General features: G+C 25.8%; 1 protein-coding gene across 1 annotated transcript; it reads left to right on the top strand.

Moving 5' to 3' along the window:
• The first annotated feature begins 13,371 nt into the window (after window positions 1–13,371).
• Window positions 13,372–66,997, top strand: LOC100209139 (YLP motif-containing protein 1). The gene is made up of 19 exons (XM_065800394.1): window positions 13,372–13,646; window positions 13,731–13,838; window positions 29,280–30,108; window positions 30,712–30,792; window positions 30,907–33,772; window positions 36,104–36,171; window positions 45,576–45,628; window positions 45,711–46,200; window positions 60,186–61,108; window positions 61,524–61,586; window positions 61,670–61,786; window positions 61,996–62,121; window positions 62,714–62,764; window positions 65,045–65,128; window positions 65,297–65,467; window positions 65,575–65,629; window positions 65,735–65,862; window positions 66,241–66,357; window positions 66,575–66,997. Exons 1-18 carry the CDS (start codon window positions 13,509–13,511, stop codon window positions 66,355–66,357), a joined length of 6,468 nt encoding a protein of 2,155 aa, XP_065656466.1. The 5' UTR covers window positions 13,372–13,508; the 3' UTR covers window positions 66,575–66,997.
• Window positions 66,998–72,089: the final 5,092 nt, after the last annotated feature.

Below are 72,089 nucleotides of genomic sequence, written 5' to 3'. Positions count from 1 at the left end.
TCATGGTATGCTATTCCACTATCAACATACCATAAATTGGTATACAGCATGCCCAAGAGACTAATTGAAGTAAAAAAAAAGGTATGCAACAAAAATTTAATTAATTGTCGTATATATATCTTTTGCAAAAAAATACTCTTTTTTTTACTGTATTATTAAATTTGTTAATTAGTTGTCGCATAAACATTTAATTTTTTTAATTTTTTTTAATAGAAAACCAAATTAAGCATTTCTGTATTTATTATTTTTTACAGTATATTTTTAAGTACCTAAAATAAAGTTGATAGTTACATGAAAAAAATCAATGATATAAGTATAACACTAAACTTCAAAAAAAACTACTCACACACACAAACACACACACAAACACACACACATACACACACACACACACACACACACACACACACACACACACACACACATATATTTATATATATATATATATATATATATATATATATATATACAGAGGCGTAGAAAGAATTTTTTGGTGTTAAAGATAGGTAACTTCCAGACATGGAGCAAACTCCAAACATTTACATGTTTATACTTATGTCAAATAATGAGGGTTTGCAAAAAATTGCGATTATTGGAGGCTGGGAACAAAAAAGCCGAAAAAATTTCGCCCCCCCCCTGCCCCAAACGTGAGAGCAACAAGTTGATGAAGTATTTTTTGTACTATTCTTAACTAGACTTATATTCATCGATAAATTTTAAGTTTCATAGTATTATCTATTAGCGTTTAAAAATTATTATCATATAAAATTTGCAACCCCCTCAAATTGAGGGGGGTTTAAACTTTATATGGTCATAATTTTTGAACGCTAAAATATTTCAAAATGAAATCTAAAATTTATCGATGAATATAAGTCTAGTTAAGAATAGTACAAAAAATACTTCATCAACTTGTTGCTCTCACGTTTGGGGCAGGGGGGCAAAAATTTTGGGGCTTTTTTGTTCCCAGCTTCCAATCATCGCAATTTTTGCAAACCCTCATTATTTGACATAAGTATAAACATATAAATGTTTGGAGTTTGCTCCATGTCTGGAAGTTACCTATCTTAAACACCAAAATAAATTTTCTACGCCTCTGTATATATATATATATATATATATATATATATATATATATATATATATATATATATATATATATAATATATATATATATATATATATATATATATATATATATATAAATTAGTTATTACTAACTATTATCATTATTATTATTTATTTAATATTATTGTTATTAACTAGCTAATTTAAATTCTTTTAAGAACATTGAGCACTCTATTTTGTAGAATACATTTTAAAATTTTTTAAATATATATATATATATATATATATATATATATATATATATATATATATATATATATATATATATATATATACATATATATATATATATATATATATATATATATATATATATATATATATATATATATATATATATATATATATATATATATATATATATATATATATATACATATATATATATATATATCAGGCCTTGTTAAGAAGCGTTACGCAGCTCGCATTTTGCTTGCGAAAAGGCGATTTGCCTACGCGTTCAGCAGTTTAGTGCTACGCAAAAACTTTTAGAATATTTAAATTATCTTTTGATTGTTGTTATTTGTTGTATTGTTATTCAAAAGAAATAAAGTCGTAAGTAAAAGCATTTAAACTAATAGATTTTTTGTTAAAGAAACAGTTTGTTAAACAATTTTTTTGTTGTTGTTAAAAATTAGTTAAAAAAAACTAAGTGTTTTAAGTTTTATCTTAAGGAATTAAATATATAAATTTCTTTTAAATATAAAATTTATTTTTATTCACAATAGTTTAAAAAATGCACGATTTATTTTGATGTAAATATTTTATTTATACGATATTTTGTTTATTGTTAATTCAATAACGTAAAGTTTTAATGACGTTCGTTTAATTTATGAAAATAAATTATGATCACGAATATGTTATCGGTAACTGATAAACAAAAAAAAAACTCTTTCTTGTTTAAAAACATTAAAATGAGTTCACTTATTAAATAAGAAAAAATTTATTAACAGTTAATAAAATAACCAAAAACCAACTGTAAAATCATAAAAAAATAAACAAACATTATTTTACGTTTCATGAAAAAAATATTTTTTACAAAATAAAATTTAGTTCATATTTGAAAAAAATAATAAAAATGATTTTTTAAATAAGAACTAAGATTTTATTTGTAACTTTTGTTATAGTGAGAAAAAACAAACTGTTTGTATGATTTTTAACGCGTTAATAAAATAACTTTAATTACAATGCGGTACTTGAAAAGACGCGAGTGACGCAATATAACTTCTAACGATGCAAAATATATTTGATGAGTTTGAGTTACGTGGAAATGCGTTACGCGTTTTCGCTACGCAGCGAAATCTCGTAACAAGGCCTGATATTTATATATATATATATATATATATATATATATATATATATATATATATATATATATATATATATATATATATATATATATATATATATATATATATATATATATATATATATATATATATATATATATATTATATCAATAGCGTAGCAACGGGCCCAAGCCAACTTTTATTTCATTTTCAATTGCATTAACATATAAACAGCATTAACAATTTATATCATAACTATCTAGCTGAGAAACGCAAACTCTTTTTCTAATTGTTTTTTACACGGCGTTAATTTTTGGCCAAAAATCTTTCAGCGCGAATTATTCGCGAGACTATTAAAACTAAATGTTGCGTAGACTGGAATATTTTTATGTTTGGTTCAGTCTACACTATAACATGCAGTTAAGTAACCAAAGATCATGGCTTAATTGGTTAAAAGTTGAATGTTCTAAAGTGTTATTATGTTAAAATAGGAGTCATATTTTTTGTTTATGGAAAAATATATGTATTTTTACACATTCTTTGTATTATTTTTATCATAATAAATAAGTTTACAAAAAGATGCTCGATAAACCACTATGTTACCTCTTCTATACACACAGTTTTATATTTGAAAATGATACTTACATTAATATCTTTCTTTTTAACTAGAGATTTTGAAAGTTAATGAATATATCTTGAGATATCTTATTTTTTCTTGTAATAATGGACATTTTTGATTTTCAAAAAGTCTTAAAAGCTAAAATAATGAATTAACTTAAAAATCTCTAACTAATATGGACCTAACACACTAAGGAACATTTGCGAAATTTTTTTATAAATGAAGTAAAAGATAAGTATGAGTTTATCTCTGATGTCTCTATGTGACTTTTTGACTAATTTTCAGAAAACTGGCAGCCATTTTTAGAAAATATTTTTTTATTATTTAATTAAAAAACAAACAAACTATTTGTAAGATTTTATCTTGAATGTTAAAATGTGAATGTTATACAATTTTTTATTTATTTGTCACTTGACATTAAATCATTATTTTTTAATTTTATAGTTAATAAAACATATTTCATAAAAATAATATTTATTAGTAGGTATAAATATATATTAAAACAGTATGAAAAATGTTTACAAATATCTTCACTTGCAACGTGTGACTGGCTACACATCAGTGTTGTCTGTGTTTAACCAAGAAATGCATTCAGATCATTTTATGAAGTAAGTGTATACTTATGCTACATTATTGTGTTATTAGGATATTTAAACACACTAAATATTACTTTTTATTTTATTTGACTGAGATAAGTAGGCTTTTTTTGAGAAAAAAAAATGCTTGAAAGTTTTTGAAGTTCCAAGTTTTATCTTTTTATTATTGCATCTTCATAATTGTTTATATTAATTATTATTTTTACTTTTGTATTTTTGTTTTGTTTTCTTTTTTATTTCATATCATGACTTTCAACCTTATGTTCATTGAATTTTAAAATTGTCTAGATTTTATTCTACATTTTTGTATACTTTGTAAATAAATTGTAGCTTTATTAAATATTTTTATGAAAGATAAATTTTTTACTTGGTTACATATTAATTTATTATTAAGTTCTTTTTAAGTTGATAAAAAAGTTTATTAATGGTTACAACAATTTTATTATTGAAGGAATGTAAAGACTGGTACTACTGTGAATATAATTTATAAACAGCTACAAAAACAGTTTTTCAGGAATTATAATTAGTATATTCAAACGACTATTTGAATATGTTACATTATATAAGTAATGAACTGAAGTGTTCACAAATTTTCTATTTTTACATATATAAATGTTTTATAATAATAATTTTTCATACAAATGTTGGTGTATATCTTAAAAAACTGTGTTTCTCAAACAATTTGTAGTTTGTTTTTCAAAGTTGATAATCATCTGATGCAAGGTATTGGATATACTTATTATGAGGTTATAGTAATCTGATGCAAGTTATCAGATTATTAAAAACATTGATGTTTGTGTTAAGGATATCTAAGTAAAGCCATAATCCAAGCAGAAATGTGGAGTCCCAAAAGGACTCTGGATTTGTATGTCACAAAAAGATTATTTCAAGTATTGTGAATTTTAAAATAGGTATCACAGATGTAATGACTTGCAAGCCTGCTCAGTTTTATGGCTTTTTATTAAGAAATTTGTGCTGGCAAACATCAAAAAGGATTTTCAAGCAACAAATTTTTTGGTTTCATTTTATTTCTGAAAATTCTTTTGCATTTTAATTATATCTCAATTTAAATAATTTGAACAAATATTTGTTCAATTAATTAATATATTTTTTTAGACTTGGATTTTATTCATATCATCTCAAGATATTTTCATATAATCTTTATAAAAAAGATAAGATATTCAAAATATGAAAATAATTTATTTCTATTAGTTTTTATAAATATTACCTGTTATAAAAATATCAATAAGATGACACCTTTCTTAATGTTATGCTTTTGATTTTTTTAAAATAAATTAAGGTGTAGATGTGTATAGTAGTTCTATTGGTTTAAGGTTATTTTATTATAGTTTTATTGGTTTAAGGTTAAGTTGTTATATTGGTTTAAGATTAACTTAAGGTTAGCTATTTAAACCACAACAAATCTAAAGCTAGGCTGTTCAACAAGCTATGCAAACTACAGTGTGTGTAGATTTATGAAATAGAATTTACAAATTGAATGAAAATAGAGCATGTATGATAAATTTATAGGGTAGTAGTAATTTTTTATTTTTGTTTTTTAGGTATTGGCAGGCTGTACTTGACAACTTATTTTCCTGCAACGAAATTAAAAGAACCTTCAACTAAAAACCAATTTAAAATTTTTGCATAGCAGCATTTTTTAAGAAGAACTTTATTTTATTTACTAATCAGATAACTTATATTTCATAATTTCTTCAAGTTATTTTTGGAGATGTTTAATTTTGATGTTTTACAAAATTTTAGTTAAAAAAATAATATTTACATATTGATTTTTAGTTTTTTAATAATTAATTTTTATTCAGAAGTACAATTATAATTGTAGTGTCCAATTTTTATAATATTTTTTCTCTAAATATCAATTCGATATTATGTTATCAATGTGAAAGTGTAATCTCAAGATATAATTTTAAAAATGTTAGGACGAGGTACATAAACATACGCTTTGTTTAAAAGTAAAATTCAGGTTTAACGCAAAATCTTTGTACCGATAGAAACCACTAGCAAAATTTTTTAATTTTGATTGGTCTATTAAAATTTTACCGTTATTTTCACATGGTTTCTACTTACTATACTGGCGATAGGGAGATTTTTGAACAAAAATTAACGCCGTGTTAAGTTTAATAATAACCTTTACTAATACTCAGAGACAATTCAATTAATAAAAAGAAGGATGAATCTTTAAAAAGTACTAATTGGTTCCTTAAAAAAAAAAAACTCCTCAAAACTAAAATTCACCCAAATGGATTAAATACCAACTAGCCTACTAAACTCTTAAAAAACCCGACTATAACTTGAAAATCACCTTCTTTGGTAAGAAGAGGGGTGGGGAGGGTGAAACACCTTTGCACCACCTCTCTAAAATCGCCTTTGCTAATACTTTAAATAGTGAGCAACTTTTTATTTACTTTTATCTAAAAAAATCAAAACAAACATTAATTCATAAATAATAAAAGTAATATATAATTTTATTAAGAAGCAAATATAATATCGTAACGTTTTAACACAAAGGACATAAAATTCCCAATTAGCAAAAGTCTTTTTCTAAACGGAAAAAAACTTTCAAAACGGATTTGAAAGATGTCAACAGGATTTCGGATTTGTTCAAATTGTTAACAACAACAAGGCACTGGTGAAATTCGGAAACTTTCAACGGGTAAAGCTAGGGGTTTAGTTAATACATCAACTGATTTAGGGACGGCATAAAAGAAGTGATGCTAGATCGACTGAGGGTTTGGATTTGGGCAGTAATAGAGTTAGGGTTAAGAGAAATTTTACGCAACTTAATCCCGCATTTTACGCGTTAAAAATTTCCGCGTTTCGTTATTTTACCCGTGTCCCAAATACCATATTTTGAGATAAGCTCATTCACTGACATAATTGCACCACTTATGCTATATTTGACATTATAAGCTTTCAGCTTATAAAATATTCAAAAACAAAAAATGCACAAAACCGTTTGTCTACGTTAAGCCTATTAACTATTAAAGCAAAAATAGCAGCTTAACAAGATTTAACAGGTATTAAAATACCTTGAAGATCAATTTGCAGCTATGAAGGTAAGAAAAAAACAAATTCATTAGATTTTTAACAAACTAGATTTAAATGTGATAACTTGCATTTTTTTTGTTGTTGAATTTTTTGTTCTTTTCTTAAATATTAAATAAATTTATACAATAAGATAATTTTATTATATTTGTTATTGTATAACAATTAAAAAATCGTTATTCAATAACAAATATAATAAAATATACAAGTATAAAAATAAAAACATAATAAATAGAACGCGGAGACTCGCAGAAGACCTTTAGGTCTTATCATCGAGAACCGCTCGTAAATATTAATTGCATTATAATAACATTTAATTAAGAACAAACAAAAATGTCAAAAAAAAATTTGCGAAAAACATAATTTTCGTAAGAATATATAAATAAATTTGTAAAGAAATTATAGTTGATTCTTATGTATAAATACAAAGTTTGTATTAAATAGTACTTATTTCATAAACACATAAATAGTGAATCCGATAGTATTGTATATTTCATTATATAATAAGTTTCATATTTTCATAAAATGTTTAAAATATAAAGATAAGTCTTCAAAAGATAAGTTTATTTCTTTCAGTTTTTTTTAGAATGAAATGTAATTCCATTCATGGGAAAAATCAAAATTATTCAAAACTATTTTGTTCCAAAGAAAAGCTCCTCTAAATGCGATAAATGACTTTCCAAAATTAGTTAGAGAAAAAGGTTGCCGAACTAGATTATTATTTTTTAAGTTATATTTATTTGTTTCTTTCAAGGTATATAAGTTATGAAAAGAAACAGGAGATGCGTTAGTTTTACATTTATACATAAAACAAAGTATATTAAAAATATTCAGTTGATAAATATTAAGAATTTTCATTTGAAATAAAAGTGGTTTGGCATGAGCAAGTCGATCTTTATAGTTGATAAGGCGAGCAATATGCTTCTGCTTACGATAAAGAGGTTGCAGTTTAGATTTGTTGGTATTACCCCAGGCAATGTTTGCATAATTTACATGGAAGTGGATTAAAGAGAAATATAATTGTGTTAAACTGTGCTTATTTAAAAAATTTCTAGCTTTATACATAACTCTTATATTTCGAGCAATTTTTTTGAAAAATAAATCAACGTGATACTTCCAACTAAGGTTTTCATCAATATAGATACCTAAAAAGTCAGTAGTTATTTCTCTTTTAATTTGAACTTTGTCAATAAAAAGTAAAGGCATGACAGGAGGCAATAACTTTTATTTTGAAGTTCGATGAAAAAGTGTCCAATTTGTTTTCTCAACATTGAGTGACAACTTTTTTTTTTTAAACCAGTTGGAAATTTTTGTTAATTCAAGGTTCATATTTTGGAATAATGTCGTTATGGACCCCACATGTTATATCTAGTAAATTGTACATTGGAATAGTTATTTGTATTACTATAAGCAAACTGTTTACGATTGTTTAAAAAACTTTTAAGTATCATTAAAATATTTCCTTTAATTCCATAAAACTCAATTTTTTTAAAAAGAATTTTGTGGTTAATCGTATCAAAGACTTTTGATAGATCAATGAAAACGCCTAACGTATATTGCGATTTTTCCAAAGATTCAGAAATATTGCGTGTAATTTGTAGTATAGCGTGTTCGGTTGAATTATTTTTTAAATCCGTATTGATTTTGATACAGTATATTATTTAAAGATAAATGGTTGAAAATTACATTATATAATATTCTTTCTAAAATTAAAAAAAAACAACAGGCAAAATTGAAATTGGGCGATAATTTGAGACACTGGTTGCATCTCCATTTGCCGCGGACCTAAAAGATTTTTTGACATTTGCACTGATATTAATAAGATTCTGAGTATGATTTGATGGCACTTTTTATCTTCAAGTACATATTCTAACAATGTCAAAATAATAATGCAGAAAAGCTATTTATTTCAACAACAGGCGCATTATACTAAACTATCTAAGATTCTACATATTATAAACAAGAACACCATTGATATAAGCATTGGCGGCTTCTTTCGATAAGAGCGATAAAAAATTGCACTAGTAAAAAATCGCACGCAATTTTTTTGATAAAAATCGGCTCCCAATAAAATGTTAGCAATACAGTTAATACTACAGTATTTAAGTAGAAAGTTATACTATACAGTCAATATTGCAGTAATTAAGAGATCTTCTTAGAGACCTACCATTATGCCTGTATGTTCTAAATCACTATCTAATCTGATTTACATTTAGACTTAGACCTCTCAGCTTTTAATTTGCTTTTAAATCATCAGCTGACGCATGTTTCTCAATCCACTGCCGGGCGTAACGCTTAGGATAAAACAAATGATGTGGTGGGCCTACTAATTTAAAAAAATAATGAGCTCATTGTTTTAACTGGTAGACATAAACTCACTGATGTCACTATATCATTCATTGCACTAAATTCCCGTTCTCGATCTGCTGTTGTTACAGCATAGCGGCAAATGCATTCAGAAGTTGTTGCTGTCGATCTGGAGAATTTACGTTCAGAAATTAGAGTAGTTAATCTAGAGGATCATTGTTTAACCCTTAAGCCTTATATTAGTCAATCCATGTGACAGAATGTAAATCTTCACTGGTTTCTATGTCATTAAACTAAAATTGTGTTTAGGAATAAGGTTTTTATTTTTCAGTGTAATTTTCGTGTCAAAGAAAAGGGGAGTTGAAGAAAAATTTAAAGGGCCTTTAAAACTATTATTAAAATAAATGTTCTGAAATTACTTTAATTGTAGACAGGTTTATTAACATACTAGAATCAATAATGAAAGTACAAAATTAATAAGTTAGCATATATCTAAAATACATGATTGTCAGAAACAATGCGCATAATAAAACAGCGAATCAAAATACTTTTAGCTTTACTTTTTAGCTTCGATTTTATTCGACTTGTCTCGCAATCTTGAAACATTCCGGATTTTAAATCACACTGCAATGTGCAGCGAAGGTCTCGAAAGTTAATATTCTAACAACATCATAATTTGTTTTAGTTTTTATTGTTATATTAAAGGATTTAGAGTTAACTTCTTAATATATAGAAAGCTTTTTTATTTGCAGCGTTTATTATTTGTATTGGTATTGTAGATTTTTAAACAATTTAGATAGTAACAATCTAATAATTTTTCTACAGTTTAATAGTTTTTCTACTATCGTAATGGTTATTAGTTTAAATTATTATATTAATATTATATCTTCTCTCTCTCTCTCTCTCTCTCTCTCTCTCTCTCTCTCTCTCTCTCTTCTCTCTCTCTCTCTTCTCTCTCTCTCTTCTCTCTCTCTCTTCTCTCTCTCTCTTCTCTCTCTCTCTCTTCTCTCTCTCTCTCTTCTCTCTCTCTCTCTCTCTCTCTCTCTCTCACTCTCTCTCTCTCTCTCTCTCTCACTCTCTCTATATATATATATATATATATATATATATATATATATATATATATATAATATATATATATATATATATACATATATGTTATACATACATACATACTTTAGTATAACATTTAATATATTAAAAGCTACAAGAGAAGCAATTATTTAAAGGAGAAAAAAATATATAACAGAAAAAGCAGAAGAATAAAGAGTAAATGTTTTGTGAACTTATTTCTTGAACATATCTCACCAACTTTTGTTTTTGCAAAATGTTTGTAACAATTTTAATATTTAAAACTGATACTAATAATTTTAAAGTATGTTAATAATATATCTTCAAATAAAAGTCAGTATGAACAGAAATTTACACTATAACTATAACTCTAGGGGATGCAACATTTACCACATGTCCAATGTTAGGTATATATATATTTTTTGATAGTAATGCTGGACTTTTTTGTTTTCTTCAAGTTTCTTGTACTCAGTTCTATTTGTTTTTGTTTCACTTTGCTGTGATTCTGTTTCATTTTTGTTCGAATTTGTTTCTTTACTCCCTCAGACTTTTTCAGTTTAATGTTTGGTTTTTTCTGAAATTTTTTTATTGTACACAAAGATATTTATAAACTTAAGTGTGTGTGTGTTATATATCAGGGTGGCCATAGCTCCTCCAAAATCCTCTAAAGTCCTCTTTTTTTCAGAAACCTCCTCTAAAATCCTTTATTATCCTCTAAAAAATTAAAAATATGATCAAATCTCCTCTTTAACTCCTCTTTTTTATATCTTCATTTCTTGATGGTAGTATAATGTTCAAAGTTCACGATCTGCAAAACTGGTTAACGTCTGGAAAAAATCAATTTTAGAAATCTATTTCATCCAACAAAAAAATGACATTGTTGACCTCTGTCCAAACCCCAGTTATGTAGAAACATGGGCATTAAACTTATTTAATCCTCTATTTTTATTCAACATTTCGTAGTTTTGCGAAAAAATCCTCCAAATTAAATGCAAAATCTTCTCTAAACTCCTCTAATATCCTCTTTTTCTTATAAAAATTTGATGTGGCCACCATGTGTATATATATAATATATATGGGAATTTTGTGAGAAAGAGGAAAAAAAAACAAAAACAAAAGATTAATGAAAACATATTAAACTCCATAACTTTTTTTTAAAATAATTTAAAAATACTTTTAAGCAAAAAAGTTATTTAAAAAAATCATTTTATCATACCATAGCATGGTTTTAAAGTTGTAATGGTCGTATAAACATTTTTTGATGCTTATTTAAAGTCTTGTTGTGTAGCGTTAAAAATTATATCATTTATCCATAATTGAGAATTTTGATAGTGTTGAAGTGCGTTTTTTTTAAACATAATTTACATGGTTTTTAATAATGATTTATAATTTTTATTCTTTTATCATTGATTGTGTTGTTTTATTTGTTATTTTTAAGTATTGGGTTTCACGACAAGAAAAGCGTAAAAATGCTCGTAAAACTTTAAGTTAAAAACTATGAAACTCAGCATAAAATAATATCAATATGTGCTAATATACACACACCAAATATTTGCCATGTGTGCTAATATACATACGCCAAATAATTGATTTTTACCATGCTGTTCCCTATATTTTACCTCTATGTAAAATTACCTCTATGTAGCAAAATGTAGTTTTGATAGAGGTAATTTTTGAAAAAAGACTTTAATGCTGTAACTTTTACATACTAAATTATATGATAGTATTTCACATTTCTGGCAAATTTCAAGTCATTTCCATTTTTGGTTCATTTTTAATAGCTTAAAGAGTGTCAATATATATATATATATATATATATATATATATATATATATATATATATATATATATATATATATACACCCCTCAGAATTAGGGTTGGCATTCGGCAATGCCGGCCTACCTGCTGATCTAAAAAGATTTAAGGTTGGCAAAAAATTGCCGACCTTGTTTCTATGTTTTATTGTAAGACCTTTGTATCGATTTTTTTAAATTTAAAAATTTGATACAAAGGTCTTACAATAAAACATATAAAATATATAAAAAATATTTATTTCTACAAAAATATAGGTGACTAATAACTGTTATAATTATTTGTATCAAAGCAATATAAATATTAAGAGTGGTGAACTTGACTGTCTGAAACTAGTGTTTTGATATCTGGATTGATTTTTGAGGTAGATGGAAGTATCACATTACCATTATGGTTGTCTCCTAAATATCCAAATTGTTTAACGCGCATTTAAAAAGTCTCTGCGGGCATTGGTTTGGCCACCACTGCATTAGCTAAATGTTAATTTGACATCATAAAACTATACCACAGTGTAATAAATTTCCACAAAATGAGATCAATTAAAAAACTCAATCTCAATCAACAAAAACAATACAGAAATGTTATTTAATAAAATGTTTATTTTCTTAAAATTTTTTTAATACTAAATATTTATAAAAACAATTTTTTTTTAGTATAAATTAATTAATATATTATATAATATAATATAGTATGTTATATAATAAAATATATATATTAATATAATATAGTATAAAATATTAATATATTATTTAAGATATTAATTTTTTTCAAAATTATTTCATCTTAAGTTTTTAATTTCACCATTGCTACTAAAAGTTATTTTTTATTTTTAAAAAATAAGTGAGTAAAAAAAAAAAGTATAACTTATTGCGAAAAGAAAAACTATTTAATTATTTTACAAGCGATGTTGTTGTGAAAACGAAGATTTCTTTAGGTTTACATGTACCATTTATTGAAAAATGTATATCATTGTGCTTTTCCTTTCCTTAAGAGTAAAAGTTTTGTTCGTTTAAAAGGTATATTTTGTGCAAGTTTTTAACCAGCCTTAAGACGCGTTTACAAAAAATTTAATTTTTAAAGTAAAAAAAAATGCTATAGAAATGAGCTAATTTTTTTTTTAAGAAAACAAAAATTTAAATACTATACAATATTTAATAATACAAAGTTCAACTCAAGCATAAATTTCAATTTTAGTATCTATATAAACTTTAATATAAATATATATCAGGACAATCAACTTTTAGTTAAATTCTACTAAAATTTAGTTTGCATTTTTTTTTTTTTTTTTTACCTTTCATAATCAAACTGGTATTTCCATTTTAACTTTTAAATATTGTTTTATGGGTTATTAAATGAAACTTAAATGAATTTAAGTTTCGTTATAACTTTGTGATAAACTCCAATAACTTTGTGATAAACTCCAACATAATTGTCATTCAAACTTTTGTAACCAACTTTTTTTACATAATTTTCAAAGTGATTCTTAATAATAACTAATCACTTCTTTTATCTTACTACTTATAGAATAATTTAAAAGTTAAAAAATAATAAAAATTTGCTTAATGGTAATTTGTTTATTCTAGTTGCAGGTTAATAATAAGTTATGTACTAGTACTTCATAAATGTATCAACCACCTTACAACTTTCAACAGCCGGCATGGCCTGTTGTTAATCCTTTTCAACCAGCTCCAGCTGTAATTCCGCCCAATCCTCCAAGTGACTCAACTCAATTTCCACCAACTGCTCAAAATGTTTTTCAGGTCAGCATTTTATTGCCATTTTTTGGAGTTCTCTTAGATTTATGATTATTTATGTATTAAAAAAATGTTATTGTTTTATTTTAGCCTGCAGCTGTTCCTCCAGGTTTTAGCTTAGATCCACAAATGGCGTATCATCAACAGCAAGGAATGTTTATGCAAAATGCTTTCAGTCAACAGAATACCTTACAACAGGCAATTTTTAAAATTTTTATTTTTTTTCTCAAAAGTATTTATTACAACAATCAAATAAATGCAACAAACAATTTATTTTAATAGTAAAATTTTGACATTCAAATAACGGGGGTGTTTAGTTAAAATTCTAAATTTTTATTTTATTAAATGCCTAATGAGATTTCTTTTTGTAAAGATTTAAAAGGTTTATAAAAAATTAATTTGAAATATAATTTACAACAACAATAAATTTATATTTTATTTTTTTTAATATTTTATAATATTAAATATATTTGTTCAGTGATAACAGCAGAATTATCATCATTTGTCATCTTTTTTTTTAATTTTTGTTGCAATTGTTAATTTTTATTTAAAAGAATTCTTTTTAAATCTTATTTTTGATTTATTTTTTTTACTTTGAAATACCAAGATATTCATTATTTAATATCAAAATATTTTTATTTTTAATAAAAATAATAAAATTATCAAAATTGTAAAAAGTTACTTTTAAATGTTAAAATAAGTTTATTTAAAAAGATTATTTTCAGCCTTATACAAAATTATATAACACAAATAAATTAAGAAAATACAAATAAATTACAAAATCACAAATAATTAATAATCAAATAGAATTATATAAATGTTTTTAAAAGATTTTCTGAAAATTCTTTTATAAAAAAAATTTTACAATACTTTTTTCTGGTACTTTTTCAATTGATTTTATCTTATCTTCATTCTTTTGGATATGTTGTTGAATGTCCTTTAAAAATAAAAGTTGGGTATAATGATTGTTTTGCAAAGTAATGATTGAAATGCAAGTCTGTAAAATTGTTTTTTGGAATAAAAGTGTGCTATGCTTTTTGTGCTTAAGAATGAATGAAGAAAGAATGAATTACTCTCTGAATGATCTCCGGAATTGTCTAATATATATTAATTTACTTTATTTTAATGATTTCTTATTAAAATTTTAAATCTGTCATATTCATTATTGTTTCTACTAGAGACTATATATTGATTGTAATTGGCTAACTTTCGAGTTATATTTCTGTGAGTTTTTAAATATCAAAATATCATTAAGTGATAGAATTGTTTTTGAGTATCTTGTATAATTCTTTGACTCTATATAATTCAAAGCTTTGACTCTAGTTTCTGAGCTAGTAATCTTATAATTTTTGGAAAGAGAATATTAAAATCTGTATCTAATAAAAAAAAAAGTGCATTTTTTTCAGCTTGAAATTAAGGTACATTAATTTTTTTAAAGTGTATTTTCAAGTGTGTTTTTTTTTACATAAGATTTAAAAAAATGATGAAACATTTTTTTATTTAAAAGTAAAGAAAACAGTACAAAGATTTTGTAAAAAATTAAAACATGCTAAAATATTTTCTACACAATAACAAACTGTATTTATTCCCACATGTGAAATGTGTTTTTTAATTATAATAAAATTTGGAAAAAAATATTATATAAAAATATCCTGCTCAAATAACACAAATAATATTCAAGTGAAAATAATTTTTGTCATATAATAGTTTTAATATTATCCCTGGTAGTACTGCACTCAAATTGTTTCTCTGTCCAGTAGCCTTGTTCGTCAAATTTCGTGTAAATTAATTTTGCCATTTTGAGTACAAGTTATTTAATATAAAAAAAATGGTTCAAATCTCAAAGTAAAATTTTTATATAAAGGAATATAATACTAAACTTCTAATTAGTTAGTTTTAGTTAGTTAATTAGTTTTTCCTAAATAGTTGCGGCTATAGGTAGAGATGCAGAGAGTTGCATAAATATTGTATTTTCTGTACAAGCAATTTTAGCTGTTATACATGTACATTTATACTGTTAAACGGCAAAAAAATCGCTAACCTCGTTTCTATGTTTTATGGTCGAACCTTTGTTTTACATTTTTTCTACCGATCTGATGCTTACCTCACACAGATTAAGTTGGCAATAATTTGCCAACCTTATTTTTTTCTAATTCTTAGGGCTGCATGTTATTTTATATATAAGCAATTAGCGATGTTGAAAAATATTGCGTGAAAAATGTTTCATGTTTAATAATACTTAACTTACTATGATAACAGTTCTTAAAAGATGTTTATACTTTTATACTGCATGTATAAAGTTATTTTTAAAAGCTGCTGTAATAAAATTTTTTTTTATTCGATCACGGAGCACAAATCACTAAACCTTAAAATTTGAGTAAATGAGATGCAACTTAAGTGTAAATAGTTAATAGGTCACGTAAATAAAAAAGCAATTGCTTCTACTCAGTAATTAATCAGCTTTACATTAATAAAAATTTATGCAATTTTGCTAAAATTTTTATTCATGTAAAGCTGAACAATTTCTCCAAAAACATTGAGTAAAAGCAATTGCTTTTTTTTTATTCACTCAGCCTAATAAGTGATTTCACAAAAATACATGTTCTGTCAACTAGTTTTGACAAAGTATTTGTCACATTAATTACTTAACAATTAGCAGCAGAACTTACTTGTTTTTGTTGTTAAATGTTTTTATTTGCAGTGCTTAGTGTAACAAGAAAGTTAGGTCTTCCTAGAGCACCTTATTGCTTGCATTATGCATTACAAATAGCTTTAATGTAAATATTATTTGTTCAATAGTGATGAAAATTTATATCCAACTATTTTTAGTGTAAAAATTAAAAAGAAAAAGACTAAAATGCCACTAAATTAAAGCTACTATATGAAAATTTAAGTTTAAAATGATGTAACAGTTTTCTTATAATTTCTGATGTCCTGTACAAAACAAGTTTAAGTTGACATTAAATTTTTTGTTATGGTTTATTAGTTATAAACCTTGTGATAAAAATAATTAGAAGAGTTTTCTTTAACTTGCAGTAATGAAATTGTTATAGCTTTGAATGACTGGTAAAGTTTTCTATTCTCTAGTCACTTCTCTATCCCCCTTCATATCATCATGTTTGACTTCATAGATATGTTGTAAAAACTAATTTCTGTGGTTTTTCCAGAAAATTAATCAAGGGAGATGCTTGAAGTATATTGGCGTTTATCATTCTATGATGGCTACGAAATAAAGTTTTTCACAGTTACAGTTTGATTTATTTCAATGTGTTGCAAAAAAAACCCAAATATATTTTATAATCTTCAAACAGTTCATAGTGGCTATATAAAATGTTTGCAGTTTTTATATTGGTCAATATAACCCATCTAAAAATAGTTTCTATTTCTTGAAAAATATTTTTTTGACATGCTCAATTATTAACTTGATTATGATATTCCTTATCTACATCATACAATCATCGAAGTCACCAATATCATCATCATTTACATCAAATCATCAAAAAGGAGTCGTATTTGAGAACTTTGTAATCAACAATTGTTAGATGCAATGTTTAAATTTTTTATTTTGTTTTGTACAAGAAACTAGCAATTTATATCATTTAATTAGTAAGAGTGAAGTCTTTTTTGATATCTATCAAACATGGCCTTAAAAATGAAACATTGTGTTAGCAATTGAATTTTCTAATTACAATTGGTAACTTTAAAAAAAATTTGACTTCAAGTATTATTTGGTTTACATTATACTTTATAAGTTAATTTATTAGAGAAATTGTCTTAGCTAATCTGAACAATGTATTGTGTGTATATATATATATATATATATATATTATATATATATATATATATATATATATATATATATATATATATATATATAAAGCATATATATATTTTGCTATTTCAAGTTTTTTTTTGTGTTTAGTGATTGTTTTACAAAATAATTTTGCTTAGTTACATTGTTTTTGAAATATTTCATGGTTAATTATTTATACCGTTTTTTTTTTGGATTTTATGAATTAAATGAATTAAAGCAAGTTATGATCTATGATAACTATTATATCTTTTTCTATATAAAACTTTTAGTACAAATATATTCGATTTAAATCATTTATATTTTATTTTTATTATACATTGAAATCTTAAGAAAAAATTTTCTTTTTTTAAAAAAAAAGTCACATCTTTTAGGCATCTCAAGATTTACTTTTTTTTATACAGGGGCATCAGAAAATACACTAAAGTTGTTAAATTATTTTGGAAAATATTTTATGTTTGATTTAGTGATGTTTTAGTTATCATTTTTGAATTCTTCACCCTAAAAAACAGATTAGTACAAAATTTCATCAATTAAATACTACTTATTTCAAACTAAATTTGGAATGTGTTTAAATATAAAATAGCACTGAAAAAAATTAAGTAAGAGGTTGGGACAATGTGTCAATATCTTTAAAATTATATTGAGCTGTATACTAGTAATGTACCGATAACACTTTTTTGGCCGATGCCGATACCGATGCCGATTGATGGAAAAAGGCTGATACCGATAGCGATTAATTAACTAATTATTAAAGTTTTGAAGATATAAAGCCCTAGAATTTTAAATCGGGTAAATTTTTGACATATAATATCTGGCCATATAATGTACATTGGAAAGGAAGGAGGCGTGGACATCCTGGTTAAATGCTTATCCGTGGTGTTAGTTGTTTAAGTAAGTTTTTATACAGAAAAAGGGGTTTCGTCGTAAAAACTTAGGTTCCTTTGCTTCCCTCAACTTTATTTTATCATTTTTTCAAATAAACCCACAGAATCTACAAAAATATTACAAAAGATACATAAAAAAATCAGCGAAAACCTGTTTTTTTGTTGCTTTTGTCTTATTTTTAAGTTTTAAGTAAGTTTTTGTACAAAAAAAGGGGTTTTGTTGTAAAAAACTTAGGTTCCCTAACTTCCCTCAACTTTATTTTATCATTTTTTCAAGTAAACCCACAGAATCTACAAAAATAATACAAAAGATTCAAAAAGAAGTCAGTGAAAACCTGTTTTTTTGTTGCTTTTGTCTTATTTTTTAATTTTAAAACAAAGTCAAAATAAACAATTTTTCAAAAAATTCTAAGCGATGCATAAAGTTTAGATTATTTATTATTTAATTATTATCATAATGCAGGATAAAAGTATTAAAATGCCATCGGTAATGCATATCGGTAAATTAATAAAAAAATGCCGATTCCGATTGTACAAAAAGTGGCCGATTAAGCCGATGCCGATTAAACGGTACATCACTACTGTATACTCAAAGTTTGAGTTTCAAGACTAGTTTTCAAAAATATTAGAAGAAATTCAAAAAGAAAAATGGCATTAATAAATTTAAATCTTGTGTTGGAAGCAGAAGCTGATGATATTACATGGATAAGCAAGGAAAAAATTACATTAATAGACAGCAAAAAAAAAGACATGCTAATTATAAAAATTAATAAAGTTGGTTGCTGAATGATTTGGTGGTTCAGTGTTCTATTTAGAGATCATTCATTTAAAAATGTCATAGAAAGGTCTTGAAGCATCTAAAAATGATTTCTTATTTTAAATAAAAAATGCTTAACGTACTAGCTTAACATGAATTTAAAGTCATAAAACTCTCTATGTTTTCAATTTTTTATAATATTTTTTTTATAAATTTTATAATGTTATTTATAATATTATTATAATTTTATAATATTATTATAATTTTATATTATTTTTATAAAAGTTTTTTAAACTACCACAATATATATAATAAATTACTGCAAAACAAGTTAAGTTAAAAAATTTACTCGATTGACAAAAACAATATAGAAATGCTATTATGGAATGTTTATTTTCTTTCAATTTTTTTTTTTAAATATTTAATAATTAAATTTAATTTTAAATTTTTTTTAATGTTTGATATAAACAAATTTCTTTTTTTTCTCAACATTTGTATAAATTAAAATATTTTTTTTTAATTATTATTTCTTAATTTTTTTATAGCAACAACTAAAAAATGATTTTTTTTAAAAAAAAGTTAACAAGTTAACAAATAAAGTAATTAGTTAATTTAATGTATTATTAAAAGTTAATTTATCAGCGTTTTTGTTGTGAAAACAAAGATTATTTTAGGTTTGAAGTATCATTTATTAAAAAAATGCATTGTCACACTTTTACTTGCTTGCATTTTAAAAACAGTTTAATGTACATATAGTGCTAATTTTTGATGCACCCTCGGAACACGTTTCCAAGGAATTTAATTTTTAGTTTAAAAAAAAAGTTTAGGATAGAAAACCGAAAAAAATAATTTTATTTTTTTGAATGAAAAAAAATTCAATATTGAACAATATCTAGTAATATTTTAAATATAAGTGACAGTTAAGTTAAACTCAAGCACAAAAGTTAATTTTATTATCTATGTAAACTTAAATATATATTTTTTAATCAGAATTAAATTACATTTTTTTATGAGTTTGAAGGAAACCAATCATATCAGTTTGCTTCAAGCTTGTGTTCAAGTATTTGTGTTCAATTTGTGTTCAAGCATCAAGTATTTGCGTTTTTAAAGCAAAAAAATCAATAATTACAATAAAACAAAATAAAAATAAAATATTATAAAAAGAGGTTATATAGAATAAAATTTAACTTTTTTAATTATATTAATTTATTTTCAAGTAGAAATTTTGGTAAATTTTTTTTGCTTGAAAAAGTTATAAATAAATATTCTTGAACTTGGAAAATCATGAAAAGTTTTTTATTATAAATATTTCTTTTATGTTTTTTTTTGGTTAACGTTTTGATTAATAATTTTGTATGCATCAAAAAAATTTGTTGATAACTATAAACATATTTATTTTCTTTTACTATATATTTTGATAAAAAGGTTAGCTTAGTTAAGGCTAGGCTTTCATTGCTTTTAATTTTATCTGAATTTACTTTGTTTGTAAATAGCGCTTATATCCAACATAATTTTCATTCAAACTTTTGTAACAAATTTTTTACATAATCGTTATTCAAAAGTGGTTTTTTATAAAATTAATTACTTTTATCTTACTGCTTATAGACTAATTTAAATCTTAAAAAATGTTAATTTAGTGATATTTGGCCTTCCACAACTAGAAAGTAAAACCCCAAATAGTGAAATTAGTTTAAAAAAATTTAATTCAATTTAAATCAATGCATCATTTCAAACAAATAAAAATTTACTTATACACCAACAAATTCAATTTTAAGAACAACAATAGCACAAACAAACTCTGTTACAAGTAGCCCAATCCTAGTAGCGTTAAATTATGCTCGTGATTTTTTTTCATTCTCAATGCAGCTAAATTTTTTAAAATGTCAACAGAACAATTTGAATATAAGTCCAGATCTTAAAAAAAGCAGAAAGATTGCATATGAAAATATTGTTTGAAAGAAGAATTAAAAACAAGTGAAGTCTTGATTTGCTGTTTTTTTATTGCGTCGAAGCAATGTCATCATTAAAATTGATGTTTCTAAAGTTAATAAACGGACTTGTTAAATTGATAAAAACATCAGTAAATGTAGTTAACACATTCCTACAATCAATATATAACTAATTTTATAATATTACTAAAACCAAAATTAAGCAATATCCATTCATAACCGCTATATATGCTTACTTTAATGTTAGATCAATTAACAATAAATTCTCTAATCTTTTTCGAAACAACAATCTTGACAATGTAATTATAACAGAAATTTGGTTCAATAAAAACACACCAGGTTTGTTATTATTTAATGGCAATAATTTCAAAGTATTTCAATATGATTTAAACAGTAAAGGTTGTGGTTTACTTATTAGTGTGCAAAATATGCACATTGTTCAAACTCATCTCCAATTCCCCCCAAAAAACTAGAAAACACTGAAATTATGTGTCAATGTGTTTGCCTCCTGCAATGACCTATAGATATCATGCATTTATCTGTATTTTACAAACTAAAGATTTGTGCAAATTAGTTTATAAAATTAACTCTACCTATGATTCCATGTGTATCATAGCGGTTGACTTTAATCTACCACTAATAAACTGGTTAGTTTAAGAGATACTTCTCATAATCTTTATGTAGAAATGTGCTCTGCAAATACTTTAAACCAGTTTGTATTGGACAGTACCCAATGTAACAACTTTTTAGATCTAATACTAACCAACAACTGTAAAAATGTATTCAATAAAGAAACTACTGCCCCATTTACAAGTACCAATGACCACTGTATGATTCTTCTCTGCTGTTACTTAAAAAACTCTGAATCCAGTAATTTAATTGAAGTGGATAACAACACTACTATAAATATTATTGCAAATATTATTACTGTTCTGTTTGAAATGTCAATGTCAAACAAAATCAAAACGTTATACCTAAGATCTGGAAAACTGCTATAGTATGTTTGATATTTAAAGAATAAAACCCTTCTTTAACCACAAATTATAGATCTCTTTCTATGACATACATTGCTGGTAAAATTATGGAATAAATCATTGCAGAAAGTATTACAAATTATTTACTCACCAATATGTTAATTTCTGTGCATCAATATGGCTTTTTAAAGTGTACATCCACATGCAGGACTCAGCAGAAAGCAAAAGCTTTAGCTCTTGCTACCTGCCTGTGGCCTGCATGATAATTATGAAAGTGTTACACTCTAAATTATATTGATAAAATATAAAATTATTTAACTGATAAAATATAAAATTATTACACTCTAAATTATTGCATAATAGTTTTTATTTTATGTAATGAATTATATATTTTATATATTTATTACTTTAATTTATTATTCACTTTCATTGAGGAATTTTAAGTTAATGTAATAATTCTGCCTGCATTCTATTACAATAAGAAAATATAAAACATTTTTTATAAGCATTAAAAACTTTTATAGCTTTTTGTCAACTATTTTATCAACTAAGTAATGTTTTTTAATAAATAAATGGATAGCTAGTGTGAAAACCCAAAAACAAAGCTCATGTAAAGAATTTTTTTTACGGCACAATTAATGACGCTTGTTATTTATATATTCTTGTAACATTAACATTTCAAACATGTATCACGTATAAAACCAAATTTTGTATTTAATAACCAATTTTTATAATGAATAAACAAATAGCTCGTGCAATAACCGAAAGCTCTCGTAAAAAGCTGTTTAGAGGAAAAGCTTGCATGGTTTGCCATATTTGTTTTAGGAACATTTTTGTCTGTTCTTGTGCTTATTTACTCCCCCCAAGGCCTGCACATGTATACCAATGTTGGCAATTTTAATTGAGTTAACCTATGCTGTTGTCAAAAAGATTTCTACTCTTTTTGACATTACCAGCATTTCACTCTAAGTTAAAGTTCAAAATGCCATGTATTAAGTATGATTCACTAAACTGGATAAAGAACTTTTTAATGATTCATTTTCAACAAGTTCGTGTTAATAACTCGAATAATAATTTGAACAATATTTTTAGAAAAGAGTGGAATACCTCAAGAAGCTGCCTTAGAATCCATTTTATTTTTAGTTTATCTAAATAGTATTATTTCCTGCACTGCGCGTGATTGTGGCATAAAGCTGTTTGCTGACTGCAGCAAGTTGTATCAAATAAGAAATGATGGAGATAATATCCATCTTGTCAATACTTGGGAAAAACACATTAGAGAGTTCAAAAAATTGTCAACTCCATGTCAAAAAATGTTTCTATTTATGACATCGAAAAAATTGTTTACCTGTACATTCATATTCATTGAACATTTATATCCCCATTGAATCTGTCAATTTATCCAAGATATTGTCACAGTTGTGTCTTCTGATGTGAAATTTTTTAATCACTGTTCTTTTGTTGCAAGCAAAGTAAATTCACCTGCTTAGTTATTTGTTAGTAATAGTTCCTAACTTTTGATAAGACCAAAAGGATTATGTTCAACTAATTCTAAAATGATGTACAGATGACTTGAGTCTCCATCTCTCAAAAGATTTATATCGCATAGAAAAAGTCCAGAAATACTACTCAAGAGTTGCCTGTAAAAGATGTCATATTTCTTATTATCTATAAACTTGACTCTTTAATGTTATAGAATAAAGTTCAAACTCATAATGAACTGCAAAGTCATAAGCTTGTGGACTTTTTTCATTATTTTTTATATTTGCTACTTCTCGCTTTTCAACAAGATATCATTTTCAAAAATTTATTTAATCTAGCAAACACAACTAATGTATACAGATAGTTTTCTTCTGTGAAAGAGTAATTAAATATGGAATTCTCTATGTGATTGTATAGTTTATTCATCTCCATTGTCTATTTTTAAATTGAGTTTAAATACATGAAGTATTCAGAAATATTGTGTACTGTATCAATATATCTACTTTAGTGTTACATAAGAGCAATTTCCATATAACTTGTATCATTTTTTTGTATTTTTCTTTAAATGCAAAAAAAATTGAAATAATAATCAGGTTTTTTCATTAAAAATAGTAAAGATATGATAAAAATGTATTTAAACAAAATAAAGTTCAATGAAAAATAATAAATAATTATTTATATTTATACATACAATAAAAATGCAAATAGTACCAATTCATCATCACTATCAGCTTATCAATAAAAATGAGCTAAAGATATAATGACAAATAAAAAGAGAACTTTAAAAATTAAAAATTCCATAATTAAATTTTTAATGTGTAAAGAATACATTATCTAATTATTTTCTACAATTGTGTGCATTTTTTAGACTCTTAGTTACATAGAAAAAAAGTTTCTTTAAGTGCATAAAAATATATGAATAAAATATTGTTTTAACTCATAAAGATTATCATTAATTTTTTTTTGATTTTAAAACTTTATTTTTAGATGTTTATGTTTATTATTTTTAAAATTACATTTTTTCAATTAATAAAAATGCTGTTAATGGTTTTGGTCAAGAGAGTTACTATCAGGCAAAATCATCTAACAAAAGATAAATTTTTACTTAAATATTGTCTACCTTTAATTTCAAATTTACTTGATTTTAACCAGGGTCAAGGCTGGGTTGGAGTCCAGGTGGATTTAATGCTGGTGTAATACATTTTCTGATGATAAAGAAGGTGAAAATTTTGTAAATTTTTTTTGGGGGTGGTGAATCTAGAGCAACCTATTTAAAAATTCCAGTTTTAATATTTTACCCTTAAACTTTTACAAAAAATAGCTTCCAGTTAATCAAAACAAAAACAGTTATACATCTCTACTTTGTGACATTCCTACTGTATCCACCAAATTTTTCAATTCCAATATCCTGACAACTCTATTATAACAGGTGAGGATTAAAGAGCACACACCAGAGACACCAGAGGTTCATTATTCTGATAGCATTCTTAATTTTCAAAGGAAATTTTAAAGAAAAAAATTTAAACATTGATAGAAATAAAATATTTAAAAGTCAACTTCAAAGCTTTTTTAAGTTAAAAAATGACCATTTTGGTTTTGTAACTTTTGTTAATAACTTGAGGTGCCTATAGTCATCAAAGCAAATGAACTATTAATAACCTTTATTGCATATTTTTATACCAAAAATGTAATGTTGCTTCCTTTATCGATTTCTTGATATCCATCTTAAAATAATAATTATTTCATGTGTTACAACCTTTATTGTACTATTTACTTTTTGAAACTAAAAGTTAAATGTATTAAACTTGTTCCATATTGTCATAACTCATACACAAAATGATTATGTTAAGTATATGGGCAGCAATCAAGAGCTGATTTAAAATAGTTAACAGATTTTACTATTATGACTTCAATCTGAAGTGAATTCCATATATTAGCAATTCTTTTAAAAAAGAAATGATCCCTTAAAGGGTGTTAATCATTTTTTTTATGATATTTATAGCAATGACCACTTAAACTTTTTTTTAATAAATGGTAAGCATTTTTGGCTATTTATCAAGTTGATACATTCATTAATTTGTATAATTGAATCAAGTATCTTTTTTTTCTCCTTTCAATTAAAGTTATCAAGCCTAAACAATCTTTATATTTAATACTGTTAGTAGATGAATAAGTTTAGTTGCTCTGTATTGTACAGTCTCTTTTTATATAAGGAGACCAAATTGAAACTGCAAATTCAAGAAATGGACAGATGAATGTTAAATAAAGAAATCTTGTAAATTGACAGTTAAATTTTGCAAACGATTTCTTTTTTTGTAACAGTATTTAAGCTTTACCAATTGCCATTTTTGTTTGATCTTTTATTTAAAATTGATAGAAAATGCTCTAATGTTATTTCCATTTAAAATTGTTACGAAAAGCTCCAAGGTTTCATTCATTCTCAGAATCAATAAGTTTTATACCGTTAATAAAAAGTTGCCATTTTTTATTTTTATGATTAATCTATATCTATGAAGCATTTTAATTATATTAGGCAAATTGATCAGGTAAACAATATTGTCCAATACCCATTCCCTGAAGCACACCATTAAAAACATCAACAAAGTCAGAAACGATTTCACTTTTAACTACTCTCCGTTTCCTTTTTCTGATAAAAGATGAGATTTGGATTTAATGATATATTGAATTATATTACATATATATATAACAATATATAATGATTTTCAATATGTAATGTTACAAAATCAGTTGTTTCTGATAAATTTTTCCTGGTCACCTTTCTGGAAATTGAAATATTGTTTATGTCTTACTTGAGTTGTCTGCTATGATAATCATTAGTAAATAATTAAAGAACCAAAGTACTAAAATTTGACTAAAACTTTAAAATACTTTTTTAATTAAAAAAGTGAAAAAGTATTTAATTATTTTTGCATGATTTTAATCAGTTTAAACTAGTTCAAATGATTTTAATTTAACCCTTTCAGTCCCTATGACTTGCTATGTGGGTTATGATTTTTTTTCGTTAATGTGACCACGCTAAAAATGGCATTTGGTCATGTAACTAAGGCTTTATAAAAATAGACTTAAAAAAAAAAAGTTAAATAATAGTTAGATAAATAAATAATAGTTAAAAAACAAAAAGCGGCTGTTTTTCTGACAAACAAAAAAAGGTTTCATTGGTGAAATTCTGACAAATATTTTATATTTTAAAGCTTTTTAATCAATGATAACATTTCACCTAAAGTTGTTTTACTATTTAAAAGTTTCTTTGGGAAAAAATTGTTTAGGACAGTTTAAAAGTTTCTGAAAGGGTTAAGTTAAAACACTTCCTTTTTTTTAGAATTTTCCACCTGCATCATTAATGATGTTCAATCTTTTGTTTGGCAAAGTTTAAATTAAAAATTTGTTTTAACATTTTTAACAAATTAAAGGGTAAGCATTATTAATGATTCACATGTCTATTCAGGTTATTCATAATGTGATTATAGCATTTAAAAAAAATGTTACATACCTGATTTGAATTGAAAGTCAATGTGAATTTGTGACATATTTTAAATTAAAAAGAAAACTTACTTCAAAAAGCAACGTTTTAAAAAATGTAATTGGACATAATTGGAAAATATTTTGATATGTGTGCATGTCTAGTTTAATGCAATTAGGCTTTTTTTTTTTTTTAATTAAGTAAAATTATAATATCCAACTTAGTTAATTACTCTAAATGCTTTTTAAAGCTTTTCTTTAACAAATCCCATTAAAATTTTGTTTAAAAAAATTAGTGTTGTTAAACACTATCTTGCAAGTTGTGTGGTCGCCCTGCCAGGCTAATAATTTTTTCCCCTAAATTTTAGTCACCCTATGCAAAAAAGAGTTCTCTCATAATACTAAGCAAATGAAACATTTGAAAAAATTAAACGTTAAATGGATTTATTTTTTTCAAGAATTTCACCTTTTTTAAACTACCGCAATATAATAAATTATCGCAAAATGAGTTCAATCAAAAGATTAACTCTAATATGTAAAAATATAATGGAATGTTTTTTTAAAATATTAAATAACTAAATTAAATATCACATTTTTTAAAAATATTTAAAATTGTAATCAATTTATTTCTTTTCTTGACATTTCTATAAATGAATTCTAATTTAAGTTATATTTTATTATTATTATTTCTTAAATTTTGTAAAAATTTAGTGAGTAACAAATATAATGGTATGACTCTTCTTCTATTGGATGGAACCCTTTTTTCACTTCAGCTAAGTCATAAATGGTTTTACTACATATACTACAATAAATGTTAAAGATTTAGACCTTCGCTATTAAGTCCCTCCAGAATTTCATTTTGTGTTGTAGTATTTTTGCCAGATTTAAAAACAACTATATTTCTAATATAGAAATACAAAATATCTGTTTGTAAATCTGGCAAAAGTGCTAGCATTTCTAATCTACATATTTATTAGTTAAATTCCAATCTAGACATTTGATAATATATGTTTCAAAAAGCACAACATAAAAAATAACTGCATACTAACTCTAAATCAGTAAATATTGTTTACTAAATTTTCAGAACTTTAATTTTTTATTTACAATACTTTGATTGCTTATCACATTTTTAAAATTTAATGGGATAGTTTTTTAACAGTGGAATGAGATTGGTTAACTTTAAATTCTATACTTATCGGGTATTCTATTGAAAATGATGTTACTACAAAGACTGTTTGACAAAAAAAACATTATTTTACTTTGCTTTCCCTCCAACTAGTATATTATACCTTAGAAATGTAATAAGACTGCAAAGTTCAGTTTGACAATAGCACTTAGAAATTATAGTTTAGTTTATAAATGCACCAGACTGAAAAATTTCTTTTACAAAGAACTGAAAAAAATTGAAATCTATTTTTAAAACAATCCTAAACCTACTACTATTTTCAACTTAAAACTAAAACTACTAAAAATATTACTGCTTTATAATTTATTTTTTAAGTCATGACGATGTCTTTTTTTATAAGTCATGACATTCAAAGATGATTTACTTGTATGAATGAAATTTAAAGTATTAACCATTATTTTATTATAGTTTATTATTAGTTATTGCTAATTTAGTTCCTTAAATAAGTAGGATTTGTTTGAAAAAAAAAAAATTTTATTTGAAATTTGAGCTCAAAAATTATTTTTTCTTTCAAATGATTTAAAAAAAAAAACTTTTTTAAAAATCATTTGAAAGAAAAAATTGTTAACCAAAGTTTAATTGTTAACAAAAAGTGATTTGTCAAAAAAGTCTAGATTTTAATGATCTTACTTTTCAAGCTTTATTTAATGTAATAATTGCAACAAATGTAAACATTTTTTACCATTTTATAAGTTTATAAATTCATATACCTATATGATCTATATATACATATAAGATCATTTAGTTAATCTGTTATTAACAATCACCATATTCTATCAGAATGTAGTATTTATTAAATCTGTATTAATACTTCTTTTTTTTTAATAAAATATTTAATTCAAACAATTATTTGTCAATTTTTTGTCAACATGATGATTTTGGATTAATTATATTTTTACTTGCAATTTTTCAAAATAAATAAAATATCAAATGGTTTCTATTTATTGTTTATTGCTCCATTGTAATTTCATAAGTTTTAACTTTTTTATAATTTTTATATATTTATTATTTATTAAAAATTTAATTTTTATTATTTATTAAAAATTTAATTAATTTAAATTGACTTTTAGGCTGTTAAATTATCTTAATAATAATTTAAATAATTTTTTTTAGCCATGGGTTCAGCCAACAGTTAATCCCTTCAACCCAGCTACAACATTACAGCCATTTTCCCAAGCACAACAGTGGAATCCACTTACCAATCAATGGATAGCACAACCACAATCATGGGATCAAAGTTCTGCACAATATCAACCACCTCAAGTTCAAGACTTTCAAGGGTACCAATCTTTGCCACAGCAACTTAATTTGTTTCAACCAACTAACACACAAGCTTCTAATACAAGTAACGTTAAAAATGACAGTCAAAGTAGTTTAAACAATGCATGGAATGCAAGCCAAAATCAGTGGATGCAAAATAGCTCGTATCAAACAAATGTTCAGCAACAAAATGTTGTATCTACTGAACAAAATGCTAGTAATAAGCAATGGGTACAGCCAACAACCAACAATGTATCAGCACCGACTGTCCCCCCACCTCCATCTCAAAATCCTCCTCTACCAAATGAACCTCCACCTCCTCAAAACCCACCCAGTTCTATCAAAGCGCCACCTCCTCCTGATCATCCAGAATCTAAATCGCCAGCACCACCGGAAGAGGACCAAGAAAGTTTGATCTCTCTTACAAAACAACTAGAAACATTAGAAACTCAAATTAAAACTTATCAAGCTGAATATCAGAAATGGCATCTTGATTTTGTGAAATGGCAGAAACAGCATCAAAACCATCCTGATCAAAAACAGTATATAGATTACCAGAAACAATATCAAAAAATAATTGAAGAGCAACAAACTCAATTAAAACAACAATACGCTGAACTACAAAAAAAAATTAGTTTGCGGAAAGCACAGCAAGAGAAAAAAAATAATAACAGAAGTGATCGTAAGTATTAATGGTTACATTTATAAGCGTATTGTATTTTTATTCACAGAACTTTTTTCAAAGAGTTAGCTTCTTGCTTAGTCTTGTGTTTCTTTTATGAGATTAGATCTTTACCTAAAAGACCATCTTTTAAATAAAATTTATTACTTTAAATTTCATTTTTCTATTATCTAAAGATAAATATTGTTTTGTGTGATCATTAATTTCTATTTTTTTAAATGCATTTGATCAAACTTTGTAGTACAATCAGATCATATAAAACTTTTCACTACCTCCTGTTAATTTTTATTAGAATAAAAACATTTTTATATTAATGCATCTGTAATGCTTTATTTTCTTAGTTACCTTGATAACAAAGTTAGGGGTGCAAACTAATTTATTTTGTTAGTTACATAAATAAAGTTTAATGGATGTGCATCAAGTATGCTTTATCTATATTGCTTTTTTATCTTGATGAATTTGGTTACTTTATCACCTTGGTTTCTTTATCACTTTGGTTGTTTTCATATTTTATGCTTTTAGTTTAATTTTATTTTAACTTACTATCATTTTTAGTTTTTGATTTATTTATTTTTTTGTATCTTTATTTATTTTTATTTACAGAGTTATCAAAAGAAATCAGCAGTTCTCAAGGATCAGCCACAGGAGCTACTTATCATCAAGCTGTTATAGATGCAAATAAAGGTGATAATTTTAAAGTTATATTATAAAATACTTGAAATAAACCTGAATAAGTCATACAAATGTCTGAATTATTTTTAACTAAATCATAAAAGAAATATTTTTTACACTCTTTAGCCTCCACAAACACAAATCAAAGTATGTCAGGTTTTGTGCAAGCTTCTCCACAAAGTATGTCAAGTTTTGTGCAAGCTTCTCCACAAAGTATACCTCTTCAAAAAAACTTACCTCAACATAACTTAACTCCAAAGCAAAGCATACCTCCTAAGCAAAATACACCTCTTCTACCAAATTCACATCTTCAACAAAACACAACTCAACAAAACATACCTCAACAAAGTATACTTCAGCAAAGCATACCTCAACAAAACATACTTCAACAAAGCATACCTCAACAAAACACATCTCAACAGAACAAACCTCAACAAAACATACTTCAGCAAAGCATACCTCAACAAAACACATCTCAACAGAACAAACCTCAACAAAACATACTTCAGCAAAGCATACCTCAGCAAAGTATACCTCAGCAAAGCATACCTCAACAAAGCATACCTCAACAAAATATACCTCCTTTGATGCAACAACAAATTTATGAGAATAAAAAACCAGGATTTAACAATCCTCCAAATGAATCAGTTAATAAAGTATATGATTACAAAAATCAGTCACAAAAGCCTGTTTTAAATCAGGGGCATTTAACAAGTGATCAGAGTAAAATGCATGGAAATCAGCCTCAACATTCTGGATCTTTTGGACAGGCACCTGAGAATTTTGGACAGCCCAATGAACCCTATGGACAGCATCCTGAACCTCATAACCATCCCCCAGGAGCTTATGGACAGCCTCCTGGAGCTTATGGACAACCTCCTGGAGCTTATGGTCAGCCTCCTGGAACTTATGGACAGCCTCCTAGAACATATGGACAAGCTCCCGGACCTTATGGACAACCTCCCGGACCTTATGGACAGCCTCCTGGACCTTATGGGCAACCACCCCCCAATTTCAGAGACACAACTGGAAATCAGGGAATGTCTGGTTACCCTTCTCATTTAGTTAATCAACCAAAGCTACCTGAAAATCAAAATAGGTTTGGTGAAAATCATGGCCAGTTCTTAGAAAAGCAAAACGAAAATATGCAATTTATAAACAGTCACGAGCAAGTTCATAGAAATTCTGGTCATTTTTCAAATTCCGGTAATCTTTCAGTAAATGAGGGAGCTTTCAAAAATCAAAATCAGTTATTTAACTCAAATGCAAATCATCAAAATCTGAATGCTAAAAATCGATTTGAAAATCCAGCTCAAAATCGATTTGAAAATCCAGGTCAGTTTCAGGGATTTCAGGGATCCTTTGAAGCTCAAAAGCAAGTATCTGGAAATCAATTATTTCAAAACCAAGGACAAATGACTCCTGATTTGGGACAAAGACCAGGGACTCCTAGAAGTCCTTGGATTTCAAGACAGTTACAAGATAATCAAGGTCATATGTCCAGTAATCCAAGACCAATGCATAATAACCAGATGAATTTTTCAGGTAATAAAGGAGAAGTTCCTGGTAATCACCAGCAAATATCACATAATTGGTCACCAATGTCTAATAACCAAAAACATTTACCTGATAATCAGAAATCACCAGCTGTTAATCAGGGACAACAATTTAATAATCAAGGAGTTGATAATCAAGCATCATTTAATCATGGCCAATCAAATAATCAAGTGCATAACATTCCAAAGCCTGGTAATCAAGGACAATCATACAATCAGTTTCAGAATAATCAAAAATTCATGCCTGGTAATCAAGGACATTCTTCAAATAGTCAGGTGCATAATAATCAACAATTATTACCTGGTAATCAAGGACCAAATAATCGTATACAAAATAACCAAAATTTTTTGCCTGGTAATCAAGAATCGTTGAATAATCAATTACAAAATAACCAAAAGTTACAAAATAACCAAAAAGTGTTACCTAGTAATCAAGGACAATCATTACATAATCAGGCACAAAATAATCAAAAAATGTTATCTGGAAATCAAGGACAAACTCTGAATAGTCAAGTACCAAATAATCAAAAATTCCTACCAGGTAATCAAGGGCAGCCATTGGATCATCAATTACATAATCAAAAAATGTTACCTGGTAATCAAGGACAACCATTCAATAATCAACTACCAACTAATCAAAAATTTTTACCTGGTAACCAAGGACAACCATCAAATAGTTCATTACCAAATAATCAAAAATTGTTACCTGGTAATCAAGGACAAACGTTGATTAATCAAGTGAATAGTAATCAAAAATTTTCTGGTAATCAAGGTCAAGCAATGAATACTCAATTAAACAATGATCAAAAATTGTTGCCAAGTAATCAAGGACAATCAAACAATCAAATTCAAAATAAAGACAACCGACAAATATCTGGCAATCAAGGACAAACTTTCGGCAATCAAAATCAAATGGTTGACCATTCAAAATCAGATAGTTATGGAAGAGTAACTCCTAATCAAGTTAATCAAAAATTAAATAATCAAGGTAATAATCAAAAATCTATAAATAATCAAGGTTCTTTATCTGTTAGTAATGATAAATATTCAGACAATTGCATGCCGTCTCAAGGATCAGGAAATAAATTTGAAGAAAAACCATCAATTAATGAGAAGAAGCGAGAAGATCAGGTAAGGTTTCCTCCTAGCTATAAACAGATGTCTTCAAATGATAATAAAAATATGCCCAATGTTGAAGAAAACTCAAACCAGACAAAGCTTCTAAATCAAGAAAATCAGTCCGCTGACAGCAATATTGGTGATAACCAAAATAAAGCTGGAAATAAAAGTGAATTAACACGCCCAGGTGGTAATAGCACTTCAGGCATTATTATTCGTCCAGCTAATGAATACAAGGGAGCAAAATGTAAATTTTTTCCGCGTTGCAAAATGGGCAAAGAATGCAAATTTGAACATCCTATGTGTGCATCTTTAAAGTAAGTTGTTTTAAATTTATTGCTTGACAAGAATCTTATTTTATTGATAAAAATGTTTTATAGTAAAAAAAATTTTCTTGTTTTAAAAGTTATTAGTTTATAAAAGTTTTTAATCAAAGTTATCAAAATAGTTTGTTTTTTTGAATCTTTCTCCTTTCCTACGGGTCATTATTATATTTTAAAATATTTTTTATATCTTTTTTCTTTTTAATTACTTTTTTAACCATGTTTTAAATTAGTTTCAAATAGCTTAAATAATTATAGTTTTTATAAAATTTATAACCACAAATGTTCAAGTATTAAAACAAAACAATTAAAAAATTGCCTGAAATTAATTTATGTATACATACACATAAATTATGTCAGAACATTAGTTAAATTAGTGTTTTTTATGTCACTTGACTCTTGTATCTATTTTCTAATTCTTGATTTTGTTTAAAATTTTAGATTTTGTTCTTTTTTGTACTAGTTTACATATTGTTTTTTAATTGTCACACTCTAAAAATAATTATTAGTTATTTTTAGTTATTTATTTTTAAATAAAAAATTTTTGAATATAGTTTATTTATGTAATGCTATTATAATTTTTATTATAAGTTTTTATGTATTTAAGTTACTATAGTTAATAATATAATTTGTTTTTATTTATGTTTTTGATAAAATATATAGTTATAAGAATTTGTTTAAGTTTCTGCTTTTATTTGTTAAGTTTCTGTTAGCTTTCATTAACACTAGAAATATGTTTTTTAATCTCTATTTTAATAAGTTATTGAATAAGTTATGATCAAGATGATCATAAATATAAAGATCATTATAAATTAGCTGATCATGTTCTGTTATTGATTGGCAAATTGTGTTCCTTTATTGATTGGTGAATCATGGTCCTTTATGCTCATAAAAGATTATTTATCCAGTTTGAGTTCATCCTTAAGTTGCATTTAAGTTGAAAAAATATATATATTTTTGTTTGAAAAAATGACTTTTAGAAAAAAGAATCTTTAAAAAAATTTTTTCTTCTTATGGTTACTTAAAAAAAAAAATTTTTATAAAAGAGCTTGTTTTCTAAAAAAAAGTTCTATTGTAATTTTTTTATTTTGTTATTTGTTATGGAATCTATTTTTGTTGCTAATTATGTAACAATTTAAGTTTTAATATTGCCAAAAACAAAGAATTATTTTATATACTTTTTTTGTTGTTGAATAGTGTAGTGAAAACATAAATGAATGTTAAAAGCACATATTTAGTTAAAACATTTTAGTCTTACAGTAGATAAGACTATTGTATATGTGTGTATAATTATTTACTCTAACTGTTATTAACAACAATATTATTAGTTTTTAAAACTTTTAATCAAAAGTGTGGGCGAGTTATTAAACTTAACTCTACTAAATACAAATTTGATAGTAGTTTTAGTTGTAATTTCTTTGTAAGTTTAGTTCAACTCATTTCTGATGCACTTTTAATAAATTTTTACTTATTTTTGAATTAAATATAGTTGTCTAGATTTCATTAAGTTGTTTGCAATTATCAAAAACAATTAAATTGTTTGCAACTATCAAAAATAAGCAATAAATAATTGTCACTAACCTTTAATCAACTTGTTTTGCTCTTTATGGTTTATCATATCAAAAAGGTAAATGTCTATTTTTTGTTTTGATTTGATTTTTAACACTTTATACACAGGTATGTCATAAACTGCATCTTAACCCCTAATTTACCTACAATACTAATTCTTTATTTGTTCTATCAAATGGTTCTGGATATTAACAAAACCATCAATTTATCTTGTATTAGAGACAATCAGTTTAATTTGTTCTAAGAGTTTCATCAGATTTTTTTTTTAAGTTTATATTATACATTCCTTTAAACTCTTTTGTGTGATCTTTTGTGTTTCCATATACAATCAACCATTTGATATACAGCTCCGTGCTCATTCATTCTTTTCACCCAAAAAATACTATTTAGTATTACTTTCTATCCTGTCACTCTTATATAGTATTACTTTTCCTCTAGTCTAGAAGAAATAATAATCTAGATATTTTATATTCATTTTGTTATGATTTTGGCACTCTAAAGCATAATTTTAAGAATACACTATTCTCTGTCTATCTTTCTGTGTATCTTTCTGTCTATCTTTCTGTCTATCTTTAAAACTCTTATGTTAACTAACTTTATTTTAATCTTACAATTTCCCATTCACTAGGTGCTTTACAGTTTAATCTTGTTAATAAATATGTGTGCGCTTATTTATCATTTTATTTGTAAATGAAACTTTGTAAGTCTAAGTTTATTAGCTACTTTTTAGTGATAGATGTTTGTATTATTTTTTAGATGCATTGATCCTGCTTGCCCATTTGAGCATCCTATAGGGCGTGATGTCAAAGCAGCATCTAATGAAGGTATTAATTTTTTACTAAAGTTTATTATTTATGTTGATAAAGAAAAAATTTAATGTTTTCTAAACAAAAATCAAACAAAAATAATTTTTTTGTGCAAACTTCATAAAGCTATGAATAATTAAAAAACATATATAAAAAAATATATAAAAAAATATATATAAAAATATATATAAAAATATATAAAAATATATAAAAATATATATAAATATATATATATATATATATATATATATATATATATATATATATATATATATATATATATATATATATATATATATATATATATATATATATATATACAACCCTCAGAATTAGGGTTAAAAACCTAACTGCCGACCTGAAAGTGTTTGAGGTCGGCAAAAAATTGCCGACCTCGTTTCTATGTTTTACGGTTAGACCTTTGTATCAAATAATTTTTGCCGACCTGATGCCGACCTCTAAAAGATTGAGGTCGGCAAATTATTGCCGACCTCAATTTTCCTAATTCCGAGGGTTATATATATATATATATATATATATATATATATATATATATATATATATATATATATATATATATATATATATATTATAGATAATCCTAAATAATTTCTTAGTATTTTATTCATTATTATTAAGTTTCTGATTTAAGGGAAAATGATTTTTGTTTATTAAAGTTTTATAATTTCATATTAAATTCATTTTTTTCATTCAGTTTCATTCAGTTGTAAAGTTTTTAAATTCCCTTTTTATGGTTTCATATCATTTTTAGAGATAATAGATATGATTGGGAGTGGATAATTCCAGATGTGATATCTGGATGAATTATACCAGATATGATATCGAAATGGATTTTATAGGTTTTTATATTTGGCATAATTGATAACTAATTATTTAACATAATTTAACTATAATATACATTCAGATGAATATGCCAGATAAGATGCAGCTCTATAATGATATTTTTACAAAGTTTATTTGAAAGTATTTATAAATTAGTAACCAATATTTGTTCAAGTTCAAATGAGAAATTGCTTTATATATTAGTTAAATATTTTTATTAATTGCTTTAATCGCTTTTCTGAGCTTTTCAGTCAAAGTTCTTTTTAAATCACTTTTTTCAGTAGATGAGATATAAGTAACATGAGATATAAGTAACATGAGATATAAATTGTTGAGACAATTTAAATCACTTTTTTCAGTAGATGAGATATAAGTAACATGAGATATAAATTGTTGAGACAATTTAAATCACTTTTTTCAGTAGATGAGATTTAAGTAACATGAGATAAATTGTTGATCTAAAAATCTTTTTTAATTTATTTTTTCAATTCTTTTTTTAAAACTAAATAAAATATCTAAAAAATAAGTTTTTAAATTATACATGACTGTATTTTTTGAGCACCAAAGTATATTTTAATCAAGTTTGAAATAAAGTTATAAATTATGAATCTATATATGGTAAAGCAATTTTTTGAAAAAAATAAAAAATTTTTTTCCTAATAAGACATTTTTTCAAAGGGTGTTTTGGTTCCAGGTTTCAAATCAATTGTTGTTGACATTTTTTTCTCTTTAGAATAGTGATTTATAAAATAAAAATAATTTTATATAACAGTAATAAAAGTAATATAATAAAAATAATAGAATATAAAATAATAGAAATAGAAATAAAAATAGTAGAAATAATATAATTGTAACATAATAATGCCATATTAGCAATTTATTAGAAATAATGTAATAGAAAATTATTAACAGAAAAGTTTTTTTGGACATTAATTTTCATCAGATGCTATTTGTGGAAGCTGCAAGTCAAACCTATATTTTAAACAAAAACTTATCAATTAAAAACAAAGACTATCAATAAAGCTTTTGAGACTTTTTGGTTGAATGGTTGCCATTAATTTAAATAATAAGATGACAGGACAGGGTACTAGATATAGTTGTAAACATTGTTCTTCTTAATTCACCTATGAAGAAACTTTTCAGATTTCATAATAAAAAATGTTAACACAAAATGCTGCCAAATAGTTGCTCTTGATATTGATCATTAAAAGCAACTATTTGGCAGCATTTTTATCAAAACTGTTTCTTTACTTTAATTAACTTTAAAGAATCTTAATGTCACTAATAAAGTTAAAGTTTTTGTATAATTTTTATATTATAATTTAAATTTAAACAATTTATGATTTAAAGATTGCAATTAATTGGTGCTAAATATGTCATAGTTCAGCCAAGTTAGTCCTAATAAACTATATCATTGTCTAATAATTTGTCTAAATTAGGCTGTTTGTAAGAACATTGATTTATAGAATTAAAATAATGTAATATAAAAATACTTAATAAAAACTTTGTTGGTTTCAAAATGATCAAGCAAAGAGAGCAAGATTTCAAAAATTAGAAATAGATCTGTTTCTGTTGTATCATTGAAGAAAAAAAAAATTCTAACTTTGGAGAGGAAAGGTCAACAAAAGCTTAATGGGTTAATTTGGTTGAATCTATGAACTTTGTTCATTGATTCAACTGAATTAAGTCTTAATCAACTCTTATTCACCATGAACATAAATTTTTATTTGACTGAAATTTGCAAAACAGATCTATGTTTTAGACAGAAAAATAGGGATACCAGTTAAGCTGTAGAGATATCCTTCAAGTTAAAATGTTGGAAGCTTGCAAGAACAACAAAAAGCAACTGTTCAAAATCTCATAGTTATATTTCTCAACTACTTCAAAGAATCCAAATATTTTTGAAAGAGTTGTTCCTTGTATTCTGCAAGAAAAATTTATTGTTTGTGATAATATAAATATAAAATTTTTATCAGGAGGAAACATTATTTTTGTTAAAATCTACAGAATCCTATCACCTATAAGGAAGATAAAATGTATAATCATGTTGGACTTGAAGACAAATCACAAGCTTTCAGATTGTAGAATATTCAAGAAGAAAAAAAATAACCGGTCAAAAATAAGATCAAGAAATGTAGGAGAACAACGACACTACAAACAGAACACACAAGTCAAATTGGTTTTATGATGTCAATAATGTTAACTTAAAGTGGTAAAAACTATTTTGAAAAAGATGTTGTTTATTGAAGTGGTCTATCTATGCCAGTGAATGAGGTTTTCAAGTGAAATTAGATCTTTTTGGTTTTGTTGTTCATGTTGGAGGACAGGGATCTCCTTATTAGCATGAGATTTTTAATTAAGGAACTAGAAACACACCAAGTTCAAAAAGGCAATCATACTGGACATAGTTTGAAATCTTAAGAAGAACTGTAACAATTAAAAAACACTTTTCCAGCATTTTTAACTGAACTATTTGAAATTTATCTGGGCCTCAGACCTTTTACACTCTGCTTGGATTAACTTTAAGTACCTTATTATTATTAAATTTATGGCTAAAAAAATTAAGGAACAAAAAGATGACAACTACTCTTGTTCTATTTGATTCCTATGCTTACTAGTAACTTAATTGTTCCTAATTTACTTACAAAAAAAAACTAAAAAATCTTATTTATTTTTCCCAAAAGATGGTCAAATAATTGGTTCTGGTATTCATTACCCTTATATGATATTCATTACCATTATATGGTATTAATTATCCTTGTAACAAAAAAATAACTTATAGTAATCTGAAAACCTATAAAGCAAATAAGATTTTAAAAAATAATGTCATTTAAAAAAATATCTCATTTAAAACTAGAAATTTTGTTGTACATGTTGGTATTTATAGAAGACAGGTATCAATAACTATTTTCATAAACATGTTTCTAGTCTACATAGTTATTAGAGACATGCTATTTATGCTAGATATATCCTATACATATACTATATAAGCTAGACATGGGATGTATAAAGACATGTATACATGCTACTATTTGTTTCAACAAGTTAATTTTTAGTAATTTTGAGATAAAACTTTATATTTTTCAAAGTGAATATCGATGAGTATATGTAGTCTATGCTTTGCTTGAAGCAATATGTTCATGGGTTCGCAAAAAAATTTCACTTCGATGGAAATTTCACATAGTTATATTAGATCTTAAAGAATATCTCAATAAGCAGAAGATCTTGCTTCAGAACAAGCATCCTGGTCAGTACATAAAAACTAAACAATACACTGAAAAGGTTGGTTGTGTCTGAGAATATTGTTCATTATTGTGAGAAATGAAAAGCTATACTAGCTGAATATAGTTCAATAAGAAGCTTTTCAAAAGTTAAAGTATTAAAATAATACAATATCTTGTATGATAAGAAGCTTTTCAAAGATAATTTTATAATTATCATTTGTTTTAGTTAGTAAAGATGCAACATTTCAAAAAAGTTTCTACTAAGTGTTGAAAATTGAACATTTTTTGTACTACAATTCACCAAAATAGTAATATATTGCCAATTATCGTGGAAATTACAGCACAAGAAAAAAAAACAACCTTTTTACCCCCTTGTTAAGGGGAAAAATAATTTTTAAAAATGTTGATTTTCCTTTCAATGAAATCATAGTTTATAATAAAATTTCAACATTTATTGAAGTATATTTTTAAGCTTAAAAGATACAACTATATAAAACTAAGAAATTTTTTTTCAACATTGTGCAGTTTTAGAAAAAGGGTCAAAAATATTTAAAAAAGTACAACATATCTTCTTTATCTAATGTTAAACTAGTAAAACTAGTTTAAAAGAAAATTAGAAATATAAAAATTAGAAGATAACTTCTACTGAGCAACTGTGTAGTAAATTTAGGTAAAAATATAAAGTTCAAATAAACTGTTCTTTGCAAACATTGTTTTACATACATACATAATACTTTACATATTTACTTCTTTTTTTTTATAATGTAAAAGTTGATTTTTATTTTGAATATGCATATTAAATGTAAAAGCTTTTTTTTATTTAAATGGTAATAACACTTAACTACACTTACTAACACAATTTAAATGGTAATAACACTTAACTACACTTAATAACACAATTTAAATGGTAATAACACTTAACTACACTTAATAACACAATTTAAATGGTAATAACACTTAACTACACTTAATAACACAATTTAAATGGTAATAACACTTAACTAAATGTTTTTTGTTTTTTTTTGCCTGTTGAAAAATTACATCTTTAGTCAAATTATCAAAAACTCTAGAAACTGCTCAGATCTCTCTACTAATCACCTAATCATTCTTCTCACTATTATCAGTAAATTCTTAACATTTTTAATGTTAAGAATTAAAATTCACATTCAATTCACTTATTCTACTGCTAACTTGTTAACATTTACAGATACTGAAGTACCTGCTTCTTACCTAGTTTCAAAAGTACCTGCTTCTTACCTAGTTTTGAAATTATCTGCTACTATTATTACTATTTAAAACTTAATAATCTAAGCTACCTTATAAAGATGAAAAATAGATTTAAAAAATTACTTTATGTTTAAAATTACTTTATGTTTAAGAATCTTTATGCTGTCTACTGACGGCATAAAGATTCTATTATTAAATAAAAACAGTGATGCAAGAGCTACTGCTATTTTAAAAGGCTATTGACATATTAAAAGCTTTTGATAAAGTCTGGCATACTGCTCTTTTCCATAATCTAGATGTTCTTGATGTTCTTGGTGTTCCGTTGGGGGAAGATTTACCACATACAAACAAGTTTAATAAGATGTATTGCATATGTGATTTCCATGGATTCCTGTTATAAATGCTTACTTAATTAACTAAACTTAAAATATGCTTTTTAATAAAATAAAAAAATTAAAATATCCTTTGAAGTATTTCCATATCATAATGAATGTGCTGTTAAATATAGTTTCCCTTTACTTTCTAGCTGGGTTTTTTTTATATATATATAAAAATAAAAATATTTCAATTCTGATAAAATCCATAATCTATTTTAAATTTTGATAAAGAAACCATAGTTAAAGTTTCAGCTTTCGTTTTATTTCACTTCAATAAAGCATTAATTGAGTAAGAAGCCCTTTTAGTGGCGAGTTAAGCCTAGAGTCTGTATTGTTTAGGATAGTAAATTAGGAATACAGTTTTTTTATGAACAATACAAACAAGTATAAATAACTTAAGTAAGTAAACAAATGATGTAAACTATACAATCAATTTAAAAGTTATGTAAGGTCGTGTTTTAATTCACATGTAGTAACATTTTTCAACAGCATTTTTAATCATGCAATAGATATGTTTATGTGAAAATATCAGACTTAATAATTGATTAAACCATAGTTATTGGTTCTTATTTAAATTGTTTTTAAAGATTATTGGTGTCTAAACTAGCATTTGAAATAAATGTCTGTTACTTACCCATAAATGTGTTTATGGGTAAATTGATAATGAATTTCAAAAATTAGCTAATAAAAGTTATTAAGGTTTGCTCAAAACTTTTTAATAATAAATGGATCCTTAATATTATCAACAAAAAAATATATTTTAAATTATGTCAACTTGGGTCTCAAAAGAAGCTGTAGTGTGGTTAATGTGGTAGTGGTGTAGTTGTAGAGTGCTCACTTCATAAGGAAGAGGTTGCTATTTCAATCCCCACCACGTTCCTGGTAGTACCATGCTCAACTTGTTTCCCTGTTCAGCAGCCTTGTTCGTCAAGGTTCGTGTTTTGGAATTATAGAGTTTAGAGAGGGTTATAACTACAAATATGTACCTCCTTGTCTGTAGTGGCTTTCTCGACCTTGGATAGCTGAATTAACGTTAAAAAAAAAAGCAAAATTATGTAAAAGTTGTAAAACCATTATTCATTCTATATAGAAGTTATCATTTTTTAATAAACATTAGGTTTAAAGAGGTTTTTTTTATTACTAATTTTTTTTAAAGACATTTTTAGTATATAAAATGATTATTATGTGGTAATTTTAAAAAGGTTATTTATTGAAATACCTTATTAATTTTATTATGCAGGACACATTTAGCAGACAGAAGCTTTCTTTTCAAACTTAGTTTTTAAAACAATTTTTATGAATTTTTTTTTTTTAATTTTCAGCATAATAATGGAAATGATTTAAAGAATTTTCAAAATAAAATTCTATGTAAAAAAAATTTTTTTTTAAGTAAAGTTTTATTTGATATTTATAAACAGTTTAAATAAATAAATAATGCTTGAAAAATATATATTTTCTAAATCAAGTAAAACAATTTAAATTATTCATATAAACAACAATCAGATCATTCTTATCCTTTGCGCAAAATTATTAGCAATTCTTGAAGATTTTTATTTAAATTTTTATACTTATTGTATTTTCTAGATGACATAAAATTAGCAAGAGAGTCAAAAAAATGTTTCCTAAAATTTTGTTCAAACTTTTTGATTATATGAATATGATTTTCATAAATTTAATATCTTTCTCCAATGACGTTAAAATCATTTATTAATTCAAGTTTTTTTTATTATAAAATTTATTAATACTAACGATTCTAAATTTATTAAACCTTTCCAAATAAGTCCTTAAAATTTTAAACACTAAACCAGAATGGTTTATAAAGTTCATTGATAATTGTCACAGGTAATTTATAATTTGTCTATTTTAAAATTTCTATCAAAGATTTTAAAAATCAAAAAGTACTGCTTTGTTTTTACAATAACAGTTCTTTTTTTAAAAAAAATTTTAGAATTTTTATCTTTACATCTGGTTTCAATCAGGAGTGTTTTAAATTTACATTGTTATTTATAGTTTTGTTTATATTGTTTACATTTTTATGTTTACACAAATATCGGTCAAAGTCTGTTATCATACTGCCTAACAAGGCTCATTTACAGCCTGAAAATTATGTAAAAGTATGTTTGTTGTGCTTTTAAAAAGTTTTAGATATGGTACCCGCTAAAAGAGACTGCCATGTTTTTAAGAACTCAGAGCTACTTCATCGAGACAATGATTTTAATGAAGAACTTTTGCTTAAATAGTTTTTTGTTTCTCGATTCTTTGGTAATGAATCAAAAACAAGTTTGCATAACTTTACCAGACATCACAATTTTACAAGATATTCATTTCAATGTTATGGTAGTTATGGAAATTTTTGGCTTCACTAGATAAACTGCAGAACATAATAAAATGTTGCATGGATATTTAAGATGACATTTGAAATCACAAATTATTGGAGATAAGATTCTAAATTGACCAGTTTTCTCAGCATAAATAGTATCAAGAATATTGTTAAAAATACATTTACCGCCTTTTTAATTTTGATTGAATTAAGTTTGTGAGTTTGTTGAACATGAAGTAATAGATAATAAAGAACTAGATTGCATACCATTTAAGTAATGCAATTGATGGTTAACATTTCAAAGCAAGAAGTAAAACTTTGTGGGAGGTCATCAGTCAGCAGTTGTTGACTTTCAATTTTTTCAATTAAGCTGGTATGGCCAAAGTTGACAATGCAAGTTTTTTATGCACATATTTCACAATCTTATGTCATTTTGTAACAAGATCTTTGATCTTGAAGATTGATTTGTTAGTATTGACTTCTAAGTTGACATCCTTCTTCACTTAATTTTTTCTACCTACCTTTTTAATTTTCAAATGTCATACTGTTGAAATTTAAAGTTAAAATAAGCAAGCAGTTAAAAGCTTGTAAAATAAGGGTCACCTTCTTGTTGACGTTGTTTAAAAATGATACTTTCATATGACTGTTGTTGACAATTATTACTGAGTCAAGTTTTCTAATAAGTTAAAATACGAGTTTATGACCTAAAAATGTTAAATATAAAAAAACCATCCTAACAACTAAATTGCCATCAATCTTTTACAAATATTCATGGTCTTCAAAATAATTTTTCATTGCCTATTCAAAATACACCCAACCTACTTGCTATTTGTGCAATTGAAAAACTTTTGAGCTATTAAAAGCATGAAAACTTTTATTAACTGTCAATTCTTGATAGTCTTGATAGCTTTACCTGATAGTTTCCTTTTTTTTGTTTTAATGGCCATTTTTCCTTTTCATCTGTCAATTCTTGCTTTACCTGATTTTCCTGATTGAAGTTTCCTTTTTTTTGTTTTAATGGCCATTTTTAATCATAGTTTTTTTTTCCACCAGTTTCAATTCAACGAGAACTATTAGGAACATTTATTTATTATTATTATTATTTTTTTGTTTAAAATTAAATAACTAATTAGTTTTCAGAACAGAATGTTTTTATTAAAAAAAATAATCTACCATGATTTGTGATTTTTTTGCTCCTTAAATCTCTTACTGTAAAAATCTGTGATTATATTTTTAACTTGAAACTTTTTAAGTTAAGACTTTTAAACTTTACTGTTTCGACCATTTAATTTGTGATTGCTAAATAAAATTCTTGTTATAAAACTGTAAATAGTTTATTTCAATATGACTTATATAGAGTACTTTTATATAATTCTTAAATTTTAATGTGACTTTGATAAATTAATTGTTTAAATGCTTTACTTGATTTAGGACCAATATCTAAAACAAATGTTCAAAAGCCAGAACTTCCTCCATTTGCAATGGTAAATTTTTTTGTAGTAATTTTTATAAACAATATAATTTTTATACTTATCATAATCTGAGATATTTTGCTTTTATTTTTAGGGATCAATAGTGTCAGATATTCAAAGTGCTAACATCGCAAAAAGAGTTTATCCTAAATCTAAACATGATGAAAATGTTGATTTTTCTAAAGATGATATTCCACCATCTCTAAGCTTTTCTCCTAAACAAAATATTTCAAAACCAGGGCCTACTCCTGCCAAGCTTCAGCGGGCGGATAATTTACTAGACTCATCAAATAAAATTGCTGAACGTGTTGAGGAAATATATGAAAAGCGAAAAAGAGAAATTTTTGGGCTTGGTCCAGATCAGAGAAATGAATTTCAGCCTGTAAATACTTTTGTTAGCTATGAGGAGCGAAAAAGAGAAATTTTTAATAATGAACCTTTAAATTATGAACAGCGTAGGAGAGAAATATTTGAAGGTCCAATGGATTATGATCAAAGAAAAAGAGAGGGGTTTAGTGGAAATTATCCTCCTCAGCATGGTGTACCTCTACCAGGTTTGCTTCAACAAGGTATACCGCCACCAGGTATAAACAATATTTAATTTATATATATGTTAAATATATTTTGGTATTGTTACTTTGTCATTATAGATTTAAATAGTTGCAAAAAAAAGTTCTATAAAAATCAAACCTTTCTATATATTTATTTCTTATCTTACTCCTAGGAGTAAGATTTATTATGAGTCATCCTAGAGAATGTTCTCATTCTATAAATAAGTTTTTTACAACTATAAATAATATCTGCATCCCTGCAGAGAAGTGGAGTGCCAAAAAAGATTTTAGATTTGAAAGTCACAAAATAATTATTTATTTCTGGTTTTTGGTATCTACGAGCTTCAAAAATGTATGGGGGCTTATGGAATACATTTAGGAAAATTTTTTTCATGTTTTTTGGTTAAAAGAACAAACAAATTTTTGAAAAATTTTTAAAGCTTTTGGGACTCAGCACCCCTGGATTTGAAATTAAGTAAATATTTGCTTAGTTATTATAAGCATAAGAGTCACAATGTTTTAATAGAAAAAATTCATAATTAAGACACCCAAATCAAAGTGTTTAAACTTAAAGCTGGTGTTTTTAATTTTTTTTTTATTTTATTATTAAAATTGAATTTTTTTTTTCTAAATATTTTGACCTATTATTTAAATTAATATTTAATTTATATATTAAATTATATAAATTAATATATAAATTTATTAGATTTAGATTTATTTTAATAATTTTATGATTTAATTTGTTTTATTTTAAAATTAGTTATTTTTAAAATAAAGACACATTAATATTAAACAAAACTGATTAAAATTTATTAAAGTTAATGTTTCTTTTATATATTACTTTTAGTTCCATGTTTAGAAATAAGTTTACTAGTTGACTTTTATTTGCTTTCTTTTCAATTTTACATCAATGCCGTGTATGTATATGTGTGTGTGTGTGTGTGTGTACATGTGTGTGTGTGTGTATATATATACACTAGGGTGTGTCGATTTTTAAGGTAAAATGAACTTTTTATAATTTCGAAAAAAGAGTAGTGAAAAAATATAACTTTGCCATTTTTTAAGAAAAGTGATATTTTCAAAAATGAAATCATTTTATTGGTTGCTTGGTAAATTTTGATTCTTAATTCACTTATTTTGGTTATTACCAATAATTTGCAAGTTTTCATTTTTTTCTTTGAAAAGTAATTAATACGTCATAAATACAGACCAAAAGGAAAGCTCCGGAAACATTTTGACATAAAAATGTTAAAAAGAACAAGGAATGCATTATCTATTAAAATGAGCAATCTTGTAGGAAGTGGAAAAGAACTTTATACATCTGAGCTTCCAACAGCTAGAGATATGCTAAGATATGGTATATTTTTAAGAGAAATTAATGATAAAAATGTTAGGAACTATACTGTAGATCATCTAGTTACTGATATGTTACCCGCTTTACTTGGCCAATGGTTGAAAGCAAGTGCACTTTTTACATATCCTGTTATTATTCATGAAAAAACAATTTTCAAAAAACTTAAGTGTTTATGGAAATCAGCTGTTGATTTTAGTATTGGGCATGGTAAAAAAGCTGAAAAAGAAAGATTTAGTTTAAAGTTAGACAATCTTGTGGACATCTTATTTTGCAAATGTAAACTAATCCTTTGTACAGAGTACAAATGTGATTCAGAATGTATGGAAAAAATTCATATAAAGTGTAAATGTAAGAGAGATGAAAAAATACCGATTTTAGAGCTTCAGTTCATCCACTATCGGAGGACTAAAATTGGCAGTTATGGAACTTTCCATATTGGTGGTGCAGATAGGAAAGAATCCAAAAAAATTAAAATAAAACAACAAAAACAAAGAACAATGAAAATAAATAAAGAAGATAAGGTAACTACTTAAGTAGAAAGCTTGAACAACTACATCACATACTCAAACATATGTATGTGTATATATATATATATATATATATTATATATATATATATATATATATATATATATATATATATATATATATATATATATTACTTATTTTAAAGCCAGATGAAACATTCAATCAAATAGAACAAATCGATTGCATGCACAAGAATGAATCCTTATCTCTTTTATTGCCACATATTGAGCAAGTAAGTTTAAAACTTTTAGTTGTATACAATATTAGTTTAAATACAGATTAAGAATATAAACAATTTATTAAATTTTTCAGGATTATGAGTATAGTGAAAATGTTCAAGCAATTTATATAAACAGCTGCTCTTCATCATTTAAAGATGATAGTGGTCAGAAAACAATCCAAAGTGATAATCAAGCTCAATGTAAATTTTCTCTGAATCAAACATGTTCAGTTTATAATACCATGAGTATTGAAAATATTGCTCTGGCCAGTATGAGACACCATACAAGTTTAAGAGAAACTGCTGAAAAAGTTACAGCAACTTTGATAGATGCAAAGATTATAAGCAAGAGTGATTGCCATCTTTTTATAGATCATAACAAGGTAAAAAGGGCTCAGGAAAAATTGGCAAAAGAATTAAACAATCAGTTTGAGGTAGACCTAGAAAAAAACCCTGTGTCATGTCTTTTTTTTGACGGGAGAGTAGATGCCACAAAAATGTTTATAGAAGTAAATGAAAGAAGTTTTCCTAGTCTGATTAAAGAAGAGCATTACTCTGTTGTAAAAGACCCTGGTGGTGACTATATTTTTCATTTTGTTCCAGATATGACCAATAATAAAAAGAAAGCTGAAGTTATTGCAGATCACATAGTTGACTGGTTAAACAGGAAAAATCAAAATCTCATGGCTATTGGAGGAGATAGCACAAATGTCAATACTGGTTGGGCGGGCGGAGTCATGCAATGGGTAGAAAAAAAATTAAATAGAAGATTAGTTTGGATTGTTTGTGATCTACATACTGGTGAATTAGGGTTAAGACATTTAATTAAACATTTAGACGCTTTCTCATAATAAATGGTCAGGACCACTTGGGAAAATGCTTGACACAGCAACTGGGATTGAAATCAATACCAACTTTGTTAAAATAAATTTAGGCCCTCCTTTGATTTATCTCAGTCAGAAGATTGTAAAGGATTTAAGCACTGACCAAAGTTATGCTTATCAAATTTGTCAAGCAATAAAGACTGGAGATCTGCCTATCAAGTTAGCAATGCTGGAAATTGGACCAGTCTGTCACAGTAGATGGCTAACAACAGCTCTTCAATTTTGCAGAATTTGGGTGTCTAATCATGGCCTTACTGGTACAAATCTAGATAATTTAGAAATAATTGTGAATTTTATTGTTAGTGTTTATATACCTAACTGGTTTAATATAAAAGTTCATTCAAGTTGGGTTGAAGGACCTAGACATGTCTTGTATCAACTAGAGTTACTTAGAACTCAGAGTAACAATGTTTTAGATATCGTTATGCCAACAATTAGACGATCAGCGTGGTATGCACATTCTGAAGCAATTTTACAATCCATGCTTTGCAGCAAAAATGCAGAAGAAAGAAAAGAAGCTGTAAACAGAATTCTTACTATACGAGGAATAGGAGATGAGGTAACTCAAGTTGAAGATAGTAGTCTCAGAGTAAGAAGAACACCAGAAATAAATCCTAATGCTAAACAGCTATCAGACCTTATAACATGGAATTTAAGTGTTACTGAGCCTCCACGTACCTGCCCTCTTACATCTGCCACAATCAAAGAGTTTTTAGACTATCCTATGGAAGTCCCTCACTGGAATTCTCATACGCAGTCAGTTGAAAGATGTGTCAAATTGGTAACTGAGGCTGCAAGCCATGTTTACACACATGAGCGAAGAGAATCATATATACGTGCTCAGCTTGTAGATAGACATTTAATGTCACGAAATAGAAGCAAAAAAGATATGGCAACCCTCGTAAAAACTGTAGGGAAGTAGATAAAGACTCTCTATTCCATAAACAAATTTAAATATAATGACTAATGTCTAAAGCAACCAAAAATGTGAAATATTGAAATCAAAATTTACCGCGCTAGCACTTATTAGAATTTGGTTTTGAAAGTTTTCCTGTGTTAACTAATTGTAAACTTACATTTTTTCACTACTCTTTTTTAATATTTGAAACACACATATACAGGGTGTTAACCAGGAATAAATTTGAAAATAGAAACACGAGCTCATAAATTTCATATTTCATATTTATTGAGTTCATTTATAGAGTTTATTTTCATAGTTAATATTAATTTTCTTTATACATAAATCGCATAGTGAAATAAAGTTACAATTACAAATTCTCAGCAAAAACAACAACAAATGTCGTTTAATTACAAAAAAATATCGGTCACAAGCAACAAAAATTACCAATAATTATTTTTTCATTTATGGTCATAAAATGTTCTGACTATGATTTATTCAAACATTTAAATTTGCTTTTACATTTTTAAATTCAAGCAAGCAGTGAATCCAGTTTTCTTGATTTTTAAATTTCTAGTATTGTTTGTTGTAATAAAAAAAAATATTCTTGTTTTAATTTATATATAACTATATATATAAATACATATATTGTGAAATATATCTGTATATATAAAATACAAAATATTGCTATTAATTTGTACATCCTATTATTTGAGAATAGCTGAGCAGTGATTTGTTCTCAACTCGAGGAAAGCAAGATTAGACCTCGTATTTTGCATGATACAGAAATATTTCAAGACATTCTTCTGAGTGCGAAACTTCATCCACTCAATTAAAATGCAATTTTTATATATTTATATAATTTACGTTTTAAATAAAAGCAAGCTTTAAATAAAGTAAAGAAACCTTTTTTCTTCCTATTTTTAAACCTATTTTATTATATAAGAGATCTATTTTCCTCGTTAAATAAATTTCTAGTACTAGTTTATTATATTCATAAAACATTTTTTGTATTTAACTTATATTTCAAAGGTGATCTTTTAAAAAAGTGAGTAGAGAAAAGATAGTAGATAAGTAAAAATGATTTTAGTCAATACGATCACATAATTCAATTGATATAAAATACCAACAAAAAAAAGATAAACAATAACTTGAAGACTTACAGTAATATCCCTAATTTATCAAAATTTCAAAAGTATCTGACGTAGGCGGCTTCTCAATCTTTTTGTTGGCTAAGTACATTTACAACTTGAAGTAGAGTTTGCAGTAAGACATAAGTATTTTAACTTTTTAGCCAAAAAGGGCAAAATTTTAAAAGAAATAGTATTTGTGGGTGTTAAACCAAACAAGCTTGTTATTTTTTAGATTGTACTCTTCTTGCTAACTTTTTTATATAATATTTTCTGTTGTTGGAACGCATTACAAAATTTATTTGCAAATTTAAAAAAATGAATTTTACATGCAAGTTGATGAGAAAATCCCAATTCTTAAAGAGTTTTCTTTAAAGAGACATTTTTGCAGTTATGCAATCGCGTAGTTATACCAATAATGGCAATTTTATTTCAAGTTTTACACAATTAAATTATAGTTTTTTATGTTATTTTTCTATTAGTTTTTAAAACTAACTAATTTTCAATAATTTTTAGAATTATTATTAAACTTTAATTTGGCAAGCTTTTGATTTTTGCACAAGCTATATGTTTATTTATATAAAAATTGCTTATTAAAATCCAAAATTTGGTTTTATACTTGTTACAAGCATATGTTTGTAACGTTGATGGAGGCCTGTGTATATATATATACACACACACCTATAAAGGTCTTAAACCACAACAGATGTGTGTGTGTGTGTATATATATATATATATATATATATATATATATATATATATATATATATATATATATATATATATATATAAAAACACACACTCATACAAACACCTGTAAAGGTCTTTAACCACAAAAATGCCAATTAAATGACTAGAAATTTTTTTTAAATCATACTGAGTGTTTTTATTTTATTTTTTTTAATTAAATAAAAACATTTTGAATGTTTTTGTTTTTTTACTGTTAATCATGCGCGGAATGTTGCTACTTCGAAAAAACTTTCTGACAACTCCTAACTGGTTGTCAAAAAGTTTTTCTGTATTTTGTTGACACAAAAAAAAATTAAAATGCAAGACTGGAATTTTTTTATTACTTGATAGACTGCCTGCCCCAACCAAACCCTCAGTCGATGTAGCAGCACTCCATTGCGAGTCAGGCTATAAGATAATCCATTACTTAAGCCAGACTTGTCTTGCTTAAGTAAAAAAAAAAAAATGATAATTTGTCCGACTTATCCGAACTTATCATAAAAATTAACAAATAAGAAATTAATTAAGTTGATCAAGTTGACTTTTAATTTGTCATTCGATTATGCAGAGTCTTTAATTCAAAACAAAACAAAAACAAAAAACTTTATTTTCTAATTACCTTAAGATATTTTTTAGCACATTATTAGATTTTCATTAACTTTAAGATTTTTGTTATGAATATCTTGTCCATTTATGATTATTTTTTTATTAATCTTTTTGATCCAAGAAATATGAGGAACCTTTAAGAAAATATTTGTTGATTGAATTTTTAATGCAAGAGTATTTAAAAGACAAACAAAAAAAAGGATAAAAGGTTTTGAACAATTCATTATTTCATTCGTCAAATCCAAAGAAATTAATGTTTTTAAACCAGTTTTTTTCACTCTTTTTGAGTATTTTTTTCTTTCTGATTGTGTTGGCCTTCGCACTACATAACTCGCCCATAACTCTATGTAATTTCAGCCATGAGCAACATTTTAACACCTGATTTGCCTCCTCTATTTACAGATGTACCATCTGCACCAAAACCAACTAATTTGTTATTGCAATTTTTGATTTCTATATTCTTAAGTGATTCTTTTATCGTGTTAAAAACTCTGTGCAATGTTCTATATTCAACATCTGAAAGTGAAAGAAAGTCACATTCAATACATACTTCCGATTTTCCAGATGGGATTGGATTAAAAGTGACATCAAATATGGCATTTTTTTCCATAATTAAAACGTAGTTAGAACTGTCAATTAGAATAGTGAAAAAGCTACGCTTATTCAGTTTTTTTTAAGATCTTTCACCAAACTCAAAACAATGTATTCGATGAATGTTCCGCAAGTATTTGCGTTCTTGTAAGTTTGGCCAAAGACTACAGCATATTTCTCTAGTAATTGAATTAATTTTGGATATAGACTTGCTATAAAGTAAGCAACCTTGAATTTCTTTTTGGTCAAATCAAGATCTTTACTATGCATGGTTTGAATACCGGATAAACCGTCTGTTTGCCGCATTTTTTTTTTTTAATTCTATTGCACAAACTCACACCTTTTGCTTTTATAAATAATTCAAAGGTTTTCTGGTGCGACATTTCTTCTGTGTGTATGATTGCAGAACTGTGTTGCAATCAATTGCATCCTTTTCCACCACTCTTAGCATACTCTACATACTCTGCATTTTACTTCATACTCTACATACTTCTGCACTCTATTTCAAGCAAATTGTTAGCATTATATTTCGCAAGCATAGAATCTTTCCAGTTATTAGCTGTTTGTAGTTGTAACTTTCTTTCTTTGTTAGCCTGAATATGTTGTTAGTGATGTTAATGCTCATTAACGTCACTAACAACATATTCAGGCTAACATTTTTTTATTCCTATTATATATATATATATATATATATATATATATATATATATATATATATATATATATATATATATATATATATATATATATATATTTATATATATATATATATATATATATATTATAAATATATATTATATTATATTATAAATATATATTATATATTTATATATATATATATATATATATATTTATATATATATATACACATATACATATATATCAGATAGGATTTCTCCAGAAAACAGACATCTTTTTATTAATGCTAGAAACCATTGTATAAAGCTTTTGTCTAATGCCAAAGTGTGCTATTCTCAGGTCAGAAAAGCTAGTATTTTATCTCAAAAATTTGGCTCCAGAGACTTATGAAGAATCTGTAATTCCTCCTCCTGCATTGTTCAGATTTTTTTACCTCACCTAAAAACAAAGCTGAATTGTTTGCTAAGAACTTCACATCAAAATCATCTTTTAGTTCCACTAGTCGTGTTCTACCCAATGTAGCTGACAAACAGGTTAATCCATTACTTGACATTCCTATCATTCCAGCTTCTGTATTTTAAGTAATTTTCTGCTTTGACTCTTCTATAGCTTGTGTTCCAGACAACATACTTGTTAAAGTCTTGCAGAAGTGTTCTCTGGAGCTGTTGTAGTCCTGGTCTTGCAGTGAACCTCCAACCATAATTACATTGTCGTAATGTTGCTTCTCTTTCTCTTTTCTATAAATACTGTAATGGACACTGCTCTAAAAAGCTAGCATCACTTGTGCCATCTACTATAATTCATTACGATTTTACTTGTCATTCAATTAAGTCTCATCCTTTTTCTGTGACTGTTCCTAAGTGCTCCAAAATTCTTATTCGCCCAGTTTTCTTCTTCAAACATTGGTTCTTTGGAACTCACTTCCAACATTTTGTTTTCCTGATTCCTTTAATTTGCAATTTTTTAAGTTGTCTGTTGATTGTTTTAATCTTTTCTCTTCTAGTAATTTCCAACTCTAATTTTGGTTGCTTGGAACCTGGTTGGAAGTGAAAGCATATATATATATATATATATATATATATATATATATATATATATATATATATATATATATATATATATATATATACATACATACATACATACATACATACATATACAGTCCTTGTTTTAAATACAAAATGTTTAACGCATCAGCCTAATGTAATTTTGACGCCATAAATATTTCTTTATTTTTTTATTTTTTCACCTTTTTTAAATTACTGCATGTTAATTGCCACAAAACGCATCAGCCTAATGTAGTTTTGGCGCCATAAATATTTCTTTATTTTTTTATTTTTTCACCTTTTTTAAATTACTGCATGTTAATTGCCACAAAACAAGTTGAATATTATTAAACTCATTTTTTATTACTATTAGGAAATGTTTATTTTCTTTCAATTTTTATTTATATTGAATAATTTAATTTTTTTTTTTTTTAATTTTAACATTTTTAAAAATGTTTGATATAAACAAATTTCTTTCTTTTCTTGACATTTGTATAAATGAATTAAAATATGTTAATATTTTTTAAATGATAATTTCTTAAATAATCATTTAAAAATTCGCAATTTTTATTTTTATTTTTAAAAAATTAGCGAGTAATAAATAAAGAAATTACATATTATCTTTTTATGGATATTTCCGGAATTCTGGATATTTTTTTCAACTTAAAGTTTTTGCGGATATATAAAACATTTTCCAAAAAAACAAGTTTAGGTGTATATATTTGTTTGATTAGTTTTTTAAATCATCACTCATATAAAAATTAAAAAAATAAAAATAAAAACAACTCAGCTAAAAGCAAAATCTAAAGGAAAATAAGGAAAAACATATTCCGGATTTTTTCCAGATTTTTTATATAAACAATTTTCTCGATTTTCAAAATATGACCTGGATGACCTATGGCTATTAAAATGAAAATAATATATTTTAAGAATAAATGAAATTTAAATATTGACCAATACTTTAATAATATTTTTAAATAAATTTGAAGTTAAACTCAACCACTAACTTTTAATTTAATAATCTTAATTAAATTTTTTCAATAAGAATAAAATTATATATTTTTATTGAATTAATTTTAAATTAAATTTTTTTTTTTTAATCAGTCTCAATTAAATATTATTATGATTTTTGCTTCAAGCTTAAACTATTAGCGTTTTTCAAACCAAAAAATCAATACAAGTTTAAAAAATATATATATATATATATTAGAATATCATAATATAAAATAAAGATAAAATAAAATTTAACTTTTTTTTATCATTAATTTATTTTTTATTATTAAATAAAAATATAAGTTATTTTTTTTAATTGTAATCAAAAGTTGCTAGAGGGTAAATAAAAGTTTTTATTATATATATATATATATTTTTTTTAATGTTTTAATAATTTTTTTTATAAAAAAAAAAAAGTTGTTGTTAACTATAAACAATTTTCTTTTCTGATTAATTACTTCTTTTATCTTACTGTTTATAGAATAATTTAAATTTTAAAAAATTGCTTAATGGAAGTCGCTCTAGGCGTACGCAAATTGCTGGCAACTTAAAGCTTTAAAACAAGGCCTGGTTTGTTTATATATATATATATATATATATATATATATATATATATATATATATATATATATATATATATATATATATATATATACACATATACATATACATATATATAATCTTGAATTTTATTTAAATAATCTTTTGATAATAAAAAAATTTTTTTTTTTTTTTTTTTAATGTTAATGCATGAATTAACTTTTGGTTTATCATTGGCATGGGCTTCTAGCGTTTTACCAGTTTTTCAGAACTGGTTTTATGCTTTGTTTGTATGCTAGCTTATAGATGAATTCTGATTGTTTTAATACAACTTCATAAAGCAGGATAGAGTTATTAAAAAAAATTTTGTTTTATGAAATGGCTGATAATCTAGTGGATATTTTGCTAAAGGGATCCCAAAGTGCCGAGACAATTTGTGTTTATTTTAAAGAGAATGATAAAAAAAATGTATGGGCAGAATTTTTTTGAAACAAAATAATAAATGCATACCAACAAAAACAAACTTTGTTGTTTTACTCGAAGCTGGCTGTCTCCACAGTAGCAATTCTCTTGAAGTCTTTAAAAATATACGCCGCAATCTACAGGCTCTAATTTATTCAAGCGCGTTTAATTCCAAAGAGTTTTAGTAAATGGTGTCATTAAAGAATTTTTTATTTTAATAATAAATATTTTTTGCTATTGTTTTGTTTGTTTTTTAAAATAGCATTTATTATCAATCGTATGACTTTCCTTTAAATTTTATAGTAAGCTAAACATAATATTTTTTTATAGAGCACGAGAACTAAATAAAATTAAGATTTTTATATTTTATAATTGACGTTGTTGTAGAATTTTTTTTGAATCAATATTATTTATTATTGTTTTATTTGTTTTTCAAAATTATTATCAATCAATGACTTTCCTATAAATTTTATAGTAGGCTAAACATAAGAAAATTTTTTATAGAGCGCGAGAATGAAATAAAATTAAGATTTTTATATTACACTCTTAAATAAAATAAATATATAAAAAAGTCGTTGATCGCCTTATTATATATTCTGAATCTTTTTTTCTTTTTATGTAAATAATGGGAACTTTTTTTTAGTTTATCTGAGCTGTTTATTGCTATGACATTTTTGTTCTCCTATCGAAATGACATTTAAAAAATTTTTAAATTTTTAATAAATAATTTCTTTAATTTATAGTTAGACAATATTATTAAATGAAATCATTTATTAGAGATAATAGCCGAATTCTTTAATTTATAGTTAGACAATATTATTAAATATGTCAATTTAGTGGAAATTGATAAGTTTTGATGATTTGCATATAAATATTAAGGTAATTTTGTATTTTGCATTTGGATTTTGATAACTAAACAGTTAAAATGACGGCAACTCATACATACCGATTCGAACCTCTTAAAAAAAGACAAAAAAACCAATATGGATAAAAGAAACAAAATAGTTGAAAATCACTATGAAAATTTGAAATTTGATATTGTTAAAACATCAAAGTTTTAAGCCGTTTAAGTGTTGGTGCTGAACAATGGTGTAACCATTGTTCAGCACCAACACTTGTTGGCACCAACATATTGTTTATACCCATAGGTATTGTTGTTCAGCACCAACATATTGTTTATACCCATAGGTATTGTAAAACTATGCCACTTGAAAAAGAATGTCTTTGTTGTGTTGAAATAAAGGAAATAAATATTGCCGCAGGTATTACAAATTAAGTAACGTTCTTTAAAGTATAAACTGATGTGCGCATTATTAATAATAGTAATAATAACAAACATTAACTTTTTTTTGTACATAATGGCTATGTAAAGTAAAAAAAATTTGTTTTTTTAAGATCATCAATGCATAACAGCATAAAATAGACAACTTTTTATTAATTAAAACAATAAATAATGTTTTATGGAAATAATTGACAGATGGCGATTAAAATTGTTACTGTGTTAAAGCGCGCGTTAAAAAGCATATTTAATATTTTCTAATTTATATGTCGTATTTGGCAAGTATTTTACGTTTCTCTTACCAAAAAACTAGCAAAATTGACAATGAAAGGTTTTTTGTTAAACGATTTCAATTTCAAAATAGAGTCGATAATACTACACTTTTTTTGCAATCTTTAACAGTAATTATTTAACTTTAAAAATAAAATGAGCAATACATGTTTTATAGAATAAATTTTATTAAATATATCTTGCTTGATTAAATAATTACTTCGAGTATATATTTAACTCAATGTAAAGTTTAGCAAATTATGGGGTTGTACATATAATGTACAAACGCCTGAATTTCAATTCCCCCCCCCCCTCCCTCCCCCGCACCTACCCTATCCCCTTCACCCTTCATTCCACATTTTGCTATAGTTTTTTTGATTACCCTCCATCTCCCTAAAACTATCTACGCTGTTAACCTACCTACCCAACATTTTATGAAATTTTTTTTACATTAGTGTCTCTGTACTTTTATAATTGACCCTCTGCCCTCTATCTCATATACGCTCTTTGCAGACCCCCTTTACCCCACCCAAGCGTATGTACTTTATGAACAATTCCTAAATGCTGTTAATTAAACTTTTATAAAGTTAAAAAATAAAAAATAATTTTTTTAACAGAACCTTTATACAAATAATAATAATTTATTAACAATAAATATAACACAAAATTAATTTACAGCAATAAACAAGCTTAAAATGTCTGAAATATTTTATTATTATTTTTAATACAAACTTTGTAAAAATAATAAAAAAATAGTAGTTTATGATTAAAAAAAAACTTTAATATAATGATAAGTAACTAAACAAATTCTTTAATAATCTATAATGGAAAAAAAAAATCTATAATTTGCTAACAAAAAAAATTTTTAAGATTTCTTATTGAAATTCTACAATGGCGTCATTTACTAAAACTCTTTGGAATTAAACGCGCTTGAATAAATTATAGAGTCTGTAGATTGTGACGTATATTTTAAAGACTCCAAGAGAATTGCTACTTTGGAGATGGCGAGCTTCGAGTAAAACAACAGAGTTTGTTTTTGTTGGTATGCATTTAATATTTTGTTTTACTTAAAAAAATTCTGCCTAAGCATTTTTTTTTTAATCATTCTTTTTAAATAAACACAACTTGTCTTGGCACTTTGGGATCCCTTTAAAGAACATTATGTTAGATGAATAGTTTGAATCAGCATCTACATAGTTTTGTTTGTTATCAGGTTAACAGTAAGATTAGAATGAATTTTTAAATAGATTTAAAATCAAATTTAGATAATTAGCGATTTTAATATTGTAATGGGATATTGAAAGTGTATAAATTGGATAATACACTATCAATATCTTATAATATATATAATATCTTATAGGATATACTAGGTATAATATTCCTCATTGGGTATTGTATTAATCGGATATTGATATTGATGTATGATTTCTTATTTGATCCATAAGTGATAAATTTTAAAAGTCCGATGTAAAAGAAAAATTCAAACTAATTCCTCATCCCTTTTCATCTTAGTATTTCTCGCAGCCTAAATAGGGCAAATACAGTTTTTAAAAAATTTAATTACGTTATTATTAATTGCAAGCAATAAAAATATTAATAAAAATGAAAAAAGAAATCTAGTAAAATAACTCTATTCTATAATAAAAAAACTCTTTTGACTTTTTTATGATATTATTAAAAATTCAAAAAACTGAAACTCTTATACATAGGTGTGTATACACACCTATATATAGTTGTTTAGTTTGTTGAATTGTGATATGTGAATATTGATTATCCTTTAGCATATTTTGTTGCATTAATTTTTTTTTTAATTTTTTGTTTAAAGCTTTAATATTTTTAAATTTGTTTAGAATTTCATGATGATTTTCATGATTTAAGAGGACCATTTCATCCCAGAGGTGATGATAGGAATCTTCCCAGAGGTGATGATAGGAATCTTCCCAGAGGTGATGATAGATTTAGAAATCTTGGTCCTAATGATTATTCTGGTACTGATGATCGATTTAATGATAGACATGATCGATATCCAATTGAGAGACCGGAAGTTATTGATTATGCTCATGGAGGTCGTGGCTTAGATGGACTTTTAGATACAAGAGATAATAGAGAAGCAATCTGGAGATCATCTGATGAGAGACCTTTTCACATTGAACAAAAGTTTGATAGAGGTATTCATTTTGATAGGATGATTGAGCCAGAACCAAAACACATTGATCGTTTTGGTGATCATGGACCTCATGTACATACTTTGTATCAAAGAGATCTCCCACGAAATGTTTCAGATTATGATTTTGTATCTGAAAATGAAAGACCGCGCGAAATAAATGACAGGCTTGAAATGCGTAGAAATCCTGATGACAGGTATCGATATACAGCTGATGTGGATTTCTCTGATGAGTTTTATGATAGACAAAAAGATTTTTCTGAAAGAGAAAGATATAATTCGTCAAGAGAAGATGATTTTAGATTTAATCAACCAAGAGATCGTTTATATGATCGCTCCATTGAAAATTATGAACCAAGCAAAGTAGACAGACATGGTTATAGAGAACCTTCAACACATATGAAAAGATTTGATGAGAGAGACCTTGACAGAAACAATAGAGATGATTTTCGGGATTATCAGATGCTATATGAAAAAGACAATGACGATCTAAGATCTTTTAGAGATTCAAAAAAAGGTTCTGGTGTACCTGAAATTGAACTTAAACCTGAGGTTCTTTCTGCTGCAGATATTTTGGATAGACCTGGAAGAGATAAACGTCCCAGAAATGTGAGTAATATTTAGTATGGATATATACACACACTTATATCAATAAAAGCATAATTATGTTATATTATGTACATGATGTACGTATGGTTATATACTAAAATAGTCATTTACAAGAACTTTCACGATCATTACATTCATTGACTGATATTTTTAGCTTTAGGCAGGCAAATATCTATGTATAAAGGAAATTGACAATGGAGTAAAAAATTAATTATTATTTTTTCTTAGTCTGAAAAAATGTCTTGCTAAAGATTATTTTGAAAATTAAAGTTAGCAAGTGTTTTAATGTTGTTTTGACCTAAACTTGTAATATATGTATATATGTGTGTATACACACATTTATAGATTTGGTTTTCTTTATATACTTATAAAAAACAAAAACTATATAATGAATGACATTTTGTTTTTTTTTCAGATAGTAATAATACTCCGTGGAATCCCTGGAGCAGGAAAATCTTTTGTAGCAAAACTTATTAAGGTTTTTTTTTTTTTTTAATGTGTTCAATGTTATTGCTTTTTTTTTATATATATATTTATTTAATTAAATTAAACTGAAAACAGGATAAAGAGTCATATTATGGTGCTCCAGCCCCGCGTATCTTAGTTTTGGATGATTATTTTATGCAAGAAGTAGAAAAAACAGAAATAGGACCAGATAAAAAAACTAAGCTTGTGAAGGTTGTTTATTTTTATTTTTTATAAAAGTATTAAATTTATAAAAAAAGTGTTGAGCCATAAATAAAAACTTATGAATTGATGGTGTAGTTTATAATCACTATGTTAAACCGTAGATAACAACTTATAAATTTATCATCTATGTTAAACCATAGATAACAACTTATGTATTGATGATCTAGTTTATAACTTTTGCATACTTTTAATTATAGAAACAAGAATATGTTTATGAAGCCAATATGGAAGAAACTTATCGCTCCAGTTTACTTAAAGCATTCAATAAGACTTTAGCAGATGGATTTTTTCCAGTGGTTATTGTTGACGCTATTAATAACAAAGTATGTTTATTTATTTTTGATTAAGAGATCAAATAAGTTTTAAAATAATCTTTTTGGTTCAATTTTAAAATCAGTTAGTTACATAGGGTATGAGCAATGAAGCCGCAAAAAATATTGATAAACATTACTTTAAGACATTTTAATAAACATACTTTAAGATGGTTTACTTACTAATGTGGCTTTAGGTTTATGCTTGTAACATATCCATTTATACCATTTGTAAATGATGTAACATTTTTTAAACTTATTTTGTACTTAATGCTCCAATGCAATTTTACTTAATACTAATATTTATTTTTATTTGTTACATTTTGAAGCTTCTGGACAACTCCATCATCAGATAATAATGTCAAAATATTCTTACAAAAATAAAGTTTTTAAAAAATATATAACACTGCATTAGCATTATTTTTTAGTTAGCAAAAAAGGCATCATCAGTTTTTGAAATTTGATAAAGAAATGTTTGCCATCATCTAAACTTGATTTATAAAAATATTTTGAATGAACTTAATTGAAGATAAATAAAAGAAGATAAATGATATTTTTAAATGTCATTTAAAACTTTTAAACATTATACTCTTGTTATTTTTAGACTGCACATTTTGATCAATTTTGGAGTGATGCCAAACATAAAGGTTTTGAGGTAAATTGAATTTTAAATTGAAAAGCATTTTCAATTTAAAAATACTTTATTTTATACACCTAATTTAAATTTCATTTCATTTCCAACTACCATAATACATATTTAAGGTTAAATTTGAAAAGAGATTCTAAAACAGAACCTTGATATTCCTCAAAGTTCTGTTCTAGGCCCTCCCTTGTTTTATTAATATAAATATTTCTTGTCAATTCATCTATTTGCTAATGATCTCTAAAAATTCTTAAAAAATATCAGTAGATCATATAATTCTCTATTTTCAAATTACAAATACGAAAAAGGAATGGTTCACTGTTTAACCTGAATTTATTTTAATACAGAAAAAACTGAAGCGTTTTATTTCTTTTTATGAGCTAACAATTTTAAATAATTCGTCATGTTTACGAATTTACTCATAAGAACCTTTACTTGCATTATTTTTATTTTAATGTATTCAAGTTTGGGGTTTCAAATTTGACTATCATATAAATTGCTACTCGGTGTAGTTAAGGCAATTTTAAAATATTAGAGTGTCTATATGATATTTTTTGACTACAACATATTCCTGTTAAATGATCAGGTCTGTGAATTATAAAAAAAATAAATGATAAATTTTGCAGTATCATAAAATATAAATGTTTGTAGCAAAAAAACCCAGACCAAAGATTCTTTTTTTTTTTTAAATCTTTTTAAAATCATGATCGCTTGTCCAAATTTGAATAAGATTCAAAATAAATACGCTTTTTAGGTGAAATAAACATCATAGTTTAATAATATGATCTGTTCTGATCGTTTATTGGCAATTTTTCATAATTATAAGCTCTTTCTTGGTGGGAATTTTTTGTGAAAATTGATAGAAATATTGTATTTTGACAACTATATATAGTTAACATACGTCAGAACCAATTAGAATTAGGATCTATTTTGGGTTAAGGCACATTTTTAAATGAATATAACAAAGTTCATTTTAACGCCGATGAACGAAAGTGATCTAAATACTCCAAAATAGTGTTCTTTTAGATTTACTATTAGGGTTAATAAAAATGTTTTAAAAATTATATTAAAGAAAGAAATGTTTCTTTAAATATTATAAAAACCTGAAGCAAAAAAAGTTATAACATCTAAAGCTCTTGTTTGCACATAATACCCTGATAAAATCATGCTAATTTCAAATAAAAGTATTCAAGTAATTTGTAAATTGCCTTAACTACAGTAATCGAGTAGTCTTTAACTCAATCCTTAAAAGGATTTTCAGATCTTTTTACCAGACACATCAATATTTTCAGGGTCAAAAGATTAAAAAATTTATATATTTGTATGTATATTTTTTTTACTTTTGTTTCAAACTTTTTTACTTAAAGTAAAATAATATAGATATACTCTAATAGAAATGTTATAGAAAGCTTAATTTATCATCTCGTAAAACTTAGAAATATTTAAAGGATTGTATTTTCTATCATCTGTTAATGCAGCAAGAGCTTTGTATGCATTGTGAGGGGAAAAAACTTATAACTCCTTTATTATCTTTTTATCTTAAAATTAATTTTTTTAAATTTCTTTATGATACATTTTATTTGCTCATTTATTATTTACACCTGATTTTATAAAACTGTCAAAATTTTTATTTGAAATTGGTTTTAAATAAAATGGTTTTAGTTTTTTGACATTATTTATTTGTTATTAAAAAAATGCACTCTTGTTGCTGTTACTACAGTTATTATGATTGCTTTTTTTGTTGCTATGTTTTGACTTGGATGCGAGTAACGCCATCCTTATCAATCATTGACAAAGTTCTATGATGTTTATAAAAATTATAGTAGAGTAATATGCCTCCCTTTGTTTCATCCTTGATCTGTTTATATGTGCATAAATGTTGTCTCTTTAAACTTCCACTTTGCCACAACAACGGTTTTGTTGCTATTGATTTTTGTTCCTTCATTTTATGCATAAATCATAATAATCCTGCATAAATCATAGTTTCAGTTCTTCTGTACTTTAGACAAACTATAAGCTTCATATAGTAGCAAGGGTTTTCTAAATCTTTTGAAGAAAAATAAATAAAAATGATATAATTAACGGATAGGCAGATAACTTCTGATGAATTAAACATATATTTATTTGTACTATTGTAAACTGTTGTTAATGACATTTTATTATGCTGTCCCATTTTATTATCTGTGTTGGGCCAAATATGAAAGTACCTAATACCTTTTTAGTTTAAAATAATGGTTTTAGTTGAAAGATTATATGCCAGAAATAATTTTTTTTTTTTTTTTTTTTGTACAGGTGTACATCGCTGAAATAACTGGAGTTGTCGATGATTGTCTAAAGCGAAGTGTTCATAAAAGATCTAAAGATGAAGTAGAAAAGGTAATTTTTTTTTTTAATTTGTTTTTTTTTCTTTTCTTAGGAACTGTGATTAAACTTTTTTTGTTCAAAATTTAACCCATTTCCTCTATTGGCCAAGTCGTTTTACAGACCATGAATAACGAAATTGTTTATCAATGCAGCAAACAATTTTTAATTTGTGTTTTCTAGATGCTCAGCTCATGGGAAAAACCACCTGTATATTACAAGCAACTGGACGTCTCTGCTCTTCTTCAAGATGCTGCAATTGATGAAGTTGAAATGGAAGAAGCTGTAGAAAATACAAAGCAAGGGGAAGAAAAAGTAGCAAAACAAGAAGAAGACGATGAAGAATTGCCTACGGTAGCTTATTAAAATAAGTTCAATATTTTGAGATTTTTGAGAATTAATAGCACTTAAACGTATATCAAATATATTACATTTATCTATAAAAATGAATTCACATCTAGGGGTTCCATATTCCAAAAAGTAGCAAATGGGAGACTGATAAAGAAGAAACGCTCGGTATGTTTTATGTTTGTTTTTGTTTGTTTGCTGCATATTAGTTTATAGATTTAATTTTTTTTATTTCTAAGAGTTCGAATTTAATTAAGTTTACTTGTTATTCAGCCAAATTGGATGGTATTACAAAAAGAAAAAACAAAGAAGCTAAGTCAGCATCACCAATATTTGCAGAAGATGATGATGACGATCCTTATGGTGAAAAAGAAGCTGATATGAGATTAGGAAAGAAACGAGTACGGTTATTTATTTAAAAGTTTTAATAATGACGTGTATAAAATTTCATTAGTTAACTTCATTAAAGACCTTTATTTTTTAAATATGGTTGTATTATTGTAAAAAAAGCCAAAACATACATAAATAAAACAAGTTTGTTTGTAAAAAGATAAATATCAAGTGTGTAAGGCCTCAGCTTAAGCCACTGTAAAACTACTGTTTTACAATGTTTCTTGCTTTATATGTATATTGGAAAATTATCTAATGATTATGATGTAGTTTTTAAAACGAGTTTTTAGTTTTCCTTAAGCATTTAGGTTTCTTTAAACAAAGGTTTTTTTTCTCAAGAGTACATTAATAACAAAGCGTTTTCAATTTTTATTATTTTGAAATTCCAGGTTCGCTGGGTGGATATTGAAGAAAAAAAACAAATTGATCATCAACGAAAAATAGGCTTTTCTATTGGAATGGATTGGAACATCTTAACAGATCCAAATGCACAAATTCCTAAATAGGTGGGTTTTTTTTTTTTTTTTTATTTCGGATTGTAGTATAAACATGGTAGTAATTGAGCTTGGATTTGAGTATACATATCTACAACTATATCGATAGATAGATTTATTGATTGGTATATTAGATCTCTTAATGTGGGTTTCAAAATATAAATCTATTATTTCAACAGTATTTCTAATTTTCTAACTGCCTACTTTATTATTGAGTTTAATTTTTTAGGACAAAGTGAAAATGAGAAAGTAAAAAGCAAAATATGAATTTATTATAGTTGCATGGTTATCTGAGGAAAATAATGTATACGTAGATTTAATGAAGGGGTTATATGCCTAAACGATGAAGTATTTATGTGCCTAAATGATAAAGTGGTAGAGTAGCAATGTCTTTTCATAAACAATACTGTAAAATTGAGTAAATAATCTCATATCGACGCGAAGAATACATATTGATGATCCGTTACTGTTTTATAAAGTCTTTTTTATTGATTATTATAAAAATTATAACTATATTTAATTGTAGTTATTAAACGAAGAAAAACCAATAGTTTTTGTTTTTATTTACATCTAAGTTTAAAACTTATTTGTATATATATATTTTGTTTAAGTATTAACGGACGCAAACCAAGAAAAGTCGAAAATATTTTTGCATAATAGTTTTTTCTTGTTTAATTTTAGTCCACAAAGAATAATAGAATGAATTACGTTATTACAGAGGTAGCCTGTCATTTATTTGATGCAAATTTTATGCAAGAAATCGACTTTTTATAAGTAAAAAAAATATTCTGGTTAGTTTCTTTAACCATAGATTTTTCACATCAGATAATAAATCAATTTTTCGCATAATTCTTTCACAGATAAAACAACGGCTTTATTATCGAGAGATAAATTTTGATGTTTTGAAAATCCAGTAGTCGTGTAAATAGTGAATGAACAAATGAAATGTATTTACAAAAAGAAAATAAAAACCCAAAAATGCTGATCATTTAATAAATGACCTGACAGTTATTAATTTCATTGAAATTTTTGCTGATTGATTTTATGATTATCCGTTACAGATCCTTGAACATTTGTACCATAATTTTCAACTATAACAGCAATTTTTTCTATAACAATTGATAAATGGATGTTAGTTTGTAAACAGGGGTGATAGAAAACATTAAACTATGTCCACCATGTTGACACTTTCTAATGACTCTAAGCATAAAAGTTGCTTAGGATTAAGGATCATTTTTTGCCACATTTGAAACTTTACCCAAATTAACAATCGGTTATAAGTTTTATTTCATCTACAATTAAAAAACATTTTACTAGTAATTAGTCTTTACTTTTAAAAAAAATTTTTATAACACGAAACCGACGTCTGTCGCAGATGTTACAGACAATGAATTTCATTTACTCGGAGCATATAAGTATAAAACTGAATAAGTGCGAAGCAGTTCGTAGATTGACATAAAAGCGAAATGCCAATTTGCAATTATGTTAATATTTGCAATTTTACACTTAAGCCAGTTTTTGTAACTGCTTCGCACTGTTTGCGACAATTCGCCCATGTTTGCGATTTATTCGGCGCACTTATGCCAGTTCGCCCTTGTGTCAGTTTTTGCAACTGCTTTACACTTATACCAATGTTTGCAAAATCTTTTGGCGCACTTATGCCAGTTTTTGCAACGCTTCGCACTCATGAAATTCGCGTTTATTCAGCCTCTCGGTATAAAACTTATGAAATTTCATCAAGCCGCAAACATCAATTTTAAGTTGTCTCGGGGTATGCTTGTAAGCAACAATAAAAAAAAGAGTTTTACTGGACAAAAATTTACTGAAATGATTTTTACTAAAACATTTAAAACATAAAAAGAATTATTTAAAAGATACGCGACAGTTTTAACCATTAGTTATTGTAATTGTTCAACAAAATGTTTACTAAAATTTTGTAATTAAATAGAACCACTTTATTTTCAAAGCTTATGTTGGTTCAAGCTTATTTTCTCGCTATGAATTATAACACGACATTTGATTGACTTTGTTAATTAAATTTATTTCGATTTTTTAAAACTAAAGAAATTTTTAAAAATTCGAAAAAAATTTTTTTAAATTACCAAAGCTTAAAATTTTATTAGTTGTATATCATAATTTCCATTCAAGCTTGTAATACTCAATTTAATATTCAAATAATATAATGGTTTAAGAAAAAGTTGTTCTTTGCCGTTTCGTTGTCGCCATTTTTAATTTTTATACTTGAGTATTATTTGCGAGCCGTCATAATCACTGATCTATATTATAACTGGATAGCGCATCTCTTATATCGAAATTGAAGCCGAAAAATTATTTCGGCGGCCATATTGTGAGGACCCACGATTTGTTATGATGCACTTGAAATTCTAGGAAAAGAAACCAAAAGAAAGAAGAAGAAAAGAAAAGGATTGAAAGTACCTAGAAATTAGAAGGAATAAAAAGCAATATCAACAAAATAGTAAAAATCTGTTGTAAAATGTCTAACGAATGATCGTATTCTTTAGATAATTTATCTAGATTCTTATGTTGATATTCAAAAATTATGATTATAAGTACAAGTTGAAAATATAATACTCCTAAAAGTAAGTAAATAATCTTTTCAACTTTTTTACTAAAATATATAAGTTGAAAAGCATTCTATTTATTGTTGTTAATAATAGATTATATATATATATATATATATATATTATATATATATATATATATATATATATATATATATATATATATATATATCGCAGTGGCTACGGTACCGGCTGCTGGATCTTTAGCTCTAGCAGCTAGAGAACCGGCTGGTCTGGGTTCTAGCTAATGACAATGACGTAACTTTCAGTTGGTTTACTTCACATCCGCAATTAGAAACAAATAGTTCTATTGAACCGGCTGGTTTTTTGATGAAAATGGATGTTGGAAATCTGTTTAATTGATTTAATAATCCTTAATGAATATAAAAAAAAAATTTAAATTTATGTTTTATGCGTTCGTAATTTATTAAAACTGATAAATTATATTTTAGTTATTTGTTATACTTTACTTGTTAAACTTTACTTGTTAAACTTTAGGCACTGTTTCAGTTGCCTACCCCAATCATTTTATGATTAATTTTGATAGAGAATTTCGTGCTAATTAAGGATCGTATTACAACATTGATCTAAAAATTTGAGGAAGGCACTCTAATTTGATGTTATATGGTATCACAATGATGCTCTTTCTCTTCTAGACTAGGTCCTAAAATGCATTGTAAATGTAGTTTGACCTGATTTATCTGTCAAGCTTGAGGCTCTCTCCCCTTGACATAAAGTTTCATCTTTTTCTCTCTTCCATAAATAATATTTTGGTTGCTGCTCAAAAGAGGTATCAACTCTAGTTCCATCAATTAAAACTCTTTCTTGCTTGACTCATTATTCAACTAAGTCTCATCCTTATACTGTAAATGTCCCTACATGCTCTGCAAATTTTTATTTGTCTAATTCTTCTTTCTGCACTTCAACTCTTTTGGAACTCTCTCCCATCATGTTTTCCTGACTCATGCAACCTACATTTTTAACAATATTATTTGTTTTCTAGTAACTCCCAACTTAATAGTGGATTGCTTGTAACCTTGTTGGGAGTAAATCTAAATAAATAAAAATAAAAAAACTGTATAACTTTACTTGTTAAATTTATTTTTTATACTTTACTTGTTAAACTTTAGTTGTTATACTTTACTAATTGTACTAATTTGTTTAAGAAAGCAACAATTGAAAATTATATTATAATATTGTAAAAATAGTGTTAAAAATACATAAAATTAAAACTTAAAACTTAACAGCATTTTAAGGAGAAGAGTTCATCAGTTGTGTTGTGTTTTTTCATAAAATACTTTTTGTATTTTGATAAAATTTAAGTTTTTTTTAGTAGATAAAGGACCAAAAAACAAAAATTACTTGTTTTTTATTATTTATGGTTTTACTCCCTGAAACCATTATAATGCTTTTTATTTTTTTTAACTTTTCAAAATTGTAATGGTTTTTGTTATTGTTTGATGCTTTTTTTTTTTGGAGTTACTTTTTTTTGTAATAAACAGCAAATAAAGCTGCAAGCATATGTTTGGAGTTGATAGAAAACAAAGTGTGTTAAAGAGCAAAAAAGCTTCAATGACTGCATAAATCCAGAATATTATAATTTATTGTTAATTTTATATTAATACTCTGTAACGTTACCCCGCTCATATCCATACCTTTTCAGAAACAAGATAAAATTCTTTCATGTGCTTTCGTTTAGCACCACTTCACTCTATTGCCTTTCTCTTTGTTCTATATCGCTCTCCTTCATCTCAAGACAGCACTCTTTTTGATGTTATTTCCGATCATATTGACCAAGCCCTCTCTCTTTATCCATCAGCTAATATAGTTGTTGTCGGTGACTCTAATGCTCACCACTCTGAATGGCTTGGCTCTAGTGTCAGTGACTCTGCAGGCATTAAAGCCCACAACTTTTGCCTTTCTCAATCCCTAACTCAAATAGTCAACTTTCCAACTCGCTTTCCTGACAACCCTAATCATTTACCTTCTCTACTTGACTTATGTCTTGTTTCTGATCCTAGTCAGTGCTCAGTTTCTCCACATTCACTCTTAGGTGCTTCTGATCACAGTTTGATCTCTCTAAAACTAATATCTCATTCTTCTTCATCACCTGAATCCCCCTATTATCGAACCTCTTACAACTACAGTAAAGCTAACTGGGATTCTTTCCGTGATTTTCTTTGTGATGGCCCTTGGGTAGAAATCTTTCAACTTCCTGTCGACAAATGTGCTTCTTACATAACTTCGTGGATTCAGGCAGGCATGGAATCTTTTATTCTCTCTCGACGGTTCCAGGTCAAACCTCACTCTCCTCCATGGTTTTCCTCACACTGTGCTGCTGCGATTGCCAATCGAAACCGTTACTTCCATATTTATCAGCAAAACAATTCTCCAGAAAACAGATGTCTGTTTATTACTGCAAGAAACAATTGTAAAAAGGTTTTGTCTAACGCCAAAACCCGCTATTCTCAGGTCATGAAATCTCGTATCTCATCTCAAAAATTAGGCTCTCGTGACTTCTGGAGAATCTTTAATAATATCAATAACAAGGGCAAATCTATAATTGTACGGTTCAGACTTTGTCACCTCACCTAAAGAGAAAGCCGAACTGTTTGCAAAAAACTTTTCATCAATATCATCTCTTGATTCCACTAATTGCGTTCTACCTGATATTGCCAACAAACAGGTTGATCCATTGCTTGACATTCATATCACTCCAGCATCTGTATCTAAAGTGATTTCCTGTCTAGACTCTTCCACAGCTTGTGGCCCAGACAACATACCTGTTATTGTCTTGCAGAAGTGTTCTCCGGAGCTGTCGTCTATACTCTCAAAACTATTCAACAAGTGCTTATCAGAGTGTTGTTTTCCAGCCTGCTGGAAAGCCGCATCTGTTATCCCTATCTTCAAAAATTCTGGGGAGCGATCTCATTTGTCTAACTACCGTCCCATAAGTCTTCTTCCTATCATAAGCAAGGTTTTTGAATCTTTAATTAACAAACACTTAATTTCTCATCTTGAATCTAATAACTTACTTTCTGACCATCAATATGGATTTCGATCTTCTCGTTCTACAGCTGATTTGCTAACAGTAATAACTGACAGGTTTTATCGTGCATTAGATAAAGGTGGAGAGGTTAAGGCCATCGCTCTTGACATTTC

This window comes from Hydra vulgaris, chromosome 06 (assembly GCF_038396675.1).
Source record: "Hydra vulgaris chromosome 06, alternate assembly HydraT2T_AEP".
NCBI classification, from domain to species: Eukaryota; Metazoa; Cnidaria; class Hydrozoa; order Anthoathecata; family Hydridae; genus Hydra; species Hydra vulgaris.
Note: the sequence above shows the minus strand (reverse complement) of the source record. Positions and strands in the feature narration are given on the sequence as shown.

Excerpts from the sequence above, each read along its gene's own strand:
- LOC100209139 (XM_065800394.1), top strand. The coding sequence starts at position 13,509 with ATGTATCAACCACCTTACAACTTTCAACAGCCGGCATGGCCTGTTGTT. Across the intron at positions 61,109-61,523 it reads GAGATAAACGTCCCAGAAAT|ATAGTAATAATACTCCGTGG; the intron begins GTGAGTAATATT and ends TTTTTTTTTCAG. Across the intron at positions 61,587-61,669 it reads TTGTAGCAAAACTTATTAAG|GATAAAGAGTCATATTATGG; the intron begins GTTTTTTTTTTT and ends AACTGAAAACAG.